Here is a 70,326-nt window from a genome sequence, read left to right as displayed (position 1 = left end):
GTCATGGAACTGGACTCTAATGTCACTACCAAATCTCTGATGTCATCATCTTCTCCGTGATGTCAGATCTCTGCCCTGTGATGTCATTTCTGGCTCTGTGATGTCACAGAGACAGTCTGTGATGTCATAGATTCTCAATGACCTCACATAACCCACTCTGTGATGTCATAACCCACTCTGTGACCTCATGTTATCAGATGATAAATTGTCTCCACCATGTGAGCTCACACCTGGAGCTTGTTCTCCAAACCCCAGGCCTATGGAGACCACAAAATGCCCATTGTGTGAGAAGGGGAACTGGAAGTTCAGCAGCCTCAGTGTCCTGCCAGCTCAGCCAGGCCCACAGGAACATTGGGGTCCACAACCACCAGGGACCACCAGAGAGACCTCCAGGACAGAAGAACTCATGGGTAAATAGCGGGGAAAATATGTTAATGATTTTTGGATAATTATTATCATATTTGTGTTTAGTTCAGAATAGTCAATGAATATGTGTGCTAAATAAGAAAATAAACAGAAACTTTCCTGTTCTCAGTACACACAGCTTTGGGAGGAGCTATGCCCCCATAAATCCACTTGAATAAAAAATGCTGCTTCTTAATGCTACATTGGGGTTAGGGAGTTTTTTGTTTTACCAAAATTTTGGTAACACTCCCACTGCCAAGGAAAGCTTTGTCTGCTGCTGTTCACAAACAGAGAAGGGCTGGTGGCAGATGTGGGGCTCGGAGGCTGCCTCGGGCACAGTGACCATGAAATAATCAAGTTTTCAATGTTCTGTGAAAGAAGAAGGGGCAGCAACAAAACTTCTACACTGGAATTAGGAAGGGCAGACTTTGGCTTATTTAGGATGCAGATTTGGGGAGTACCAATTCAGGTACTGATTCTTTAAAGGGAAACAGCCCTTAAAAAATAGGGGGTCCAGGGAGGATGGACACACTTCATGAAAGTAATCTTAAGGGGATGGAGGAGCTTCTGTCAGTGTGGCAAAATATGATCTAGTGAGGAAAATGACTGTCCTGGCTGCCCATGGAGCCTTTGTGGGAACTCAGGGGTAAAAGGAGGGTGCATCACTTTTGGAGAGAAGAACAGGTAACTCAGAAAGTGTTTAAGAATGTTGTTAAGTTATGCAAAAAGAAAAGGAAGGAGGTGAAAGCTCAACTAGAGCTTAACCTGGCCACTTCTGTGAAAAATAATAGGAAATGTTTCTATAAATAAAATTATAGCAAAACACCAGACAAACAGAACCTCTACTATTTATTGGATGCAGTAGGAAATACAGTAACTAAAGATAAAGACAAGATTGAGCTACTTAACACCTTGTTTGCCACAAATTTCAATATTAGGACAGGTTGCCCTCAGGAGTAGTGTTCTCCTGAGCTGGTGGATGGGCACAGGGAGCAGAACAGCCCCCTGTAATCCAGGAGGAAGCAGTTGCTGACCTGCTGAGCCACTCAGATGCTCACAGGTGTGTGGGATCAGATGGGATCCATCCCAGGGAGATGAGGAAGCTGGTGGATGAGCTCCCCAAGCTGCTCTCCATCATTTACCATCAGTCCTGGCTCAGCAGGGAGGTTCCAGAGGACTGGAGGTGCCAGTGTGAGCCCATCCCCAAGAAGGACTGGAAGGAGGAGTTGGGGAACTCCAGGCCTGCCAGCCTGACCTGGGTGCCCAGCAAGGTTATGGAACAGATCACCTTGAGTGCCATCACAGGGCACCCACAGGATGGCTGAGGGATCAGAGACAGCCAGCGTGGATTTAGGGGTGGCAGGTCCTGCCTGACCAACCTGGTCTCCTTTTATGACCAGGTGACCCGCCTGTGGATGCAGGAAAGGCTGTGGGTGTTGTGTGCCTGGACTTCAAAGTCTTTAAAACCATGAGCCACAGAATTCCCTGGAAAAACTGCAGCCCATGGCTTGGACATGTTCACCCTTCCCAGGGTAAAGAGCTGGCTGGAGGCTGGTCCCAGAGAGTGGTGGGGATGGTGCTGCACCCAGCTGGTGTCCAGGCACTGGTGCTGTCCCCCAGGGATCTGTGTTGGGCCCAGTCCTGTTTAATATCTTCACTGGTGATCTGGGTGAGGGGATCGAGTCCACCATTCAAAAATTGCAGATGGCACCAAGCTGGGTGTGAGTGTGGATCTGCTGGAGGGCAGGACAAGAAGACACAGCCTTAAGCTGCACCAGGGGAGGTTCAGGCTGGAGAATAGGAAGTTCTTCACAGAAAGGGTGAGTGGGCATTGGAATGGGATGGCCAGGGGAGAGGTGGCAGAGTCATGGTCCCTCTCCAGTGGCACTTAGTGGCATGGTCTGGGTGACAAGGCAGTATGAGGGCATTGGTTGGACTTGATGATCCCAAAGGTCTTTTCCAGCCTATTTGATTCTGTCATTCTGTGATGATTGGGACACTCTGGGGCCATTGTGACACTGCAGGGCCTCATGGAACTAATTGGACCATGGTGACACCATGCAGCCCCAGAGAACCAGGGGTCCAATGTGGTGCTGTGGGGCCAAATGGAACCAGGGAGTGCACTGTGACACTCTGGGTCCTCGTGGAACCACAGAGGCCATTGTGACACTGCAGGGCCTCATGTAACCAAGGGGTTTCACCATTTTGACACTGCAAAACCAAGGAGACCATTGGGAGACTCCAGGGCCCAGAGGAGCCGAGGGGCTGTTCTGACACTGCGGGATGGAATCAAGAGTCCATTGTGATGCTGAAGTGACTTGTGGAACCCCACAGACCATGGTGACAGTGTGGGACCTCATGTAACCATGGGGCCATTGTGACACTCTGAGGCCCCATGGAACGAAGGGGCCACTGTGAAACTGCAGCACCAACGAGAACATTGTGACACTGTGAATCCCCACAGAACCGAGGGGTCAACTGTCACATTTTGGGGCCCAATGGAACCAAGGACACCATTGTTGCTCTGCATGGTTATTACTGCGACCTGAGTGGGCGCAGCTGGTGAGAGAGAGACGGTGAATCTTGTTTCTTGAATCAGAAGGCTGAATTTATTAATATATGATAAAATACATTATAGTTATACTAATAAGAATATAGAGAGAGGTTTGCAGAGCTGCTAGCTAAGCTAAGAATAGATAGAAAAGAATCCACAACAAAGCTGTGGCCAAGGACTCAGTCCCCTGGCTTGCACTGGTGATTGGCTCTTAATTATAAACACAGAAAATTAGCTAATCAAGGTGTTCCTGTTGCATTCCCCAGCAGCTGATAATAATTGTTTACCTTCTCTTCGGGGGCCTCTGGCCTCCCGAAGACGCAGAAATCTGAAAGAGAGGATTTCTGTGGAGAAATGTCTGCGACACATGGTCTCATGGAACCAAGGAGACCAGTGTGACAGTGCAGGGCCTGGTGTAACAAGGAGGCCATTGTGACACTGAGGGGCCCCAACGAAACCAAGGACATCTTTGCAGATGACACCAAGCTGGATCTGAGTGTTGATTCTGTGGAAGCATAGGAAGGCTCTGCACAGTGACCTGGACAGGCTGGATCCACGGGATGAATCCAACAAGGTGAGGTTTAAAAAGTCCAAGGGCCGGGTCCTGCACTTTGGCCACAACAACCCCTGCAGTGCTACAGGCTGGGGACAGAGTGGCTGGAGAGCAGCCAGGCAGAAAGGGACCTGCAGGGACTGATGGACAGCAGGCTGGACATGAGCCAGCAGTGTGCCCAGGTGGGCAAGAAGGCCAATGGCTCCTGGCCTGGATCAGGAATGGTGTGGCCAGCAGGACCAAAGCTGATGTACTCAGCACTGATCTGCCCCCTGCTCTGCACACAGATATTGCTGCTGCAGCTCCAGGGAACGCAACAAAAGGGCATCTCTGGAAAAAACTTTGCTGGGAGATCCTTTAGCTCCTTTAAAGCCACCAGGAGTGCAGCCCCTCATTGACACAGTCTCTGGCCACATGGAAGTTGGAGAGAAACAAAATGAGAAATGGCACAAACATTGACATTTCTTTGTGGACAATACGAAAAACTAATACAAAGGAAAAAAGAACAAACCACAACCAAAGCAACAAGAAGTATGAAAGATGTCTTTTAGTACAAGTGATTGGCAGAAATTGGCCAGCAGTTTAATGTTCCTGGAACCATCCAGTGATCAGTCTCCTCACTGCAGCCTTGAGCTCCTGGTTCCTCAGGCTGTAGATGAAGAGGTTCAGGGCTGGAGGCACCACTGAGTACAGAACTGACAGGGCCAGATCCAGGGATAGGGAGGACATGGAGGGGGGCTTCAGATGTGCAAATGTGCCAGTGCTGAGGAACAGAGAGACCACAGCCAGGTGAGGGAGGCAGGTGGAAAAGGCTTTGTGCCGCCCCTGCTCAGAGGGGATCCTCAGCACAACCCTGAAGATCTGCACATAGGAGAAAACAATGAACACAAAAAAGCCAAAACCAAAAAAGACACTAACTGCAATGAGCCCAAATTCCCTGAGATAGGATTTGTAGCAGGAAAGCTTGAGGATCTGGGGAATTTCACAGAAGAACTGGCCCAGGACATTGCCATGGCACAGGGGCACAGAAAATGTATTGGCTGTGTGCAGCAGTGAGTAGAGAAAGGCACTGGCCCAGGCAGCTGCTGCCATGTGGGCACAAGCTCTGCTGCCCAGGAGGGTCCCGTAGTGCAGGGGTTTGCAGATGGACACATAGCGGTCGTAGCACGTGATGGTCAGGAGGAAAAGCTCTGCTGAGATGAAGAACAGAAAGAAAAAGAGCTGAGCAGCACATCCTGTGTAGGAGATGTTCCTGGTGTCCCAGAGGGAATTGTGCATGGCTTTGGGGACAGTGGTGCAGATGGAGCCCAGGTCGCTGAGGGCCAGGTTGAGCAGGAAGAAGAACATGGGCGTGTGCAGGTGGTGGCCACAGGCTACGGCGCTGATGATGAGGCCGTTGCCCAGGAGGGCAGCCAGGGAGATGCCCAGCAAGAGGCAGAAGTGCAGGAGCTGCAGCTGCCGTGTGTCTGTCAATGCCAGCAGGAGGAAGTGGCTGATGGAGCTGCTGTTGGACATTTGCTGGGGCTGCACTTGGGGATCTGATAATGGAGAAAGGACAGTGACAAGTCAGGAGGGGCTGCTTTGAGCCAAGCCTGGGCCATTCCCCGCAGACTGTCCCTGTAGCCTTGTTCCTGCTCTGGGAAAACCTTCACCCAGGTCCCTGCCTGAGCTCCAGTTGTGCTGGCTGAGTGTGCCAGGAGCAGCCAGGCCTGTGCTTGGGGGCTCTCGAGGAGCCATCTCTGCCCCAGTGCCCTGGGTTTGTGGCCATGTGGCAGAGGGACAAGGCTGGATGTTCAAGATTTGACAGGGGAATAGCTTCTAAAGCAGACAGGCTTGGTAGCATCTGCATTCACAGTCCCATAAGATATGAATAGCAGAAGGTTTTTTTAGGAATTGTTTTCCTCCCCACACATAATTTCTGGCTCTCTGAGGTCAGAAATCCCCAGCATTCCTGCTGCACTCAGAGTTTGCCACTGAGAGATGGGAGAGGCAAAGGATTCCCTGTGGCTGAGGGAAGGTGAGGGGATGGATGGGCTTGTTCCCAACTTCCTTTGCACCTTTGGCTGCAATCAGAGCACAATCACACTCCTGGATCACCCTGGGATAAACCAGACCCTGCCCAGAGCAGAGGGATCCCTGAATGTCTCACCCTCTCTCAAGGTCTCTGGGCAAGGTCTCAGCACCCCTTTGTGCCAAGGACACTCACGGCTCCCTTGGCAAACCCAGCAGTATTTCCTCAGCTCTGGCACCTCTGCAGTTCCCCATGGGACATTCAGGGAAGTCCCAGAGGCTCTGGCACAGATTTGCACCCAGGAGGGCAGCTCAGAGCTTGGAAGGGCACAGCAAGGAGATCCCTGGCTGTGCCCATGGTGGGATCTCAGGGAGGGGGCTCAGCTCATTCCCCTTTCCCATGGACTGCTTTGCCCACAGCCTCACAGGTGCCAGGGAAGCTTGGACACCCCATTCCCATGGACAGCCCTGCCTGGCAGGAATGCCAAGGGCAGTGCCTGACTCAGCTGATGCAAATGCCAGAACCTCCCTGAGAGCAGCAGATAACAGTGACAATATCAGGGCAGGGCAGAACCAAGAGAAGATGTTGTGGTGCTGTGCCTGAGAGGGCAGGGCAGAGACAGCCGGGCACTCAGGACAGTGTTCCCGTGCCCAGCTGTGCCTGGCACCTCCCACACACCAACAGTGCCCTCATCCTGCCCCCAGCACTGCTCTCTTCAGCCCCCTCTCCTTCCCTGAGCATCTCCCTGGGCCTGGACATTCCCTCTTGAGAGGAGCCTTGTCCCTGCCAGCACTCACAGAGCCCATCCCAGCCCGTGTGCCCTGGCCGGGGCCCTACAGAAACCTGCCTGTGTGCAGGGCCCTGGCTGGGGCAGGCTCTGTATGCAGCTGGGCAAGGGCAGCTCAGGAGTGCCCTGCTGGGCCCTGCAGAGGTGATGCTGCTGCTGCCCAGGGCTGAGAAGTGGCTGAGGGCCCTTTGGGAGGCTCCCAGCAGAGAGACTGACCACCCAAAGTTACAGTTCTGGAGTCTGTGTAAATGTCCAAACATTCCTTTGATGATCCTGTGTGTCCCTTTCAACTCAGAATGTTCTGTGAATCTGGGATTATAATTCCTGTTCTGCTTCTCTCATCACTCTGTTGTCCATAACCCAAAGAGAAAAAAAACCCACTTGCAACAGTGTTAGAACAGTAAAGTAAAAACCACACATTTATTGGAAGCTTCCAGGCATCGCAGTGGGGATGGGGCACACCTGGGCCCTGATTTACACACTTTATTAAGGTTGATTGATAAAGAAAATTTAACAGTAACATCTAATAGGAGATTCAGTTTCCCTAGTTACACACCCCTGGTACAACCTGTTGGATTAGGTCCAAAGGCTTCTTTGCCAAAAATATTTGTTGTGACTGCTCACATTCTGGTCAATTAAAAAAATGCTCCTATAGATCCTCTTCCTGATAATAAGACTACACAGTATTTCAGGAATATATTTAGACAGTCTAAAATGTCTATTTTTCTAAAATCTAAGAGAAAGGTTAGGAAACATACTAATGGTAATTAAGGATTATGGTTATATAAGTATATAATAGTGATTTAACAGAGTTGGTTAAGAGTTTACTAGAGTAAGGATTATAGTTTTATAACTATATAATAGTAATTTACAGAACTATGAATACATTCAAAATGTATAAAAAGCAAAAATCTTTTTGTCATCACCCCAAATTTCCCATCCTTCTCCAAGAAGAAAATTGAAACACTCTCAGGAAAGCTCCTGATCTTTACAGCAATCCCAGGCTTACCTTCTTTGGGAAGTGTCTTCTGGAGATGTACCCAGGCTGGTCTGGAGCTGGGAGCAGCCCTGCCCCACCCAGCCCCTCTCATCAGCAGCCCCTGCCTTGCTCAAGGTGGCTCCTTCCCCCCAGAGCTTCTCCCCGGTGCTGGGAGCAGCTGCCAGGGCTGTCTGAGAGCTGTCCCTGGCAGGCAGCAGAGTCCCTGCCCCAGCACAGCGCCCTGGGCTGCAGGACCCTGCTCTGCAGGACAGCCCTGGGCACCCCTGGCTGCAGCCCCGGCTGCTCAGCCCTGCAGCAGAGCCTGGCAACAGGAGCTGCCTTGGGCTGTGCCTGGGCTGGGGCAGCAGGGAAAGCCAGCCCTGCCCTAGGGCCACAGCCCTGCCCTGGAGCAGCTCTGAGAGTCCTCCTGAAAGGTCCTAAAAGCCGTGGGATGTGCCAGCTCCAGGAGATCCCTGCAGGAACTGCAGCTTCTCTTCCCACAGCCAGGGAATGACTGTTTCAAACCTGGGCTGATTTCTGCTCTAGTGAGCCCTGGGTGAGCTCTGCTCTGTGCTCCCAGCCCAGGCTGAGTTTAACCCCTGTGTGCCCCTGTGCTGTGCACAGGGGGGCTGCAGGCAGTGCCCCAGCCCTGCTGGGCTGTGCACAGGAGCTGCCCCTGGGCAGAGCCGTCTCTCTGCAGCGCTGCCCTTGCCAGGAGCTGCCTCTGGGCCAGGAGCCTCTGTGCAGGTTTTTCAAAGGACTTTGGGTTTTGCTTTTGCCTTGGAGTCTCTGAGAGGTTTGTGCAGTTACAGCCTCCAATTATCTGCTGTAATTAGTCCCTGGAGAGGCTTTGTCAGTAACAAAACTCAGTGGGGCTCATTAATACTTCAGGGTACTTCAGATTTTTTAAGGTACTTGGTGTTTCCCTTTTGATACAAACTCTGTGAGAGTTTTGTGCAATCATGGCCCCAATTTTCTTCTTTAATGAGTCCCTTGAGAGCTTTGTACTGACACCCAGTAGTGCTCATTAATACTTTGAGATACTCAAGGTTTTTAAGTACTTTGGATTTTCCTTTCTGCACAGAGTCTCTTAGAGGATTTCATGCAATCCTGGCCTCCAATTCTCTTCTCCAAGGAGTCCATGAGGAGCCTGTGTTGGGGATGGACCTCAGAGGGACCCATTCATGCCTCAAGAAACTTTGGGGTTTTTGTCCATCTTTGACTCCTGGAAAGGTTTGTGCAATCTCCTCTCAGGCCCTGAGGTTCCAGGGCTCAGCTCCTAATGCACCATGGGGCTCATTATGATCAAGCACTCCTGACAAATCATGGTTTTGCTTTGATTTCCCTCAACTGTAGTGCAGTTCACTAGGAAGTTCTTTTTCTATTGTTACAGAGAAATATTTCAAATAGCTTCTAATAAATCCACATTCCTGTTTTAAGGGTGTATGTTCTCTTTAGAGAAGAAATGCTAGCAGCATTCTGTGACTGATAGACCCAGGGGCTTTCCTAAGGAGGTCTGGCCTGCTCTGAGAAGCTGTGTCTTGAGATCTGACCCAGTGTGGAGAGCCTTGCTCGACATTTCCAAACCAGTCCTGTCTCTCCTCACTCACCTGGGGTCAGCTTAGCTTGGAGAACTGGCTGCAGCCAGGCAAAGAGGGGGTTTTCTTTATTTATTTTAGTAATCTGAAACTCCTAAGCTCCCTGTTGAAAACAGACTCCCTCCTCAAGTTTGTGCCAAGTCCAATCTGCCACCAAGACCACTCCAGACCTGCCCTGGGCCAGCTGTGAGGATGTGTGGAGGCCCAGAGCCCTGCCATCAGAGTCTCAATCTTCCAAACATGGAGAACTGGTTCCAGATAAGAGGAATAGGCTTTCAGGTTAGGGTGAGACACTTTCTTCTCCCATAGATCTTTGCAGACATATGATCTATGTCACGTTATGTTACCCCATTGGCCCATTGGCCTAATTACCCTAGTTCAACTCCTATTGCCTACATTTGTTTAGCCCTAGAATGCTCTTTTCTCTCTGTCCCTCCATTGGCCCTAGTTTGCTGTGTTCCTTCACCCTTGTTTCCCTATTGGTTGACCTGACCTCTGACCTCTCCTCTGCACCATTTTCCCCCATATCCATTGTGCCCTGACCCTCAGCTCCACCCTCACTACCCCATATAAGGCCCTTTTCCCTCAGCCTACATTCTGTCTTCGTCCCTGGGGCCTGTTCAGCTGTGTACCCTGTTCCTGTACCAATAAACCCACTTTGCAGGAGATCATATGAAGACCCATCCTGCCTATTCTCTCGGCTTTCTAAGGTAGCAGTGAGCTTTGGGCTCATGAGTGCTGGACACTCCAAGAGCCTCAGTAGTGCCACAACACTACACCTGGCACCCAAACAGGGACCTGATTCATTGAGGTCCCTGTGAGTTTCTCCAGTGGTGATCCTGCCAGTCAGACACCACTGGAAGCTGTACCCCTGTGGGTCAGCCGCAACACTGAAATGAGACTCGAGTTTTATCAAATCTCACTGAAGAAGAAGTTCACAATCCCTTCTGTAGATTTCATGTTTCTCTTTGCTGATTTATGACCGGAGATAGCTCAGGGACGCCACTTGTAAGTTTTCTGTGCTGTCTAGGTGGCCTGGAAAGGCCCAGGGATGGCCTTGAAGAGCCCGGCGCTTCAAAGGACGAGGAGAGACTTCTGATCTTGTCTCGGTCTCGGTGTTTATTAATTGTTTATCTAAAAGATTTTCTTTCAGCCCGACAGAGGTCTGCACAGCAAGTCAGCCATGGGCACACTCCGCAAGCCCCCGGGGCGGTCACTTATCTTTATACCCGAAGTTACGTGTACAATATTTATCATTTTTCCCCAATACCTTCTACCCTTATTAACCGGTACACTTCTAGTAATAACCAATCCCAAAGTGCCACCATCACCACAGAAGATGGAGGCCAAGAAGAAGAAGAAGAAGGACAGGACACGCCCCAATTCCTCCATCTTACTTCTTTAGACCCCCCTGTACCAAAATCCTAAACCCTGTGTTTTACACTTTAACTAACTTATCCCTTCACCATTCACCCAGTGAATTCCTCCCAGTCCTCATACAGGTGTCGTCTTCTGTGTAGGATCAAAGCCCTGACACCAGACACTTCTGGCAACATTCCAGGACTCCCGAGCCTCCCAAGGGTGGTCTCGGCCACTCTGCACCTCCATCCTGAGGTGCTGAGATCCCACATCTCCCCCTTCTGTTTGCACCAGGAAGACCTCTTTTGCTATCCGATTCATAGTGTGTTTTAAACATGCAAATATGCATGGGACGACAAGTATGAGGACTAGGAGAACTATTAAAACATAGAACCCTACTCTTAAAATTCCTCTCCAAATGGGAGAGATGTCAAAGAATTCTACCATACATTTTGCTTTGGCTGACTAATAGGTAAATTACCCCCATTGCTTATTGCAATGAATGAAAGAATGATGCGCATAAGCATCATAAAACTCATGGCTTCGCTTTTGTGTGACATCATTGCTTTGCATTTCATTCAGGACCTTAACAGAGAATTCCCCCAAAGTCCTTAGTTTCTTTTTATTTCTCTTCCGAGTCGTCTTGGCAATCTGAGTCTCGACCCCTGTCTGAGTACTCGTCTCTTTGTTTCTTGGATCTTTGTTTCTGGGATCCACGTTTTCATGTTCTCGCACTCGAAATGGTTTCACGTGTCGTGCCGACACCCACGTCAGACCTCGATCTGTGGAGATACAAGTGAAAGCCTTGCCCCCCACTAGGTGGCGCTGTCACCGGTCTCCCCAGCTCGGATGACAGCATGAGCTCGACTGCCCCTCGTCCTGTCAACTGCCGTGTTCGTGATCTCGTTTGAGACCGTGTCTGCCTGGCTTTTAATTCAGCTGAAAATGGAGCTTGAACACCAGAACGTCTCCCTTGAAGGGATGAGTCTGGAACTCCGAGGGTTTCATCCAGAGGTACCAAGTCCGAAGAGGGTGTGGAGCCGCTGGGACATAGGATCCCGAGCACGGCCCCTCCTCGCCCGAGACGTCACAGGGAACCTGGCCCGCCCGCGCTCTACTCTCTGCGCATGGGTGCTCTCCGAGCCGCTCCCTGTCTCTCCCGAGCTGACGTCACTCTCCCCCCCTTGTTCCACCTCTGAGGCTTCCTCCCCTCGGTCTGTCCCTGACTCTGTCTCCTCCCCCTCTGACATTGTGTCCCTGGCTCCTCCTGCCGGTGTGTGCCGCCCGCCCCCCGCCGGCACCCGGGTCCTCTCCAAGATCCGACCCGACTTTGCTCCCGGATTGTTGCGAGTTTTGCCCACCGCGCGCGTCTCCGCTACTCTGCCGGCCGGAGCGGCTGCCACCCCCGGTTCTGCGCTGACAAAAGCCGCACTGGAATTCGTGTCTCCCTTTATCTCTTCACCCGCGCTCCCCACCTGCTCCGCCGCTGCCGCGCCGCGGGAAAGCGCCCCCCCTCGATCCCTTCTCTTCCCCCTTCACCCCCCCTTCCGATCCTGACTCTCCTGTACTCTCCGGAGTTTCAGGATGCTTTAGAAGCTTCCTGGGGTTTCTGGGTTTTGGGACCGGGGGCTTTAATATTATTTCCTGCTCTCTTTTCTCGAGAGCCCTTTCCCCCTGGCTTCTTGAGGCCAGAGCTAATTTTTTCCTGGAGCATTCCTCCCCCCCACCTTCCGAGGGTGCCGCAACTTTTCGTTGCTCTCCCAGTCTTTTCGACTGTACCGAAATGCCTTTCTAGCATTACTCTTGCCGGCGAGAGCAGCTTTAACGCTGTCTCGTCTTTTTTTGTCGCTAAGAAATATAAGTGCCTATTGATTTCCTGCCAAAACCCCACTTCGAATAGCAGGCATGTTTCGGCCAGTGGGTAATTAAGCCTTGCCCACAACAATAACTGTTTTAATTCTTTCTTTGGGATCCCTTCTGTATATGCTTGAGCCACACCTTGTAAGGCGGACAAAATTTCCCGTTGTTTTTGGGAGAGTGTGCCCCCCGTGTTCTTATTTTTTGACCTTCTCACCGAATCTGTCGTCAGAGCTGTCCGAAGGCTCCCTGTCTCTGTCCAGCAGGTCACAGGAGAAGGAATCCAGAGGCGCCTGCCGGTTCCGATCCGGACTGCTCTGCTACGAACTGTCTTCGGCAGAAGCTGAGAGATGTAATTCTGGCCGTTTTTTTTTTCTTTCTTCTTTTTCTTTTTTCTTCAGGCTTCTCTCCTCAGGAGCTATCAGTGCTCTCCTGGGAACTCATCCTAGATCGGAGCTGCCCTCTCGGCTCTTCAGCTCTTCAGCTCTTCAGCTCTTCAGGGCTGATCCCCCCCAGAAGGGTTGGTGGGGAGTAGCCCACGCAGCGAACGCCACTTGTCGCTTTCTGTTTCTCCCGGCTGATTTATGTCCGGAGATAGCTCAGGGATGCCACTTGCTCGGTTTCAGTGTTTATTAATTGTTTATCTAAAAGATTTTCTTTCAGCCCGACAGAGGTCTGCACAGCAAGCCAGCCATGGGCACACTGCAAGCCCCCGGGGCGGTCACTTATCTTTATACCCGAAGTTACGTGTACAATATTTATCATTTTTCCCCAATACCTTCTACCCTTATTAACCGGTACACTTCTAGTAATAACCAATCCCAAAGTGCCACCATCACCACAGAAGATGGAGGCCAAGAAGAAGAAGAAGAAGAAGGACAGGACACGCCCCAATTCCTCCATCTTACTTCTTTAGACCCCCCTGTACAGAAATCCTAAACCCTGTGTTTTACACTCTAATTAACTTATCCCTTCACCATTCACCCAGTGGAATCCTCCCAGTCCTCATACAGGTGTCGTCTCCTGTGTAGGATCAAAGCCCTGCCACCAGACACTTCTGGCAACATTCCAGACTCCCGAGCCCCCCAAGGGTGTTCTCGGCCACTCTGCACCTCCATCCTGAGGTGCTGAGATCCCACAGAAGCTGACTACCACCCAGACAGACCTGAATGAGGCCCAGGTGGGCTTGCTGCACGCTGGTCCAAGGGAAAAGCTGGAACAAAGTCCCCTTTTATTGCAGATGGATTCTGTACTGGTGTCTCCAGGGCTGTCTGTGGTACTACACGGCAATCCAGTCAGAAACTGTGGATATGAGAGTTCCAACAGCAACCTGCTTCTCCAGGGTGAGGGATGAGGCCAGTCTGAAAGCCTGGAAGGTGCTCTGGGCACTGGAGAAGGCCAGGCTTTCCTTGTGCAGGGATGGGCTTCAAAGGGGACCTCACACCTTGTGCTGCTGACCAAGGGCAGCTGGTGCCCTTCCACAAAATGCTTCTTTTGTCCAGCTCTTGGAAAAGTTCCAGCCAGCAACAATTCCTGCTGCTCACACCAGCCCTTTCCAAGCAGGAGGAATTTCAGCAGCAGCCTGACAGCTTAGTGGCAGGAGAATAAAATACTCAGCTGAGCGTTATCAACTCTCTGTCAGAAGCCACATCCTCAGCCCCTCATCTCCTCCAGTTGTCTCACATGTGGAGGAAGCAGCAGGAAATCTCTGATCCTGGAAGGGAAAGCAGAAGGAGGAGAGGCAGCGGCTGGTCCCTGGGGCCTTGGGAGCAGTGAGAGCCATCCAAAACAGGATCTCTCCTGGGCTGTGGAGATAAGAGTGACCAATCAGCAATGCCCTGTGTCAGACTGGAGCCATCTGTGAAAGTGAGCATGGAAATCTGACCTTGCAAAACAGAGGAAAAGGTGTCCTTGGGTATTTGCCAAAGCTTGCAGGGGCTCTGAGCCACCTGGTCTAGTGGAAGGTGTCCCTGCCCATGGCAGGGGGTTGGATCTAGAGGGTCTTTAAGGCCCCTTCCAACTCAAGCCTTTCTGTGAGCCTGAATTACAAACCTACAATGACAAAGAGAACACAGCAAACCTGGTCTTTGCTGCGTTGTTGGGGGTTGCTGCAGTCACTTGTGTCACCTGGAGAGTGGTTTGGATCTGGAGAAATTTTCATGGTCTCACAGTATTTCAGTGTGACTTTCCTGGTTCAGGGCCCTAAAAGATGCCAGAACAGATTATCTGCAAGCACAGAATTGGTTAAGCTGCCTGTGAACCTGATGGGAGAAGTGTATTCATGTTATTGCAGCATTTACCCTGTACAGGTGATATTTGGTTTCCATTTTGAAGATGCAATGTTCTTGCACAATGCTTGTATATGCAAAAATACTGGCTTTATATCCTAATTCCATCTTCACACAAGGATGTGTAATCCATCAGAAATGTTTAACACAGAGCCATATTAGCTTTGGGCTCAGTGGTATGGGTTGTTTAAAGTGTGTGATGAGTAATGGCAGCTCTTACAAATACCCCTCTTGTTAATTTGGGTCAGCCCTTTGTCAGCCCTGTTGCATAGAAATCACTTCTTTACAGCAGAGACTAAATGAAATTCCTTCATACAGATGAGAATTGTGCAATTCAGGCTGATTTAAGGGGAAGTTTCTTGTTATTAACAAAGGACAGTCTAGATAACCTGTTTGCTGTACATCCTGGAGGGGCTTTGCAGTTAAGAGTGAAAAGGAAAAAGACATTTCTCTTAAGAAGTGTCTTGAAAGAGCTTTTTGTATTACCAGAAGCAGTTACACTGATATTGACCTCCACAATTAGAAATCTGGTGATTTCACTTAGGTGACTAAATCTGGCCATGACTTTTAGCTGCAATTCCAAAATCTCATCAAATATGTTGCTATCCTTTAAACAAGGAAGGACAGCACAAATACCAACAATTCTCATCAGCCTTCTGGGTTGGAAAGACCATTTAATTTACGCTCCCTTAGCTGTCAGCCTAAACTCTGCTGTGCAAACCTTAGGTCTATGTTGGACCTTATAAACTTCTTGAGCATCAACTTAGGTGCAACTCTGCTACAAAATCCTTCAGGCACCACACTGATTTAGAGTGGCAGGACTTCGCTGTTCTAGCAGAGAATTTTATTTACTTGCTCCTGCAAATCATTTCCAGAGTGGAAGTGCAATCAGCGCCTTGCTATCTGGATGTCATAGGATTTTCCTCCTGTTCCAACAGACAACAGGGGAAGAGATTTGTTTCTATTATACCATTACATCTAAATCTTTGGTTTGAGAGCAAAAGGAAAATGCTCCTTTAAGAAGTAAGTTCTGCCTGGACTTTTTGGCATGAGGACAAACTGTGGTGTGTTGGCAGGAGCAGCACTGTCTCTGTGGGTGCAAACCCCCTGAAGGATGAACAGGCTGCTGTCACAGGGGCCACACCTGCAGCATGAAAACCCACCATGCCATTAACTAGATGCAAACTAAACACAAGTGACTCAGCTCTGCATCCTCAGCAAGGACTTGCCTCTGCAGAGATGTTACTGACAGACTCAGCTCTTGTTTGCAAGGGCTGTTAAATTGTCACACAAATCAACCACCCCTCCCTCTCTTGTCCTTGGCATCCGGCTGCTGAGCTGCTGCTGAGAAAGAAGAGGCAGAGTCCTCCAGGGCAAACGGGGACTTTCCAATGGGCAGAAACTTCCTCCTTTCTTTTGTTTTCAGTGACAACAGAGGGATTTGTCATCAGTCCCTGTGTCAGCAGGGAAATTGTTCCTGCCCATCACACCTAGGATCTGAACAACCTGGATTTTTATTGGTGTAAAATCCACAGTGATCTGACCTTCTGCAGGAATATGGAGAGAAGAGTCAAAAGCGATTCCTGGAATGTTGCAATAAGCAGATAGTGGTAATAAACATATATAGATAAAAAGGCATAAAAGCTCATAAAAGCATATGGAACTGATGTAAACCTAATAAAAAGAAGCATTCTATTGTAATAAAGAGTGAGAGTTGCAGACCACAGTGTGAGAAATAGCTACTCACTTTTCATAGTTTAGGAAGGTTTATTAAACCTTATCAAAAATACAACAGAAGATTGAATGAAGAAAATGGTACAGCACCAGGAGCAAAAGATTTCCCCCACCATGTTCTCAGGCCCCTCACAATGGAGGTTTTCCCTTTTTAACCCTTTAACCCCTCCTGAAGTTCTGTCCATCAACCCCTTCTTCGCTGTCCACTGGTGGAGATCTCTTCCTCAAATCCTGACTGGGGGTCAGGTGTGGCCATAGCGACACGCCAGCCCTCCCAGATGTCCCAACCCCAGTTTTCCCTTGATAACCACGCGAGGGATACAGCCCAACTATAAATCTATAAACTTTTCTTAACCTGTATACATTGTGAAAAATGCCCATCACTTGTTTTTAAAATTTTTAAAAGTTCATTAGTAATAAAATTGTTATAAAAATAGTAATGCAATTAGAATAATTTGGACAAGCTGAATTAGGAAAATACGAGACAATAGAGACAAAGAGTTACGGATGTCCGGGTACCTTTTTCTGGGCAGCAGGAGCCCGAAAAAGGACACACATTAACAAAGGATTAACCCTTAAAAGGAATGGCCCGTTGCATATTCATACACTTCATACATGATGCATAAATTCCATTCAAATACAGGATTCTGTCTGGTCATCATCAACTTCTTCCTTCTAATCCTAACAGTGCTTTCGAGGCAGAAGAAGTTCGTTTCTTCTGATAAGAGGGCAATGAATTCTTTTCTCTGAAAGATTTAGGTTTCCTGTGGCTGCTATCAGGTGCGAGTGCCTCATTCCTTTCTTAAAAAAATCCCACTGACATAGTTCTTATTTTAATTACAAAAGCTACCTTTCAATTACAAGACTACATTTATCATATTATTAAAATGTTAATACAGCACTACTAATCAATACATCAAAACACATATGGTAAATATCTGCATAGAGCCATATAATGTGCTCTTTTCACATACATTATATTTGTCTAATAATTGTGAGAGTCAATCATCACATGACTCATCTATCACAACAGGAAAAAAAGTTTCTGGTGGGAGGGACACTGGTTTTAAAGGTAGGACCTGTTTTTGAGGTTTGATTTGTTCCCTCTTTCAGATTACAAAGAAGTCATGGTGTTCCAGAGTAGAAGCTGGAGCCAAAAGTTTGAGAACAGGATGTGATAAGATCACCAGAGTATTTTATCTGTATCTAGGAAGAAGCCTTGCAGAGCTTCTTTTTGACTTTTACTGAAAGTAGAAGTCCTGTTTTTACCAAGAATTTTGATCTCTTGGTGTTTTGGAGGAAGAAAAAGAAAACAACAAAGCACCTGAAGTGTGCATTGAGGTGAGGTATATCACAGAGGGCTGAGGGCTCACCAAGGCAAGAGAGACCCTCCTGTGACCGTGGTGACAGGGGTTTTCAGGTGAAGGGAGAGATGAGAATGGTGACTCCATGTTCAGAAGGCTTGATTTATTATTTTATGATATATGTATTACATTACAACTATACTAAAATGGAAAAGAAGGTAAGGTTTCCTCTCATAAGCTAAGCTAAGAATAGAAAAGAATGATAACAAAAGGCAGCTCTCTCGGGCTTTGTCCGAGATAGCTCGGTCCTTGATTGACCACTCATTATAAAGATCCAAGATGGGCCAATCACAGGTGGACCTGTTGCATTCCACAGCAGCAGATAATAATTGTTTACATATTGTTGCTGAAACTGCAGCTTCTCAGAAGGAAAAATCCTAAGAAAGGATTTTTCATAAAAGATGTCTGCAACATGTCACCTTTTTTTATTTAGTTAAATTAAAAAGGAAAATGCTTGTAATTTTCTCTGCTGGGCTCATGCAGAGAAAAGGACCAACACTTGACTGGTTATCTGTTGCCAATCAAACATCACTCAAGTGCTCCTGTGGAATGAACAGGGAATTTCTTCACCTGTAGAACATAAAATTCTATCATATTACTAAAACAATTTTACAATATAAGATAAAGCAAAAACAATGCAAAGAAAATTCAAGTTCAAGGAGCTGAGTTTCAGGAAAAGTCCATGGACTGAAGATATTCCTCTTTTCCATCTCTGAAAGTCCCTTTTGGTCCTGAAACAGGCTTGCTACAGAAAAATCCATCAATAGTTATCCAAAGTCCATTGACAGTCATCAAACAATTTCAAACAATTTGAGAAAATTTCTGGAATGTGGAATGTCTTGCCCACAGCCCTTTACTGAACAACTTGGGCTGAAGCTAATTTTTGGCCCTTCAATGCTTTTGAGCTGCTGCCAGCTCTTTCAACCCTGTTTTTTTTTTTCTTTTTTTTTTTTTTTTTTTGTCTCTTTGTCTTTGTCTGAAAGAGCAGCAGCAGCAGAGCAGCCAGAGAGGCCTTGGGGGACCCTGGCCCATGTGGACGGACAAGGAACCCCAGATCTGGCCCACAAAGCGGTGGCCCAGGACCAGAAGGGGGAAGCAAAATCCCCAACCCCATTAGGAGGCCAGGAGGTAGCCTTGGCCCAGGGACCCGAGCCCAACAGCCCAGGCCCAGCCCACGAGGCAGGCTCGGCCTTGCCACAGGCCTGCACCCTACTGCCAGTACAAAGGCTGAATGGGCCGAACGCTTCTTTTCCCCAAAATCACCAAGGCACACCAGCAGTGGGGGAATTGAAGATGCCCCGAAGATCTCCATCTCAGGTCTGGGAATGTTTGTTCATCACAATTATCCTTTTTTTGCTTTTCTGAAGAAATATTGTCATCATCTATTCCTTCCAGACAATCTTTTCCTACTTTTTGGGGAATTCCTTTTGCTGCCCTCCCAGATCAGGCCAATTCCCAGGGCTCCTTCCCAAAGTGAGGTGCAGCCCATGGCCTCCACTCTCCAGCTGGAAAAGAAGGAAACACAGAGTTTGCTGTTGTGGGAGAGGAGCTTCTCTATCCTGCCTGCTTTCCCTTTGGGACAGGTTGGTGTGTGCTCATTTGGTAAAGGCAGGTTTAAACTCTGAAGCAGTTGTGTTTCAAACTGCTCCCTTCTCCAGCTCTCCTGTGGGTATCCTTGGACAAAAGGCCTCTTGGTGGGAGCTCCCTGTGGCCGGTTAAGGAAGGAGGTTGATACTTCAGGGTTGTGAATGCTGAAAGCAGCTAGTTTCTGGAGGTGTCCAGAACTGGGAGTGGATCCTTTTCTCACCTGCCTGCAGAAAAGGAAGTTGCAAAGTGGGAATTTCATTTGTGGAGATGGCCATCAGGGGTGTTTGCCAAGAGGTGGGCTGGCAGAAAGGCAGGTCTCATGCTAAACTGGCTGTGTGTTTGTTTTGATGGTGGGGAGGGTCAGAGATGCAGACACAGACACCAGCTGAAGGAACAGTGTGATTTACTGTAATGGAAAAGTGCAAAGAAGAGTCAGGAAAGGATAAGCTAAGCAATGCACCTCAGCATTATTACAAAAGGGTGCCTCTGGTGATTAAGGAAGATGCATCACCAGGTACCCCAATGGTTTCCCCTTCATCCAGAGCTGCACATCAGCTGGGGGAAGCTGTCCCAGCCCAGCCCTGCAGAGCCATGGCCAGGAACCGGGAAATCCTGCAGTGCCTCCACCTTTGGTGGCCACGAGGCTCCCGAGTGCGCTGTGAGAGTAGCCCGGCTCTGATCGTGCTGGACGAGCAATGTGCCAGAGCTTCTGCTGGGGCACAGCTGGTGTCATTCTCCTCTTGGTTTTCTCCCTGAGCCTGGCCAGGGCTCAAGGAGGAACCAAGGCCAGGTGTGGCCTTGTCCTTTTTCCTCATGCAGAAAGGTGAAGACGTGTTTCACCAGTGAATGGATGCAACATTCCTTTTGATAATAACACTTGGTTAAGGAGCAGATACATGGAACATTGGGTTGGGAAGGTGATCTAGAGAGCAGCTTTGGCTCAGGTCCTGTTGTTGAGGCTTCAGTCAGGATCTGTTGTTCAGGCCTTAGTCCTTCAGTATTTTGTGGTGCAAATCACACCTGTGCAGAGCTGCAAACAAACAAGTCTGTCCTTAGCACATTTGAGATAGGGAACAGGATTAGCCCTGCAAGGCCAGGCTGGGGCCAAGAGCAGAAGGCCAGCACCCTGCTTTGCCCACAGGCAGCCCTGCAGAGCAAGCAGCCCCTCCTGCCCAGGGGCTGAGGTGCCCGAAGCTGCCTCCCCGCTGTGCAGCTCTGCAGAGCCCGCGGGGCGCAGGGTCCTGGGCAGCCAGGGCAGCCCGGCTGCCTTGGAGCACAAGGAGTGGCCCAGAGAGAAGCTGCTGCCCTTTGCTTTGGAACTGATCCTCAGAATCTTGTCATTAATCCACAGTGTCTGATGTGTTTTCCTTTCCTCTCCCAAATTTAACACAGCTTTTTGAGAAAATTGACCGATATAGCTTCTGCTGGTGGTGGTGGTGCTTTTGTCTGCAGGTAAGGGCAGGTGATTTGAATCAAGGACAGAGTCCATTGTTAACACCCCAGCTTTGCCAAGTCAGGAAAACCATTCACAATTGGGCTACCACTGCTGAGCTGTTTTCCTAGGCTTTGGAAAGCTACCACCATAAGAAACCCATGAGATTTTCCTCCAGGAGGATACCAGCAGTAGCTCAATGCCAATGTTTTCCACCCCTTTTCTGTGTCTTTTAAGAGTTCCTCATTGCCCAGCAGGAATGAAATGACCTGTGATAATGTGGTTTGGGAGCTCTGTGTTGTTCATTGCCACATGAGTGGCAAGCTGGACACCCCACTCGTGGCTCTGTCGAGTTAAATTCATCCCAATTCTGTGCAAACAGCAGCCCTGAGATGCTGAGAAGAGCAGGCACAGTGGGTGGGTGTGCATGCACACACCTGGGGGCTGACTGCTGAGTGGGCAGAAGGTTTTGCACTGCGGTAAATCATCACACTCCGAAGCTGGAGGAAGAAAACAAATCTATATGAAATGAAAAGATATAAATCTATATGAAATTAAAAGATATCAAAATGAATGAAATAATACATATTAATTTATCATAGATGCAATTTAACACATATATACCCTTGCCAGCTGGGGGTCTGTGTACAAATCACGAACGGGACGGGGCTGCTGAGGAACGCGCCTCGAGCTGCTTGTTTTCCAGCATCAGTCTCATTACATGGTTATGACCATGGGAAGATGCCAGCAGCTCACATCGCTGGCAGCAGGCAATGAACTTAATATTACAACTTACTTTAAAAGTTTTTTGACCAATCACACAAAGCAAAAGCATATTGACAGTAGTTCTATCCAATCACTATAAGCACACGTACCTTTTGTTAAAACACTGTTTGCTTATTTTGAATACAATACCCTCTTGTAAGCCTTAAAACACAATGGACAGAGCTCCATTTTTAAGCTTAGAAGTTCCTAATACCTTGCTAAAAATACTTTTTTGAAGCTTAGGGAGTCATTCTAGCCAAGCATTAATACACAGACCATTGTTCTATTTGTCCTTATTTTTCTACCACTTATATAACTTTTCTGCTGACAAGTCTTATGGCTGCTGCTTAGCTCTAATTGCTGTTCTGCTGTCTCTGAGGCCTGCCTTTTGCAGCTTTCCCAAAACCCTCTGATTTGAAGGATTCCCACAATTCCCTCTCTCGGTACAACTAAAAAGAAACCTTTGTAACCATGTTGTTTGTTAACTACCTTGCATTTCATACTTTTACTATAGCATACCTGCTTATTACTTGCTTAAACCATCCTTTTTGCTAGCATTAAGCCTTGCTATATTCCAAGACAGCAATTTTAATGCTGTGAAAGTCCAGTCAGTACAAAGGGCATAAGTCATGTCTGACAGCAATTACAAGTCATTGTCCAAAAAAGTTTAGCCTGTTCCAAGGTCTTAATTCAAAACCTTCCTCCATGTCTATACTTTCACCCACCATCTCTGTGAGATTTCAAGAATTCTCTGTGAGTTCTTGAATCCATTTCCTCCCTCTCTCTCTTGTATGATAAAAACTTTTTGATAGTTTTGTCCATCATTTATTACACACACCAAAGTATGCAAGGTATTACTACTACTATCACTACCAAAACTCCCAATACATATAGAGACCTATTCTACAAAGTTCCCTTGGCCAAGGTGCAAAGCTCCATCCTTGTTACAAATCATCTAACCATGACCCACCATCTTCTTTAACAGGAGCTGTCAAATCTTTCAGCTTTTGTATGCTTTTGTGGATGGATTCAGTGAGTGATCAGACAGGTTCATGCAACACAATCCTTCAAATTCCTCACAACAATGCCCATGTGCCTGTAAAAGAAAATTAATTGCTGCTCTGTTCTGTAAGGTTGCATGTCTGACAGAACTAACATCAGTCATCATGTCACTAATTGCAATGGAAGTAGCACTGTCTTCTTTCTTCAGCCAACACCCCAATCGGTGTAATGGTTTCAATGCCTCGCCCGAGGCAAGTTGATGGAGAAATAAATTCGATGTACCTCATTTTGCAGGGTCCTAGGGTCTGAAATTGCTATTACAGTTTTCTTTATAATGGGCACATCTTTTTGCTCTGTTTTCTCTTGATGGCTTATTTAATGCTAGGTGCTATCACAGTGAGTTGTCTGATGCTACATGGGCCACATTTAATTTTTGAGGGAATGTCCTGCCAGGCTCTATCTCCACAAATGAGCCAATATTCTGTTGCTAATTGGCTTGAGGACTCATCTAGGTCATCTACTTGTCAGAGTTTCACCCTTAGGGGGCACTGGGGTAGTACAATTGCACCACAAACTTGAGTATCTGTCCTCAGGATGATGGGGAGTAATATTTAACTGTTGATCTCCCTGGTACTGAAACTCAGCACAAAATTCCATCACCAATGAACCAAGAATTCCAATTCTTGAGGTTCAGAAGGTGCTTTAAGATGATCAGGGGCCCAGTGATGGCAGCTGTTATGGAATTGGTCTCGTTGGCAGCCTCACACTAATATTTGTCACGATTGGGTATTGGCTGCTCCTTGGCTGGCACAGGCACACCGGCCAGACGGGTTGCAAAGGATTTGTCTGGGCTGAAATGGGTCAAACACACGGTGTCTGAGCCTGCTGACTTGGCTAAAGCAAGGCAAACATTCATTTTTGGTTGATCTACAGGCATGTATGCATGCAAAAGCAAGCAGCAAAACCAACAAGTGCCAGTATATCCTTTGATCAAACTCCGTGTTCCTGTTCAGCTGTTTTTTGGCAAAAGTTTCCTCATCTATTTCAGTTTTCAAGCAAATCTTTTAGCATTTGTTCAGGGACTGGCCAACTACAGGGCACTAAACTGTCCCTCTAACCTTCAATTTTTACAAATTTGGATATCTTAGAATTCTTTTGAACACAGTGGACACCATGCTTTTGCTGAAAGAGCTCTACGATACAAACCATTTTCACAGTCCAATAATCAACATCAAACTCAAGATTTGTAGCTTTCACAGGTTGAACAGGGAACATCAGGCATGAACTGTAGCTTCTCTGTGCGGCTCACGTCTGTGTGCTCATTTCCCTGCTGGTGGAATTGTCACTGCACTCTCATGTATGAGACGGTTTCATGTCCTTCACGGGGACCCACTTAGGTCCGACACCTTTGCAAATACAAGCATACCCTTTGCCCCAAGTGATTAGTGCAAATGGTCCTTCAATTTGTCCTAACTCAAGGTTTCTGATCCAAACTGCAGGATTTTCTTTCAATTTTGCCTGTGTGCTGTTTTAAAAGTGCCTAAAAATTGGAGGATTAGGTCCTGCAAATGCGCTATTCAAAACATAAAGACATAAAAAGCTTTGCTCAGCGTCATCTGGGGTGTTGCTTGGGCCACTCCCCCTTTTACTGATCTAGAATGGGATTTAGAGTGTGGTGCATCCTTTCAACAATTGCCTGACCTGTGTGGGAATAGGGAATTCCAAAAATGTGGCGAACACCCCAGTCCATCAAAAATGTGGCCAATTTTTGAGCTGTGTATATGGGACCATTTGTCAGTTTTCATCTTGTGGGGGATCAGTTTGGCGAGCTCTGGGCCCAGTGACACTGACAATGACAAAAGCAAAAGACGAGAGGCGCTCTCTCTTCCCGGGACCAAAGTCCCACAGCTTTAATGGAGAACAGCGCCAGGAGAGAAAGGGAGTGTCCAGGAGAGGAAAGAGGATGTCCAGGGAAGGAAAGAGAACGTCCACCTCGTGGCAGGAGACTTTAAATGCTTGGAGAGGGGGGCAGTAGAAAGGAACTGCCATAGTTTAACATAATAAATCACCACACTGTAGTTTTCTGCATAAATTACTGCAGTTGTTGAAAACAAAATCCTAAAATCTCCCCAAACACAACCGTGCAGTCCCAAATGACCACAATGTGGGAGAAAAACCACTCAACCCCCCTGTATTCCCAAGCACCAGGTGTCACAGGGAGCACCAATCCCTGCAACTAGAAAGTCCACACACACAGGCTCACCGGGAAGGGAATATCTCTTTATGAGGGGACAGAGAGCTCACTCTTCTCAACACAACACACACCATACACCACATCAGCATCCACCTACATCATCTTCCTCAAACATTCACACACTGAAAACACAGCCACAATTACAACACACAGGAAAAATAGCAGCAATAAAACAGGATTTGCTCAATTCACCCCCAGAATTGCTAGCAGGCCCTTATTGACACAGCAAATCCTTTCTGCCAGCAGCCAGACCCAAACCCAAACTGTACAGGTGTACGTTGCGCACAGGACATCTCTGTGTGACTTGTGAACAGCCCTTCCCCTGCATATGCCTTACGGGTTACTTTATACAGAGTTAAACGTTCCCTTTCTCCACAGTGCCAGCAGTCTTGTCTGTCCCCCACGAGGAGCAGCTGAGAGCGGAGGTGCCTCCAGGAAAGGAATGCCCTGGCAGCGCCCAGAGACGTCCAGAGCCCGGATGTTCTCACTGGAGCAGGGAAGCGTTCCTGCCGCGGTCACCAAATGAGGTGTGGAATAGAACTCCCCACAGTTAAAGGTAGAAGGTGGTGTGTTTATTACAGCACCAGGCACAGGAGGAGTTGTCTCCTAAAGACATGTGTGAAGAAGAACTGTCTCTCTACTGATCTAAAAAAATCTTACATATTCATATAATTCCCAAAACAACTAATACATATTCATTAGGTAACCCCACCTACCCCCTTTGTATTCAAATGTATTATAACTGAGTCCAAAGTTCCTTCACATTTGCGGATTGTTTCACATCACATGGGTGAGTGGGTTTTCAAGTGGGGAATGGTCTCCTTCTGATGAAGGCAAAGACGTCTTCCTCAATTTGACCTCTTTCCTTATGATCTGTTGGCAGGCTTTCACACCCCTTGGCTATAGCTGAAGTTTTGGGGCCCAGGTGCAGGCTACGGTCCTCTTCTTTGTCACAAAGAAATCTGCATCCCATCCTGCTTCTTTAAACATAGTAAAGACAGGCAAGTGATATATTACCCTAGCCTTAACTACCTTATCTGCTAAAAATTAACTATCCCCTATTATTTCTACTCTTCTTGCTATACTCTTTCCCCCTAACTAAATCTTGCTAAAATTTTAACTCTTCCAGTTCTTTTAAATCCTGGATTCATTGGTCTCATCTCACACGCCAGCCATGTGTGAGCCAATGCTGTAACTGGGAAATTCCACTCCTGAGCAGGAGATCCCAGGCCTGGTTCTGAGCTGGAAGGGTGAGAAGGATGAGATGCACAGCGTTTTGATCCAGGGGATGTCCTGAAAGTGCATTGCCTACCTGCCCCTGCTGCTGAGCACCACACTCCACCTCCTTCTCCTGCTCAGCAAATTTTTAGGAATCCAGGGCTTGGTATGTATTATTTGCTAGTGCAACAAACAGAATGAATTTGCTTTGCAAGCCCAGTTTTGTCCTGGGTTATTTTGTGCATGGGTCTGTCTCCTCCTGAACCTGGGGCAATGACCAGTAGGGATATACAGGACACTCCTATTCTCTTGTCAGTAAATTCGGAGAAGTGATTTAAGTGTCAATAAGTATCAATCAGTAAATCAAATAATTTGGGGGAATGTGATGATGGTCACAAGGGTTGCAGGATGAAGAGAGAGGTGAGAAAGTTGACCTCATGTTCAGAAGGCTTGATTTATTATTTTATGATATATATTACATTATAACTATACTAAAAGAAATAGAAGGAAAAGTTGTCAGAAGGCTAGCTAAGCTAAGAATATAAAAGGAATGAATACCAAAGGTCTGTCTCCTGGCAGAGAGCAAGACCCAGCTCTGCCATGAGTTGTCAGTAAATCCAAACATCCACAGGAGACCAATCATGCATCCACCTGTTACGTTCCACAGCAGTAGATAACCATTGTTTACACTTTGTTGCTGAAACTTCTCAGCTTCAGCAGGAAAAATCCTAACGAAAGGATTTTAATGAAAAGGTGTCTGTGATAGGGGAATATTTAGCCTGTGAGTTTCAGCAAAGTATTGAATATGTCTTAGATCGATGGACACAAACTAGTAAGTGAGATTGCTGAGTGTGCACGTATTAGGGAAGTGATTCCCCACACACCCAGTGCTGAGATCAAGGATTGTCTCTCTTCTAACCCTGAGCTGGCAGCAGGGATTGGGCCCTGCTTGGTAACGTTCATTTTGAAGACTTCTGTTGAGCAGGTAAGAATGGTCAAAATGAAATCTTTTCCTGCTGTTTCCCTTTGATTTACCTATTTGAGGGTTAAAATTCTGTGCTGCAGGTGTGCTGGGTGTGTGCAGAGCAGTGCAGCCCCAGAAACCCCTTGGCTTGCCCACAGGTTGTCATGTCTTGCTGCCAGGTGTGCCCAGCTGTGGCAGGAGAAGGAGCCCGCAGCGCAGTGGGCACCGTGCCCTGCCCAGCCGGGGCTCTCTGGCACAGAGCAGCAGCAGCGCCAGCACCGTTCAACCCGCTCCTGCCTTGGCTTCCCCTGGCACACAGAAGCCTCTGGAAATCAGCAGCGCCAGTGGCGTTCCCAGCTGGGAGCAGCTGCTGCTGGCGGGCAGGTGCTGCCAGTTCGACTGCTGCCAAAGGGGAAGAGAGGCAGAGATGTACCCGCACCGGAGCCCTGGGCATGTCCAATAAAGGTGCAAATATGTGGGGAGATTTGTTAGGAAACATTTCAGCTGTGATGCCAACAGTGGCTTCTCTCCTGGTTCTGTGTGTTCTAGACGAGTAATGCAATGGTTGGCTCTGACAATTAAGAAGTAGATGTTATGTGGATGTTCAAATGTGCAGTGATTATATTGTAATATATCCTCCCATAGTCCTCTTTCCCGTCCCCCTTGCAACAGCCTGGGTAGTCAGGGCATTTGGGGAGGGCTGGCTTGTGACCAGCAGGCAGGGTGTAACAACACCTGACCTCCAGTCAGCATGCAAGAAAGTAATCTCCACCAATGGACAGCAGAGAAAGAGTTGACTGACAAAACTTTTGGAGGGGCTGAGGGTATAAAAGGCAGAGCATCCTTTTTGTAGATGAGCACATGGCTGCTAGTCACAGAGACTCCCAATGCTGCAACTTTTCCTGATTCAGTCCTTTGTTAAGGTTTACTAAACCTTTAAAATTTTAAAAGTGAGAGTCATTTCTCACATGTGCAATGCTGTGGGCCATTATCTTGGTCTGGTTTCCTTTGCTTGTTTCCCATCTGAGTGCTCAGTTGGGGTACAGGCTGTAGGTGCTTGGGGCACTCCTGGAGTTCCTCTTGGATCCCTGAACAGGGTTTGGCCCGTGAGGGGGTTTTGCGCTGCTTTGTGACACAGAAAAACTTCCCAGGCTCTTTTGTGTTTGCTGTAGGGAAGGTTGGTTATTGCTTTGCATAAACTCACAGACCAACATGGAGCGTTTGCTTTGTGATGTCAGGGCATGGTTGCCACCTTGTCGTTGTGACATCAGAAGGTTGCCTTGGTGCATGGAAGGCCTGAGTGTCAGAGCAGCCCTAGGCCTTGCTCAGTTGAGGAGAACTTTTCTGGTTGGGGTATTTGTCAGTGGGTAGCTGCCCACTGACAAGAGCCTTGTTTCTTCTATTTACCTAGTTTTCAAAAATGACAATGTTTCACCATCTGGCCACAGCAGCTTTTGCTGCTTATGGCATTTCTTTTTCCACGTATTATGTTACACACTTTGCACGTAAGTAGAGTTTTCCATTCTACTTAGGTTAGGGTGTATCCTTACCTGGCTTTTGTATGTCTTCCTGCTCTTTCTTGGGGGCCGAGTTTCTGATTTTGAAAGAGAAAGAGCATTAGGATGCCCGTGGTTTGGTAAAGCTCCTGTCAAGAGGCCCAGCTAAAAGGGGGTGTCTGTAGCCACAGGGGCAGCATTTGCAGGGGAACCTGCAGGGCTCCGTTCCCTCCACGGGAGAGTCTGTGGCAGCAGAGTCTGTCATTTCCTCAGGTTGCTGGGACAAGCAGGACAGCTTCCAAAATGCAGACTGGGAGGCCTTCTCAGAAGGCCTTCTAAGGACTTTGTAGTTCTCCCCAGAACTCAGGGAAAGCTTCTTTTGTTCCAAATTTTGTAATGAAAGGATTTGACTGTCTATTTTGACCCTTGACAGAGTGCTAAAAGAGTGATTCCCTTTGCAGTGAAGTGCAAGTGCCAAAGCAGTGAGTGTCTGCTCCTGAGGCCTGGAGCTGCTGCTGTGCTGTTTCACAATAGAACTGCCACAGCTCAGGGGGATTCGGGGCAAGCTTTTCTGGGTGACTGTTTTCAGCAACTTAATGGAAATTAGTGCATGCAACTTCTTTTTTTAAAAAAGTACCTGAAAGATAAGAGAACAATAGCTGCTTTATCTGCTGGACAGAACAGAAGCATTGAGTGTTGAAGAACAATTTGCATTTTCTTGATCATGTTTGTATTCATTTACTGGCTAAACTGGCCAAAGTGTAGGCACAACCAAGATTATTGTCCTGATTTCTTGCCGGCTGTGTGAAGGAACTATGTCATGTGGAGGGATGTTGATAAAGAAAAATACTCTCTGTTTGGGTTGACTTCTTCTCTTCTGTGGGATTCAGCAGCCCAGGCAGTTTTCTCACAGCACTTGTTCATTTTCCCGTGCCCACTCCAGGTCACCTGAAGCGTGTATTCAGAGGTGCTGATCCTGAGGTGAGTGAGAAAGGAACATTTCATGTTCCTGGTGCTTAAGAATTGTAGAGCAAGCTGTGAGCTTGGCCTGTGGCAGTAGAGTGTAGAGGGCCAGCTGGGTAGGCTGAAAGAAAATCCATATCCATGTCTGCAGCAGCAATAACAAAGGCATCGCTGGTTATTTCCCAATTTTCCATTTCAGAACTTTCAAGGAATGAAAAGCTCATTTTGCAGAGAGAATGTTGCTTCTTGATAGTAGCCAGGGCGAAATGTCTAATTCAGAACTATTAGCAATTCTGTTGAATTAGCCCATTTAAATTTAGTTGCAGTGACTTAAAATCCCATTGTTATCAAAGTTTTTGATTTGTCCTTAGCAGAGCTGGTTGTAGAAATAGAGCTGAATAGCATAAAGTGCTGAATAGAAATAAGGTTATAAATTATAGGTAACTTTGTGTCCCTCACACTGCTGTCTGTCCACAGATCACAGAACCAACAGCAGTCTCTCCCCTGGCTCCCTCTGCTAATGGAGAGGAGGCCGAAGAGGAGGCAGAAGGGGTGGATGAGCACCAGCCTCCAGCTGTGCTCACACCACAGCCTGAACATTCTGAGCCAGTAGGTGCCAGCTGTGTGTGCTGCTGTCTTTAGTGCAGGGCAGAGCTGCAAGTTTCTGACCAGCCAGCACTTACTGTTGCTGGCTGAGGATGCTGAGTGCTGGAGTCCTGCCAGGACCCAGTGATTGCCCCCAGCCTGTGAGAGATGGACAATGGGCTTTGGTCTGTCAAGTTTAGGCACCAGCTTCCTGGCATTTTGATAGGGGCCAGCCTGAAGCATGAAGGCTCCCTGATCCCAGAGGGGGGAGCATGTCAAAGACACTGTGCTCAGCCTTGTTGGATACACAGGGGACACTGTGGCGTGAAGAGACCTGTCCCCCTGCACAGACTGGCCAAGTAGCTGCAGGCACAAAAAAAAAGTGTTGATCTGACCACACAAGTTCTTTCTGGTGCTTTGTCTCCACAAACTTCTTGGGTGTGTTTACTTGGGAGTATTTCAGAGACACACTGGGGATGTAGAGGTCCTGCTTGAAGTCAGGGATTTTGGTGCCTTTGTTGCCAGGTTGCTCTTTTGCCTCTTCAGGCAGAGCAGCCAGTAGCAGAGCAGATAGGTGCTCTGAGTCTGCCTGTTTCTTGGTCTTTGATAAGCTGTGAGGAGATGACTGTGTTGTCCATGAAGCTGTGGGGCGGCATTCTTGTCAGGCGTGGCAAAAGAAACAAAGAGAGTAGTTCTGAACCCTTCTTCTGAGGTAAAAACCAGACACTGCATGTGTCTGTCGATACCTTCTATTGTGTAGTCTGCTTTGAAAACTGCATTTGAAAACTGCATTGGAGCCTAGAGTGGGAGCAAAGCTGCAAGTCCTTGACTGCTGTCTTGTAATGCTAAACCCAGGATGTACACCTTGCAATGGTGCCTGCAGTATCTGAAGTGCAATGGGCACCTTTGTGGCTGGGGAGCTGCGTGGGCCCAAAGGACGCAGGGCTGGCGGCCGTGAGCAGCTGAAGATGAGGCAGCGTGGGGCCAGGGGGCCAAGAAGTCCAAGGGCACGGTGGCTGTGCCAGCAGCAGTGGGGCAGCAGGAGCAGGGCAGGGAGCGTGGCCCTGTGCTGGGCAGCGCTGCGGCCACAGCTGGAGTGCTGTGTGCAGCTGTGGGCCCTGGGAAGCAGAAAGTCATGGAGGGGCTGCAGCGTGGGCACAGAGGGACAGGGGAGCTGGGCAAGGGGTGCAGCACAAGGCCAGGGAGGAGGTGCTGAGGGAGCTTTAGCCTGGACCATGGGGGCTCATGAGGGACCTTCGGGCAGACTGCCATTGATCCCTGCCTTGGATCCATAGAGCCAATGCTCAGCACAAGGGCTGTTTCCCTGCCAAACATCTCTTCACTGCATCCAAGTGCTTTAGACACTGGAGTAGGTAACACTTTCATATTTTGTTTATTTGTTTGTTTGCTAGAAGGAGAAGCCTTGTGCAATTTCTCCTTCTCCAGGGAGCAAGGGAGCTTTTTTCTCAATCTTTCCTGCCCTTTTCCAGCACTGGCAGAAATTCTGCTAGAATTTTAGTGTTCAAGGAGGCAGTTCTGGATAATGCAGTATTTTTGCACAAGAACACATAGTTGGGGGCAGGGATGTTGGTGCAGAACGAGCTGTTCTGGTGCCAGACCAGCCAGTAGGGCTTGCCCATCCTTTTCAAGTAAACGGCTCCCGTGTCTTTTGGCTGCCCAGGGAATCAGTGTGTGTTGTGTTTGGGAACTGAGTAGGAAATCAATGCCCTTGCATTCCAGCTGGTGCTCAGAGATTAGAGGAGCTGGGAGGGGCTGGGCTGCATTTCTGATTCCAGCCACTTTAGCACCATCAGTGTGGTCGAGTCCAAGTGAAGAACTTGCCCGAGCACAGATGCACAAAGAGAGCCGTTCCCAGTGCAGCGCTCTGGGTCTGATTGCATTCCATAAGGACCTACATGCTCCAGATTCCCCAAGAGTATGGGTTACTGAAGCAACAGGAGAGCAAGTTCAGGATGGCTGCCTTTTGGGGGACTGCTGCCGAGTGCTGATGTGTGTAGCGACAGAAAGGACAGGATTGATCCAGGGTGACCCCCACGTGGCGAAAAATGTGCTTTCACGCTATGATTTAGAAGTTTAAACAAATGCTTTATTAAGCTATGTTATATTACACTAGTACTATATTAAAACTATACTAAAGAGATATTATACTAAAAACATACGAAAGAAAAACTCGTGACTGTCTCCACACAGCCTTTTATCTAATTATCTAATCAGTCTAAACAACTATCACTAAAATCCAATTAACAAATCACTTTCAGTAAACAATCACTATAACACATTCTTCATGTACTAAAAAACAAGAACAGCAAGTAGAGATAATAATTGTTTTCTCTCCTTCTATGAGTTTCTCACTACCTTCCCTTAAAAAAAACCTAGGAGAGAGAATTATATCTCTCTCCATTCAAAGAATGTAAATACTACAGCACAGTAAAGAGAGATGATAAAAGTGAGATCTGTCTATCTATCTATTTTAATCTTCCTGGCTCTGCTCCAAAGCAGTGGAAGATGCAAAGCTCCCCTAAAGGCATCCTTTCAGGAGAGAAGGAGAGACAAATTCCATTGACTGATCCTGAGCAGGCAGAGATGTTTACCCCTCCAGAGATGGTTGTTTTTTCCACTCATGTTTTTCTACTCCAGCCTTTTCTGACCTGAAGCCTTCATTTGTCCTTTAATTTTTTGCATGTCTTAAGGCAGTGGAACTATCCCATGCTGTAGCTGGGGTCTGGTGACTCTGGTCATACATGCCATGCCATACATGACACATGGTTTCTTTCACTGGCATCCCCAGGGCTGTGTGAGTGCATTCATTAATGGGGCCTTATGAGAAACTCTGTTACTGCTGGTCAGAATTCTCAGTTGACAAAAGAGGGAGAAGAAACACCTTGGTCCTCCTCCATATACTGAGGTGGCCATAGAGGTTCTCTGACTTCCATCAGAGATCTTTGCATGCATCCTTATCTCCTGAATGACCTGGTTTTCTAACAAGAGTGTGGATGTCAGGAAGGAGGAATGCTGGTGCAGGCCTGAAGAGAAGGTGAACTCCAGAAGTGTCTCTCACAAGGAGTGAGCTCACCCAGGAAGCCCCTGCTGAGCCAGGATGGAGCTGTGGGACAGGGCGGGGAGTCAGTCACTACTGAAAGACAAACAGGACACGGCAGAAGCAGAGGGAGGCCCTCACCAGACCCTTGAGAAATGCCACCCCTTCCCTGTCAGCTGCCTGAGAGGCTATTGGAGCTTCAGTCCCAGATGGCCCCTGATTGTAGGGCCAGGGTCACTTTGGAATCTCTGCCTCCCCTCGGGCAGAGAACGACCCAGGAGAGCAGCAGCACAGTGCTTTGGGAACGTGTGAGCCCAGCAGTCTGTGAGTCTTGGCCCACAAAGGGCGTATGGGAAGTTGAAACCCATCTTCTCTTGCTTTCTGTGCAGGTGCTTCTAGAGAAAGAGCAGGAGCACACTGCCTCATCTGAGCTGCCATGCCAGACTCAGGGAGAGCTGTTCCTAGCCCGAGAGCAGGAAGAGCAACTCAGGCAGCAGGTGGAAGAGCCACAGGAGAATGGCCAGGTAAGCCTGACTGGCCAGGGGACAGAGGGAAGGGCAGGAAGAGGGGCATAAACCAGAGCTCTTGGGACTGAGGAGGCCAGGAGTCCCACAGGCAATGGAAGCACAGAGCCTTGCAATCTGCAGAGATCAGCCCTGGGACAGGAGCTTTGCAATGGAGGCAGATGTGGGGAGGGAAGCAGAAAGAAGGGGCTGAATAAATGTGATTTGGAGGCTGCAAGAGGAAAAAAGCTGAGCCTGATGGCAGCTCTCAGTCCCTTGCTCTGCTTTTGTGTGTACAGAACATCAAGGCAGAGCCACAAGCAGAGCTGCCCGAAGCTCAGAGTGACATCATGGCAGTGAAGAGAAAGAACAAGGAAGACATGGGAAGAATTCAAGAGGAGAATCTCCATCAGCAGAGGGGCGATCAACAAAACCAGGTGAATGAAAGAGTGGCAGCCACTCCACTCATGAAATGTCCTCTCTTTTGTTTATTAGAGAACATGAAGGAACAGCTGGATGCAGAGCTTCAGACAGCTCACAGTATGATCAAGGCAAGGCATAAGCGGCTGGAGGAAGAAATGAAAATCATCAGAGAGAAACTTAATCATTTCCGTCAGTCTCTGCAAAACCAAGTGAGTGAAAGAGGGATGCAGCCACTGCAGTCACCAATCTGGTGGTTTCTGCCCTTCTTGCCTTTCCAGTGCAGAGCAGCAGGGAGTGGGGTGCTGCCTTTGAGTGCCATGCTGCTGTAGTGTGTGTATCACAGTCCCTCTGAAGGACATTTCCTGGTGTGCTGAATCTCAACATCTGCCCTGGACAGTGAAACTTGTCCTTTGGCCTTTTGGCCAGCAGTCATCCAAATTGATTCCTGCTGGCCTGTTCCTGCTCTCCTTTTTTCTTGAGGTGTTTTTACAGTGGAACTTGGTGACCCAGATGGAGGATTGAAACAAGCTGTTGTATCCCCTGTCAATCTGTTCTTTGCCTTTCCTCACAGTCGATGACTCCTGGTTGACAGGGACAAGCTGTAGTGTCTGACTGCTTTGTTCTGTTTGACTTGAGGTGCAAGTGTTGACATCTCAACGGGCAGCCTGCAAAGACTTGCAGGGAATGTGTGGCAATGAAGGACCCCAAGTTAGGAGTGAGGCACAGGAACAGTGCCCACCAGAAATGCTCCAGGTCCAGCACATCATAGGCTCTGAACCTGCTGCCGCAGCAGCATCACCTCGAGGAAGCCCTTCTGTAAAACCTGGGAACTCAGGCTCGGGAACATCCCGGGAACAGGAGATTGAGGAGGAGTACCTGGAGCTGCTGGGTATGTCTGGGGTGTTTCTTATCTGAGGGACAGTGTGTTGTGTGCAGGTGTCAGCAGAGCTGTACCAAATGCTCCTCCTGAGCTCGGTGTCCCAGGGCCATTTAGGACTCCCCAGAGGCAGTGCTGTGCTCCGAGGCAGCGAGAGAGCTCTGGGTGTTCCTGCTGCCTCTGAGGGCACCTGGCACTGGCTTGGGTTTGCCTGAGCTTCCCTCTCTGCTAAAGGCTGAAGCAGGGATTGTTCTTGGATCAGCAGAAGGCTGTGACCTAGCAAATGATCCAGGCAATCCTGTGTGCTAGTGGCCAATCTGAACAGAATTTTTAGCTTCCTAAATTCTCCTTAGACTCCTGACTTCCAACCAGTCATCACAGCAAAAAAACTTCACAGAAATGGACTGACTTTGGAGTTTTGTCTTTTTGGTTGGGGATTTTTTTGGGGGGGTAGGGTGGGATTGCTTTTCTGTTGTTCATTTTTGGTGGGGGTTTTTTGTTGTGTTTTTCTCCATCCTGAAGGAGCCCTTCTACCCCACATTTTACTGATGTCATTTTTATGACTGTTACTGTTACCACTACTACATCTGCAGTTTATTTTCATGAGAATGCTATATTTTTGTCAAGAAGAGAATGCTATCTTTTTGTCAATAAGAACTACTTTGAAAGAACATCAGGTTACAGGACAAATAGAGAGCACAAGGTATTTTCCATGTGCCCCCAAAGAAAAAACAGAGACTTTGATAACAAACTTTATTTAATCTTCTAGTTTTATGCTTATCAAGATGTGTCCAGGAGACACATCCAAGTGGTGTGATCAGATAAAACTGTACTGCAGGCATTTCTCAGGAGAGAGCCTCCAGCCCAGCCATGGTATATCCCTCAGATCCATGGCACTTTTCCATACCTGATTCCCACTCTTTCCCATGACTGTTAGAATCCTACCCATTGGCCCAGGCCCTGCTCAGATCAGTCTCCAGGAAAACACATCAAGCCCTTTGTGATTCTGCAGCACAACCCAATGAATCTGCTTCTTGCCCGTAACAGCTGCCAGTGCTGTGCTCTCAGATAAGAGACCTGGTGGGGCTGAGACCAGAGCCCAGTGGATTCTGTGTCTGCCATCACCAGTTGGGACAAAAAGGGCACTGATCTGTGCCTCGGTGTGGCTGATCTCAAAGCCCATCCTGTTGTGTCCTGAATGGGGGCAACAGCTTGTCTGGGGCTCAGGCTCACTCTGGCTTCTTCCCATCAGTGCCTGTCAGTGCTCATGCTTGGGCTTTGCCAGCCTTGTTGTGGTCGCTGCCCTGTCCCTGAGGGCTGGAGGGACTGCAGAGGCTGGAGCCTTCCTTAGCTGGGAGAGGGGCAGCTTTGAGCTCAGCCTGCTCATAAACAGGTCAGGGTCCTGATGCTGAAAGCCCCGTCAGGATAGGTTACAGCTGGAGCTGCTCTGGTTTACAAATGGGAAGGCATTCCTTTGGCAAACTGCTGAAAGTTGGGGAAGATGTCCTCCTCTCCTGGGATTGTATGTCCCTGTGCTTTGTTTCCTGTCAAGAGAACTCTTCAAAGGACTGTACAAATCAGTCTCTGTGCTGGCCACCTGTGCTGCAGGGCTGTCTGCCTGGTTGTGGTTGTTGTTACCCAGCCGACCACAAAGGGCTCAGAGCTCCAGGCACTGGGGCTGCCTTTTGTATCTCCTGGAAGCTGGGATCTCTGCCTTAAAGTCAGCATCTTGCATTTTGTTTCCCTCAGGGAGAATGGTGAACACCACTGAAAATCCCCTGATGAAATACACGCATCTGAATTATATTGGCAGCGGGTGAGTCCAACAGCAGTTACTCCTGCACAACCGTGGGCCAGGTGTTTTTGAGGTGGAATGTCTACCCAGCGTGAAGTCAGGCCAGCTGCAAAGATGATCACACACTGGGGATAGATTGTCCCATCTCTCAATGCTGCTCAGAATTTGTGAGTGGGCTCAGAAGGCATTGTCAGAGATGCCTTGCTACCGAGGTATTGCCTGCATCAAGGAACAGGACCTGGAAGGTCTCCTTGTCTCTCAAGTGTGGGACAGCTCTGTGTTAATTTCTTTAGCATTTTGTGTATGTCTCAAAATCATACTGGCACACTAATGAAAAGAGAAGAAACTTGCTTGCCTGAAAGAGCAACCTATGCCCTATCAAAGCTGTGAGATAACAGTTCCCAGGAACAATTCTTTCCCCTGGTTTGAAGACAGAAACACTCTGTGGTCAGGATAGGAACCACATTGTTTAGACAGTGAAACCCAAGAGGAAAGACTAAACTCCCTTTAGAAATTGAACCCCAGTGCTTCAGGAACAGGCCCAGTGCCCATGCACTTGAGAGGAAAATGCATCATCTCCCTTCTGGCAGAGCCCTCCTGCATCCTGCAGGTTTTGACACTTCCAGCAGAGATCTCCTATGTGGGCTGGCTTTCACTGCAAGATCTAAACAGCTTCTCCTTTCTCTGCTTCTGTTTTGTTTCTAGGACTTTTGGAGATGTTTACAGAGCACTCGACACTGCCACAGGAGGAGAGGTAAATGTCAACAGCCCCTGCAGGCTCACTGCACTCGAGGGCTTTCCCCTCTGGTGTGAGTTGTGGCTGGAGCTTTGGGCAGAGCTGTGCTGAAAAGGCACAAGAAGCACAGACTGGTGCCAGCCCACAGAACACATTTGGGACTTTGTCCTCCTCAGCTGCCAGAAGGAAGGCACGGAGGGCAGCGGTTCCTTTCAGAGAAGGACGCGCTCACTCGCTCTCCATTGCTAAAACAAAGGTGGTGCCTGCGAGCACCTCACTGCTCTTAGGGGCTGCAGCTTCAGAGTCCTGAATTCTCATTTCTGGCTGCCAGCAAATCCATCTGAAAGTTACTGGTAGTTCCTTAGCCACCTGCAGTGCTGCACTTGGGAACTGCATGTAGGGAGAGATCTGCAAGGCGTCCCTGAAAGCCCTAAGCCCTGCCCATATCACAAGATGTACCCACAGAGTATTAAGGCATGGATTCCTTCTTCTGAGTCCCAAACAAAGCAGCAGAGAGTGTGGTTAGAGGTTTGTGGGTGATAACTGAGACACCGCTGTTACCAAGTGGTCAAGGCCAAATGTCAGTGGCCCCACGTGTCCTGTAACTGGCTCCCAAGGGAGCAGAGAAATGGGCTGTTGGAATGTCAGTTCCTGATTACTGCAGTGCCTAATCACAAGGCAGTTTGGCACAGCTAAGCTGTGTCATTGCAAAATCACTCGCTCCACCTGCCTTGTGGTCTCGTGCCACCAACCTCTCAAGTTACTGATTTTCAATGTCATTTTAGGTGGCAATAAAAAAAATAAATCTTCAAGGAGTGAGGAGGAAGGAGCTAACCTTTATTGAAATAATGATCATGAAGTGCTATAGGAGTCCCAATGTTGTGAATTATTTAGACAGGTGAGAGGTCATGGTCTTATCCCATGGATGTGTGTTTACATAAAGCAAACATGAGAGGTTCAAAACCCACTTTGGTCAGTGGCAGCAAGTAAAGCTGTTAATTTTTATTTATTCATATTTCTCTACTCATCTCCAATGGATGAGAAGAGAGTGCATCTTGTCTGCATGAGTCTTCCCTGGCACACCTAATTTGATAATTACTCCAAAATTATTCAAAACCTGGATCAGCTCTATCTTCCTAACTCAATAGCCTCAAAGTTCACTGCCTCCACATTTATTTGGGATTGATTTTTTAAAGTTTCTTAAGTGCAGATGAACCATCCTAAAGTGGATTTCCCTTGGATTGTTGCCCCTCTTTGCCATTGCTATGCATGCCAGGAAGACTAGGTGCTTATTTCCAGAAACACCATGCCTGACATGTTTTTTATCTGGGCTGTTTCTAACTGCACTTTTCATTTGCTGCCCATCTAAGACATCTCCTTTTTCACAGATGTGTCTTTCTCTATGAGACTGCACAGATTGCAAATAATGCACAGCCAAGAGGGAATGTCTATTCCTTTGATTCTGTCCTTGTCACAAAGGCATCTGGAAATAAGAAACCTGGAAGCAAAAAATCAACATAGCCATGCATGTTCATCTCTACCTGCTTGTTTCCTTCTTTCAGCTACCTTCTGGGCAAGGAACTCTTGCTGGTTATAGAGTACATGGATGGAGGTGTCCTGAGCGACATCGTCAGCCAGACCTGCCTGTCTGAAGATGAGATGTCAGCCATCAGTCGGGAGGTCAGCAATCCCAGCTGTGTTTCCAAGGGCTTGGGCAGGATTGTCTGGGAAACAGGGGCTCAGAACAGGGGAGGTTTCCTGTGCCGAACTTTGTTTCTGTGTTGCTGGTATGCTATGGGCAAGTAAAAGCATCTCAAGTGAAAGGCCTGCCAGTGCCCCTGAACTCCCTGTACTCAGTGCCAGCACTCTTATCTCCTGCTGTTGTATTCTCGCTCTGTCTCTTGTATTTGTATTTGCTGTTCTCCACCTTGCCTCTCTAAATGTTTGCCTGGAGTCTGTCTTCACTGCATTCCTTGCCTGTAAAAGCAAAGGTGCTGGTGGCAGGATTTGAAACAAACAGCAAAGAAAGAAGAGACAGACTCGTTTCTCTCAGTGCTCAGCTAAAAAGGATAGGAGTGCAGCCAGAATGCTCTTTGCTTCTGAGCACATGCGCTGCAGCAGGAGTCATCCTGGCTGGTTGGCAGGGGACAGCCTACAACAGCAGGTGCTGTTGCTCTTTCAAAAGCTGACGTGCCTTTCCTCAGAAAGGTCCTGCTCTGCAAGTGTTGGAGCAGCAAGCTCTTCCTCTCAGTGGCCATTACTGTTCTGCCATTACTCCCCATTCCCCTGGAGAGGGAATCTTTTAGATTTTTTGTTTCCTTTCTTGTGTGATGAAATCACATCACTCATTTTTGCCCTTCTGTTTCTCTTTTCTCGCTCAGTGCCTGCAAGGACTGGATTTTCTTCATGCAAACGATGTGATCCATCGAGACATGAAGAGTGACAACATCCTTCTCAGAACCGACGGTTCTGTCAAACTGGGTCAGTATATTCTTGGTCAGGTGCAGCGTTCCAGGGATGTGGGTGTGGGGCTGCTTGGCGTGACTGCCAGCTCCCCAAAAATGGTGCTGGTGGCAGTGCAGGGACCCCTGCTGCGAGCTGAGGGCACAGTTGCAACGTGCACAGAGGTAGAAGGAGCCACAAGCAGTCAAGAGTGGCCTTGCTCTGTGTGGGTCCCTTCCAGAGGGAGGGAGTTACAAGTCTAAAGTTTCCAAAGAACAAAAGCCACTGCTAGAGGCAGTGTAAAACATGGGGGGATTTTTAAAGTCACCAATGCCAGGAGATTCAACAGAGCAATTTCAAACTTCTGGTGGGGAATTCTTTTGCTTGCTTTCCTAATTGCACAGAATTCAGATAAAAGCAGTATTTTGTTTTCTCCTCAGCTGATTTTGGCCTCGCTACTCAGCTCACCCCTGAGCAGAGCAGACGGTGCTCGGTAACCGGGACTCCTTGGTGGATGGCGCCTGAAGTGGTGACAGGTCAACCATATGGCCCCAAAGTGGACATATGGTCTTTTGGAATTGTGGGAATTGAAATGATAGAACAAGAACCTCCTTACTTGGGCGAAAGTTCTGGCACGGTAAGGAGAAAATACTCACTGATCCCACTGTCTTTCTCACCTCTCCCATGTCCTGTGTGCCACTGGACAAAATCCCATTGCCATCTGCTGGAACTACTTCCACCAAGGTCCCCTCCTACAAATGTCCCTGCAACACATCAGCATCTGCTGGACTTTTGGTTGCATCAGTGGGGGAACTCAAGCCTTACCACATGCAAACAAACTCCAAACAAACTCCATTCTCACTCAACACTTTCCTTTGGGTTAGTGGTTCCAGTTCTTTTGTCTGTGTAGATGGCCTTAATAACAGGAAAAAAGCATCTTAAAAGTGTTGTTATCTTTCCAGAAATGAAGGAAGGAAACCCAAACCCAACAAAGTTTCTAAAACCGTGGTCTTTAGAGAGGAACCTAATCCTGTGTGCAGTTTCTTCTCACTGGAAAACATGGGCATGAGGGTGTAAAGGCCACAGAGTCTCTTCTGCTTCTTGTGCAGTGCCGCTGAAACACTCAGTGACCGTGTTTCTCTCCTAGCCCAAGCAACATTCTGCACGTCACCAAGCCAGAGCCTGGTGATGTGGAGAGCCTGCCAAAACCTCCTGTTTGTTTCCTGGTACTTTCTGGCATGGGCCTACCATTAATGCATTGACTTGAGCAGCCAAATGACTAGAGGGTGTCCATAGGGATGGAACCTCTCCTTCTTCTGACCTAGACAATTTTTCTTTTGCTGCAAAAATGGGAAGCTGAAATTTTCAGACTGCTGAGAGACAGAGCTGCAAGTGGCTCCTGTGTGCCCAAGCAGGCATTTTCATCCCAATACATTTGTGCAGGCATCTTAATGTGTCTGTGATGAAGAGGAGATTGTAAATGTTTGTTTCCCTACCTGGCTATTCACTGATGGATTTCCTTTCTTTTCTTCCAATTCCCATTGTTTTCAAGAACAGCACAAAAAGCTTGATGAGTTTTGTTCTAGGGCACGTGCGCTTAAAAGACCAACAAGCACTGCAGAGATGCCTTTCATGTACTAACCCTTGAAATTAGTTAGTATAGCAAAGTCCCTCTTCCAAAAGCCCTCTCAAGCTGGCATGAATCCTCAGAGAAGCAGATGTCCTTTTGCTGATGTAGTTCCCACTAACTAGGTCAGGCAATGAAATCAGCTGCCAAGGCAAGATCTGCAGGATGGTGGAAAAGCTGTGGCTGCATTGGGGTTTGGGTTTTTGGTTGGTAAAGGAAAGTCATCTCTGAGTCTGTGCCAGGGCAGAAACTGCCACTGAAGAACAGAGGTTAAACAAAGGGATCTGGGAGAGCCTTAGAGATGTGAAAGCAGGAGGTGGAGCCTGGTGTCTCCTTTCTCTCCAGGCTACATACCTGATAACCACAGTAGGGACTCCACAGCTGCGGCAGCCCAAGCTCCTCTCGGCTTTGCTGCGTGACTTCCTGAGCTGCTGCCTGCAGACAGACGAGGAGCAGCGCTGGTCTGCCAAGGAGCTTCTGCAGGTAAAATGTGAAGGGGCTGCAGGTGAAACAGGCTCTGAGGGATGGGCTCCTCCTCCACTCAAGCCCCCAAGGCAGCAGATGAGCCCCCTTCCTCCTCACCTCCACTCTTGCTGCTCTTCAAATGAAAATGGTGAGGAATCCTAGACTGGGCTGGGCTGGCAGGGCCCTGTAAATGTCCTCTGGTGCAAGTGTCCTGCAATGAGCAGGGACATCTTTAAAGAGATCGGGTTGCTCAGAGCCCTTTGCCACTGGAGCTGGAATGGTTGCAGGGATGGGGCTCCTACAAGCTCTTGGGGTAAGCTGTGCCAGGGTGGCACCATGCTCCGAGTAAACAAGTTCTTCCTTAGACCTATTCTGATTAGATGCCCTTAGTGTTTAAAACTATTTGTCCATATCCTATTGTAACTGGCCCTGTTAAAAAAGATGTCCCCCACTTTCTTCAAAGCCACTCTGAAGTCTTGGAAAGTGGCAATAAAGTCTCCCTGGGGCCTGTTCTTCACAAAACTGAATAACTCCAGCTCCCTCTGCATTTCCTGTGAGGGGAGGTGCTCTGTCCTCTGACTGTTTCTGTTGCCCTCTTTTGTGATTTGGTGGAGTGTTCAGTTTTATCTAATGGCAAAAGAATTGAAGTAGAGCAATGCAGGGTACAGAGACATGAAATGGTGGTGGAGGAACCCAAGGAAGCCAGTCCCAGCCTAGGGGTCAGAGATTTGGCTGTGGGCCGGAGGGGCTGTGGGGGGCTCACTGTGAGCCTCTGAGGGGCCCTGGTTTGTGCCCCCCAGCCCACCCTCAGAGGTTTCTGCCACGCAAACAGGGACAGCTGGGAGGGACTTGTCCCAGCCCCATCTGCTGCCTGGCACGCTCAAGCAGACGGGAACTGTGCCAGGGTTACTGCCAGGTTGTGTGGCAGAGAGGGAACTGCAGGGCCCAGTGCCACTGGGCTGGCCCTGCTGGGAAGGAAGGTGCCATCCAGCACACGAGGGGCAGGGCATGGAAAGGCAGACACTGCTTTCTGTCCCTGTGGGAATCAGCACAGTGCCTGTCTTTCAAAGGCAGGGACCTATGTGAGTCATTGGAGTTTCCTGAAAGGAAGAAAACCCAGGGACAGAAAGCGCCATTTCTAGAGCACTGGCAGGGCAAAAATCCCAGCAAGATGAAGACATCACAATAAACAGATGAGTGGGATTCTGGGCCAGGTTTGCCTGTGATGGCAAGGTCTTGCACATTGGGGATGGCTGAGGAGCAGATGGTCCCATTGCTCCTCTTTCTGGGTCTTTCCAGGAACTTGATGTATCCTGACTGAGTCCCTGAGGCAATGAGCTTGGAAAGTAATGGTTCTCTGTTCTTTGTTGTATTTTTTTTTCCGGTGGACAGCATCAATTTGTAACTTCAGCCAAGCCACCATTCATCCTGGCACAAGTCATCAACTCAGTGAAGAAGACGAATAACCCTAACCCTAATCCCTAACCCTAAATCGTAACCCTAACCTTAAATGCTAACCCAAACCCAAACCCTAACCCTTACCCTAACCCCAACCCTAAGCCTAAGCCTAAACCTAAACCTATACATAAGCCTAAGCCTAAACCTAAGCCCATGCCTAACTCTAACCCTAACCCTAGGAGACTAGAACGTAGCAATCATGTCAAGATGTTATCTCTGTTACCAATTTAGAGTAGGATTGTAGAGTAGTGTTGCTGAAGAGATTTGTAGCATAGAATTATAGATTAGAGTTGTAATTAATAAAGTTTCTGAAACATCAACTCACTTTGAAGATTCTCCTCCTTCTGACCCCTTCAGAAAATTCAACATTTCCTTCTGAATTACCAATTGTTTTTTATTGGTGCTAAGTCACACATATGGCTTTTTTTGTATGGTTTCATAAGTGAGGAGGGCTCTTCTTCATTCATCCTCTCCAGACTGCACTGCCTTTGGAATATGACCCACTGGCAGGTTATGGCACAGCTGTGGTATTTCTAGTTGAGGCAGAAAGGGCAATGGCATTTGAAGGCAAAACCAAAGGAAGAATGAGGCAGCCCAAACACCCTGTGCAGATGCAGGCCTTCAGCTGTGACTGGAGAGCAATGGGGTTCCTGCCACTTGGATTTGTATCCCTAAATGCAATAATCTCTTTGGCTGGAGGAGAGCCTTGCTCAAGTAAGAAAGCAGAAAGATCAGAGAGGGTGCTCGGGAAGGTCTCCTGTGGTGCAGAGCTGTCAGCGCCTGTGAGGTGAGAGCGGGCCCAGCCTTGCCCGGGCTGGAGCCCCAGCAGAGCCCCGGCAGAGGCCGGAGCAGCCTGAGCCCCAGCAGAGGCAGGCTGGAAGGAGGCCCTTGGAGCTGCAAGAGGCAGCAGCCGGGCCCTGGGTGCCTCTTGCTGGGAGCGGGCGAATCCTCCGCTCTCAGAGCCCAGGTGGCAGCTGGCTGCTGCCGAGGGGAAGCGCAGCCGTGCTGGGCACAGCCTGGCCTGGAGGCCATGGCCGTCTGGAGTGTGCCCAGGAGCAGAGAAAGGCCAAGGGCAGCCGTGGGCCGCTGGGCTGGCTGAGGATTCCTCCTCTTCTGCCGGCTGCCCTGCAACTCCTGGCAAAGGCCAGCAGTGTGTGCAGCACTCTGGGCACTGGGGCAGGGAGCCGGGCTGCTCGGCAGGCTGGAGCACAGGGCAGCTCCTTCAGGCCCGGCACTTGTGCCAGGGAAGCGAGGCCAGCGTGAGGCAGGGACAGCTTGGCAGGGCCCATCTGCAGGAGCCAGCGCCTCACGCAGCTCTGGGAGGAAGCGCCTGCAACCCTGCAGTTCTGCACTGAGCCAGAGCAAAGGTGTGAGATGCAGAGTGTTTGGCAGAAATATTCAGGCCCACCAGGCCAGCCTGCTTTGTGCTTTGTGGTGCACAGCAAGCGCTGTGCAACGCAGCTCTGAGCTACTGGGAGAGAGGCAGTCGGGGATGTGCCTGAGGTGAGTCAAGGGGTTAGCTGAAAATTTAATGAGGATAATTGAAAAGTGAGGATGAGTCGAGGGCTCAGCTGGGAATAGAATTGGGATAGTAGAAGACTGCATATTTTAGTTAAGATTTTAAAATGAGGTAAGAAGCTAAGTTAGTAATACAGCTAGCAGAAATCATGTACCTTAGTTAAAGAGTACCAAATATATTAGGAACATAAAGCTAGGAGTGACAGGGATAGAGGAAGCAATTGTGAAGAAGCTGAGACCATAGAAAGACCTTGCCTTAAGAATAATTGAACAGTTAGGAGAGGCTTGGACCATGAGCAGCAGGTCAAAAGGTCTTGCCAACTGGCCATGAGAGAAGAGTTCACCATGAGGAAGACTGCTTTCTTCCTCCCATACAACCACTCCCTCATTTCAAAATCTCACCAACCCAGTTAAGGGAATACAATTGCGCAGCTGTAATAGATATTCAGCTGATAAAAATGCGAAGCAGGGAGGTAATAATTATGTATTATGGGTCCTTAGAAACCTAATGTAAAACCTTTTCTGTAGAAATATAGAGCAGGAGTCTGCAACTCCTTGCACGTGTCTTTGGAAACTAGTTCACATGTGACCAGGGCTGAAATAAATACCCATCTTTTCAACTATAATTAGTTGAAGAGTCATCTGTCCATGCTTCAAGGGTTATGCTGGATTAGTGAACTGATTTGCAAGGGAGCAGAAGAGTTTCAGCAGGCAATTTTTGGAAGAGATGGAAGCCTCTTGTGACTGAAGGGAAAGCCATTTGGAATGGAGGAATGACCCCAAAGTCCATCCAATTGTATTTTTGTGTCTGAATCTAAATCAGAATGATTATAGATAGCTTCATGCAATTTGTCTACAAATTTATCAAAGTCTTTATTCTTTCTTTGACAAATCTGTGTAAAAGACATAGTGTGTAACTTATCTGGAAGTGCAAGAAATGCTTTACATGTTAGTTGTTGGCTCATCTGTAAGACTTGATCAATGCTCCTAGCCTGGGCAGTGGCAGTAGCCCAGGGCCCCTTGCCAAGTAACTGTTGTGCTGTTAAACCATACAGAGGATCACCCTGTACTCTAGGTCTTAACTGCTTCTTGAGCACACTTTTCCTCCGAGCTTTTATGAAACATCACCTGCTGATGGGGTGGCATTCTAAGTCTTATTAGGGTATGCACATCAGCTGGAATTAATGTGTTAGATGGAAAAATATACTGCAGAAGTGACTGTGCAAGTTGGCATTTTCAACCAAATTGTGAAATTGCAGCTCTCATCTTTTCTAAAATCTTCCAATCGAAAGGTTTTCAAACTCTGCTTGCAGCATTAGTTACTACAGGAAAAGCTTCTACATCATTGGAGAGAAAAGTCCCTTCTACAATAGCTTCTGGACTAACTTTTTTCTACTTTAGTTGCTTAGCTGCTTCTATTTCAGGGTCACATTCCAACTCTAATTCCACATTCTTTACAGCGTGAGAGGGAGGATTTTGTTTAACCGGCTCAAATGCTGGCTCAGAGACAGAATGGAGGAGTTTTTGCAAGAGAGTGGCCATATTCAGACGATGCACAATCCAGCCTGCTTGTAATAATGGACAATGAACCGTTCACAAAGAATGAATTATGGACATATTCAGAATCGGGCTTGGTATGTCCTCAAAAAAGACACAAGAAGAAGAGTCATCGGGACTCAGCACGTTTGTCAGCAAGCTTGGGAAAGTGAGCCATGGGTAGGCCAGACAACCCCAGCAAGATGCGTAAAAAATTAGATGATCCAATCAGCATTCTATTTTAGATGCGTGAACACCTAGGATTAACCAATCATGTATTAGGTAGAGATGCGTGGACAGCAGAGATTTATTTTAAATATACTCTTTTAAAGGATAGTAAATTTGGCTTCACTAGATCATATTGGTTATGGTGTGAGGTACCAGAACCTCCGCACCCCACAGCCTGTTCCCGCAGGAGGCTCTGGTGAGCCCCTTGCAGGACGTTGTGCCGTGCTCGCAGCCCTTCTCCTGCCCGCCCAGAATGCTCCTGGGACAGCAGAGCACAAGCTGGCCGGCTCTGGGCTAAGCACAGCCCAAACAGAGGGGCAGGAAGACGCAGCGGCTGTTTTGCAGCCCTGCCCAACAGAGGTGGGAAGGGTCTCCTCCCTCTGGTCTCACTTGGTTGCGTTTCTGACTGGGCCTGAGGCAGGGGCTGCCATTCCTCATTGTGGGGAGACCAGAGATGCCAGAACCACACCGAGCCTGCAGGCACTGACTGACAGTGCTGCAGCCACTGGGACGGTCACGCCTCCCAGTCTCAGCCACTCCCTGCTGCTGCTGCTGCTGCTGCTGCTGCTGCTGCTCCATTTGCTTTTAGGCACACCCAGAGCTCACTGTTAGGCCATGACGGTCTCTGCTTCTGCCCTCTTCCTGTCCCTGTGTAGGGATGGAGCGCTGCTGTTCTTTCAGGAATCTCTTTGTGAAACCCTCCGGCATTGCAAGCTCCTTTGCCCTCAGTGGATGCTTGCCATGGAATCCCGCACAGCTGGGTTCACAGCATACTTGAGCTGGCTCTTCTAAAACCCAGGGTCCTTGCTCCCTTCAGCGTGCTCAGCACGACCTTTAACTCCATGGTGCTGTGCAGCTGGAGCAGCAGGACAGGCACCTTTGCAGCCTGAGCTGCCCTTGTTCCTCTCTGTCCGTGCACGGAACACAGTGCGGAGGAGAATGGCAGCAGGGCCCTGCGCATCCCCGGGCTCAGGTTTTGCGCTGCTTCAGCTCCACAGAGACGTGTGTAAAGTGAAAAACCCAAACAGTTTATTAAGGGAAAACGAAGCAAAGGGGTGAGCTAGGAGGCAGAAAAGGGGATGGGCAGGGCCTGAGGGCTGCAGGGAGAGAGCTGCCAACAGGGAGAGAGATGGCAGGAGCTCCTGGAGCTTCGCACAGGCTCAGCTGTGAGCAGCCAGAGCTGTGCCTGGAGCTCCAGCTGGTCCATCCTGCTCTGCAGGCAGTCCCATCCTCAATGGGCACTGGAAATCGCCGATGGACACTGGTACATCTGATCCATCAGACAAAGTCCTGAAGATCTTCTTTCAAAGGTCATCTGAAGAAGTTTGCTCGTGCACGATGGACTCTCCTCTTCTTTCAGGGCTTGAAGAGCTGGAAGAGAGAGGAACAGAGCCAAGGTCAGAGGCCAGATTGAGGGAATCCAAGGAAAGCTTCCTGCCGGGGCCATCCCAGCCGGCTGCAGTGGCCCGGACGCGGCTCTCACTGTAGCCGGGGCAGCAGCCGGGCCGGGGGCAGGGAGGGGCGCCGGGCTGCTGGCTCACCCATGAACCTGACGGTCGCCTCTCGCAGGGGCCTCTGTGGGCTCTGCAGGTGCAGCAGGGCCCAGCGCAGGTGCTCGGCCGCTCAGCTCTCGTCCTGCAGCAGCTGCGGGGAGCACTGACACAGAAGGCTCGGCGCGGGCTCTGCCCCTCGGTCGGGCACTCCCTGCGCCCAGCACCGGCCGGGCCGGCCCACACGGCCCAGGGCAGGGAGTAGCGCGGGGGGAGCAGGCTGGCGGGCCCGGCTGCGGCGCTGGGCAGGGCCACAGCTGCCAGGCCCCCACACCGAGCTCCGGGGGCAGGGCTTGGGCTCCCGGGCTGTCCTCACCAGGCTCTCAGTGAACTTAATCCGCTGCGCCTTCGTCAACAGCTCTTCAAGGTCCCTCCTCCTCAGGAAGCGTGCCACACAAAGCAGGGCTTGGAAAGAGGCTTGGAGAGCGGCAGAGAGCTGCAGGTGGTACCAGAGCCCAGGGCACAGGACCTGTGTCCCTGCGCCACGGCCAGGGGAGGCTGGAGCCTGCCAGATGCCAGGGCAGGAGGCGGCTGAGCCCCCTGCCAGGGATGCGGCAGCATCGCACAAAACCTCACCTCGGCCACGTGCAGGTTCTCATCGTGTCAGCGCAAGAATAGAGGGAGCAGGCTCTGGTTCACGGTTGTTGTGAGAAGCTCTTCCCCGTCTTCCACTACCAGCTCCATCACCTTGCAGAAGAGCTGAATGGAGAGCAGCTGCACATGGCTGTTGTCCTGGAAGGAAAGGAAAAGTCCTAAGCACCAACTACTCTGGGCCCACTGGGCCAAAGGCTCAGAACTGCACAGAGCACAAAGTTTCCAGGCAATGTCCAGTGCCCTTGGCTGGGGGCACAGAGCCTTACAGAGCACAGTTCTCAAAGTGTGGCAGGAGGGACTCAGCCAGCTTCAGGGCGGTGACGCTGGGTAGCAGGAGGTCTTTGTCCTGGAGCATACGTGTGAGCACACAGAGGCTCATCTGGACCACCTCTGCATCTGGATCAGCCAGCTGCTGCAACAGGTGTTGATACAGGCTGCGTATTCCTCCTCCCTGTGTGTAAGACCAGGCTGTGCTGTGAAGCTGTGAACGGCCGCAGCACCAACAGCTGCTTGGGGCACTGGGACAGCTGAAGCAGGAGGCAGGAGAGCTGGGAGCAGCTGCCTCTGCTGCCAAAGCCCTGCCAAGCCCAGAGGTCTGCGTTGCCCAGCCCCACACTGCCAGCGTGCCTTCAGCCCCTGTCCCCTTCTCACCAGCAAGGGCTCCTGGCTGAGCACCACGAGGCCTCTGATTGCCAGGCACAGCCTGTCCCTGCACTGGCTGGGCAGGTGCCAGGATACCACCAGCAGGGCACTGGGACCATGTTTGCTCAGGTCCAGACACTCCAGGAGGTGAGTGTCAGGCACAGGAGGGCAGTGCCAGAGGAGTCAGCTGGCAGGAGCCCGGAGCTGCACAGGGCCAGGCCCAGGCAGCAGCACAGGGCATGGGCGGCGTGCCAGGCGGCTGCAGCTACGAGAGGCCAGAGAGCTGGGAGGCAGCTCAGCCAGGCAGCGCTGGCCATCAGGCTCACCACCACAAAGAAGGCCAGGGCAGGCAGATGCCAGCGGGGCTGCTTCCCGACGAGCAGGCTGAGCAGGTGTGAGGCCATGTGGGCACACAAGGGGCTCAAGCCACAGCGCATCTCCCTGCCAGGGGAAAAGGCACCAAGGCCCTGAGCCGGGCGGGCAGACCTCTCCCAGGCAGGGTCTCACAGAGGTCTGATCTTTCCCCAGCACTCTGCAAGGGCACATGGGCCCCTTGGGAGGCGGCTGCTGCTGGGCATCCTCCTCTCCCAGCCTTTCCCAGTCTGCTCGGCCCTCCCTCGCTGACAAGGCCCTCTCGCTTACAGCCCCGGGGACTGTGTGGGGCACTCTGGGCAGGGGGCACAAATGCTGGCGGTGGTGGCAGGAGTAGGGGATCCCCCCTGGCCAGCAGACCTGCTGCATAGTGCTGGGTGTCAGCACAGAGCAGGGTGCCCCAGAGCTGCTTGTGCTCCAGAGCCAGCAGATTATTTCCAAAGCCCAGTTGGGAGAGCAGAGTCCTCATGGTCTGCACTGCAAACCTGCGTGCCGAGCAAAGGCCAGGTCACTCTGGGAGCGCTGGCCCTGGCCGCGAGGGCGTGGGAAGGACAGGGCGACTGGCACCTGTGGGGGTGGCAGGGAAGGCCGTGCTCCTCCTGGCACGCTCTCCAGAATCTCCAGGTTTCAACGTCCCCTGGCATCTGTTCTGTGGTGGTGACAATTTGCAAGAACAGAGCCACAAACAGTTGGGGAGAATGAAGCAGAATGGCGCAGTGCCACTCGCACATGGGGGCAATCCTCCACAGCACCAAAGTTGCCTGCAAGAGACAAAGCAGCCCTTTGGCAAGACAAGCAGCACTTGCCTACCCCAAGGCAGTGATCAGTGCCGAGGTGTCCACGAGGCAGGGCCCGAGTGGAGACGCAGTGGGAGTATGCAGTCTGCTGCCCTTGAGCCTGCCCCTAGGCCAGCTCTCAGCCCAGGCTGGGGAGAGCAGGGAGAGCTGCTGGAGAGGTGACCGAGAGGGCGAGCAAAGGAAAGCTCCAGAAACTCACAGCCAGGGCAAGGACGGCCTCGTTGTCCCCACAGGAGAAGCTGCCGTAGGGTGGCTGCTCCTCCATGGCAGAGAGCAGCGCTGGAAGCACCTCCTGGGCGGACACTCCGGACATGTCCATGCCTCTCCACATCAGCGTGGTGGCTCTGTGGGACCAGAGCTGTGAGTCAGCACTGTGCCCCGTGCAGCTGCATGGGGCCGGGGGACAGAGCCCCGGTGCCCTGAGGGGCAGAGAGGGAGCATGGCAGAGCCTCAGGAAACAGAGGGGCCCGAGGCTCCCGCAGCTCTCTGCCTGTCTGGCAGAGCCTGCTGGACAGGGCATGGGGCCCTAGGAGCCAGTGAGCTCTTGAGGCACTTATGCTCCATACCTGTCAAACGTTGGGGCACAGCATAGGAGGCTCATCACCACTTGAGCAGGGTGTTCCTCTGTCAGGCTCAGAATCTCCATTTGCAGCCCGGCGTCCACGGTGACAGAGGACACCAGTCTCTGGAGAATGTCCCTGACCGTGGCTTACACCTGGAGGAGGCAGTGTGGGGAAGACTTGGAGTGCTGTCCAAGGGAGCAACTTGCCCAGCTTCCCCCAAGAATTGCTTGCCTTCCCAGCCACTGTGATGACCTCAAAGGCTGAGGGGGTCCAGCAGATGTAGCTTTAGGGGCCACATGATCCTGGGAGGCCTTCAGCCCTGGCCCCAGGCTGCTTACCTGCTGTGGAGAAGCAGCACCCTTCTGGAAAACCTCCAGAGTGGGTACAGGAGTCCCGGTCAGTGTGGGCATGGCCTGAGTGTCTAGCCTGCCCTGAGCCTAGGTGTGGATGGTGGCCATGCCCTCAGTCAGGGCCATGCCAGCCTTCGCCCTGCACTGGGCCCTGTCCTGCTCAGAGGCTGCTGCGAGCTCCGAGGATGCTGAGCTGGCAGCAGGCTCTGCCCGCAGGTGGCCGGGCCTGGAGTCGGGCTGGGCTGTGCCCTTGGTGCCAGTGCCGCCGGTCTTTGTGCGGCCAAGGCGCAGGAGCCTCCGCAGTGTCTGCAGCAGAAGGAAGGGCTGGAAGAGAGAGACGTTCCATGGCCTGCTCCAAGCACCGGTCTGGCCGAGCAGTGCCAGCAGGCCCGGCCCAGGTGGGGATGGCTGCAGGTACCTGCGCTGCTCTGCGGAAGAGGCCACGGCTGGATTCCTGCTCTTGAGTCCGGTCCTTGGCTGCATCTGGCAAAGAGCGAGTGCAGCCAGAGCTGAGAGGCTGTGGGAGAGGCTGGAGAACACAGGCCAGCCCTGCGCTTCCAGGAAGGGAGAGCCCCAGGATGCCCCAGGGGATGGAGCACGGCCATTGTGGGGTATCTGCCCAGCCTCTTTTCTGTCCTGTCCATGGGCATTTCCCCAGGGAATGGCATGGCATGGCATGGCATGGCATGGCATGGCATGGCATGGCATGGCATGGCATGGCATGGCATGGCATGGCATGGCATGGCATGGCATGGCATGGCATGGGGCCAAGTTGGCTGCAGGCTCCAGCCCTGCAGCCCAGCACTGCCACTCACCCTCCTGCGGTGGATTCAACGGCACCACCTCCTCAGTCTCCTGTGCTGGGGCAGCTCCAGGGCCTTCTTCCTCCTCCTCCTCCTCCAGCCAGAGCAGCTTGGGCACTCTCGGGGCTCTCTGCTCCATGGCTATGCAAATCACTGGACTTGGGCTGTGCCAGCACCAGGAAGTTTTCAGATCTGGGCACTGGCACTGCCAGCAAACACCAGATCTGGGTGGTGTCATTGCCAGCGACAGAAATCTGCCAGATTTGGGCTCTGCTGGCACCAGGAAATTTCCAAATCTGGGCACTGGCGTAGCAAACACAAGACGTGGGCGGTGCCAGAGCCAGTAGCAGAAAGTTGCCGGGTTTTGGATTTCTGTGCCAGGAAATTGCTGCGCTTGGGCTGTGCCAGAACAGGGCCGTTTCCAGATCTGGGCACTGGCAGTGCCCGCAAACACCAGTGAAACCTTCTGGTCCTCGTCTGGACTGGTGACCAGTGGTTTCCCTGAGAACTGGCTCTGGCCACTTTACAGACAGAGACTGCTTTCATCTGGTGCTCTGGAAACAGAACTTTAATGAAGGCAAACACAACAAACAGGACGGCATGCACGGTATGGAGAGTGAAGCAGAAAAAAGCATGGGTCCAGGGTCTAGCAGGGATATTTATACATTTATATATGGGGAGGGGTGTGGAAGTCCCTCCAAAAATCCTTCATTTTTGCCTCACAATTGTCATGATAAAAAACTGTTAAGCCAGCTGGGAAAGAAAGTCTCATGCTTATTCAGTGTGTTCACAGGTGGTGTTTGCAGAACATGCCATGCTGAACTCAAAGGGGCATGCTGCCCTTTTCTGAACAATGGCTCTCTACCTCCTGACTTGGCTGGACTGATCTCTGGGGTGGCTCCCCCCTCCAAGAGAAGACCCCTCTTGTCTGCCTTCAACCACTGTGACAGACAAACAGAGATGCGAATCCCCTCATCAAGGAACCAAGACAAGACAAGGAACCCCCCTGGCACCCCCATGGTACCTCTTTGGCACCCCCATGGCAACCTCCTTCCAGAGACTGGGACTGTACCCCTTCCCAACTTGGGGAGGGGGGGAAACCTGCCCAGAGTCAACGTACCTGCGAGCATTCGGCCATGAAAACAATGGAATAACCTCTCCCCCTCCTCCTGTTCCTATTCTTTTCCCCTCCATGGAAACCTAATTTCAGCCACCCTTCCCCCAACCAAGAACAGTATATTTGGGGTTCACTTTGACTGTTTGTTTAGATCTCCCCAAAGCGTGCACCAGCGAGTTTCGGCGGCGGGACCCTGAAGACATCACATTTTGGTAGCTATACCCCTTCCCTAACCAACTTTCCTCCCTTTTTCCCTTGTCCTACCCTTCTCTTCCCCAGATTCCCTAACCAAACGCATATTCAGCTGTGGTTATCATCAATAAAATTGCAATTTGTTGATTTGTTACTGCAAAACCCCTGTGCCTTTGTTGGTTATTTTTTGCACCAAAAAATCATCTGTCACCCGTTCATTTCGGGTGGACCTTCACAAGGGGTTAAGTTGGGATCTGAGGGAAAGATCCAAGAGGAAGGAAGGATTAAGAATACTACAATTTTTGCAGTAAAAAGTAACCAATGGTAGCAAAGAGAACTCAGAACTTGCCAGTGACAATCTGTATAACTGAACGAGGAGATCAAGGGTGGGAGCTCCTGCTCACCCCAACTAAAGAGGGTTTTCCCATGGCCTTAAGCTGAGGTCTTCCTCTTCTTTTAAACCAACCCCAGCACAGCAGATCTGGGTGGTGCCGGGTTTTGGCTTTCTTTGCAGAAAACCGCTGCATTTGGGTTTTGCTGGCACGAGGAAATTGCCAGATCTGGGCACTGGCAGTGCCAGCACACACCAGATCTGGGTGGGGAATGTGCAGGCACCAGAAAATTGCCAAATGTGAACTTTCCGTGTCAGCAAACTGCTGGAATTATGCTGTGCAGGCATCTGAAAAATTCCGGATGTGGGCACTGGCGGTGTCAGCAAACATGAGATCAGAGTAGTGTAGGCACCAGGTATTTGCCTGGTTTGGGCTTTCTTTGCCAGCAAATTACTGCACTTGGGCTGTGGTGGCACAGGGAAATATCCAGATCTGGGCATGGGCGGTGCCATCAAACACCAGGTCTGGGTGGTGACAGTCTTGGCACCAGGAAATTGCTGCCCTTTGTCTTCTTTTTCCAAAAAATTGGTGCACTTGGGCTGTGTTGGAACCAAGAAATGTCCAGATTGGGGTACGGGCAGTGGCAGCAAACACCAGATCTTGGCATTGCTGGTGCCGGCAGTGGGAAATTGCCAGATTTTGGCTTTCTTTACCAGAAAATTGCTGGACTTGGCTCTGCCAGAACAAGGGAATTTCCAGATCTGGGCACTGGTGGTGGCAGCAAGCACCAGATCATGGCAGTGCCAGACCCAGTAATGTTGGAAATGAATTTGTAGAGAATTTTTAAGGCTTGATAGAAGGTTTATATATTATGTATGCAACTGTCACGATCCATCCTTATGAACGGGTTTCGTGATGGTTCGTGGGTTGATCTCAGAGTGCAAAAAACACCGACACGGTACAGGGGGTTGCAATGATAATCAAAACAAATGTACCATTATTGAATAACCACAACAAAATGCATTGGGGAGGAATTGGGGAAAAGAGAAAAAGAGGGAGGAAGAGAAAGGAAGGTACAAAGCTACCAAACGTAGAACGGCGAAGTCCTTCAATGTCCAGCCAATGGAGTTCACCAGGTCACGTCTGGGGAGATCTCAGGGTTGCAGTTCATCCAAACTCTTATTATACTCCTTTTTTTGATGGGGGAAGGGGTAAAACTTGAAACTGAATCAAAGGTAGTCTATTGTATTTTGGGGGGAAAAAGTGGTATTTAGAGAAGGGTACACACAGTCCATGTTCTCAGCAGTGGGCAGGAGCCATTATCTTCTTGGTCCACTGCTCGCACCTGCAACATCCATCTTCCTTTGGTCAGCTTGCCTCCCCCACACACCTCCCCCAGGTTAGGGGCCCTCAGTCCCAGTCCTTGGAAAGAGTGTGGGGGGCCTTTTCACGTAGGGATTTCATGTCTCGGTCTTTGATGGAGAGGCTTCTTACGTCTCAGTCTGTCTGTCACGGCAGTCGTAAGGCAAGTGAGGGGTTTTCTGTGGGGACCACCCAAAACTCAGAAGTCCAGCCAGGTCGAGAGGTGGGACAACTTCCAAGGCTATTGTTGCACAAAGGCAAGGTGCCCCCTTCTTCCTTTCATTGGGTTCAGTGTAGCATACAGCAAACATACCTGTGAACAATAGCTTAGCAATACCGGGAGCTGTGCTCAGGTCTCGGGGCCCTTGGCATGTAACTTTCTCCAACAGGGCCAGAAACCTCAGACACGGGTCTTTTCTTCAGTGGTCCCCAATGACAACCGTGAGGCAGGTGAGAGAAACTTCGGACGGAGTCTCACACCTACATTATATGGATGATGTACAAATCTGTGCTTCCACCAAGTCTCACTTAGACGCAGCACTTTCCAAGAGTGTCGCAGCTGTCGAAAGCGCGGGGTTTCAGATAGCTCAGGAAAAAAATCCACCTATTGAGCCCATGGAAGCACCTCGGGTTTTTATTCACAGGAAGGACCATGGTGCCTCAAAGTCTATCCATCAACGAGCACGCCAACACATTAAGAGACATGCAACAGCTGTGTGGCGTCATCACGTGGATCTGACCTCTCCTGGGCCTCACCACAGAAGAACTGACACCGCTCTTCAACCTTCTACGAGGAGACGGCAACCTGGCTTCCCCACGCTCGTTAACACCAGAAGCCTGTGAAGCTTTGGAGAGAGTCACCAACGCCATCAAACACCACCAGGCACATTGGACAGACTGGTCCCTTCCCCTCAGCCTCGGTATTTTTGGTAAGTGCCCAAACTCCCATGCATTGCTCTTTCAGTGGGATGATACTGCAAAAAACCCACTCATCATCATCGAGTGGCTTTTTCTGCCGCACCAACCACATAAAACAGTTACACCCCACCAGAACTTGGAGCCAAACTTATTATTATAGGCCAACATCACCTCCGGACCCTCGCAGCTTGCGATCTGGTGTGCATTTACCTCTTTTATACTTTGGAACAATTGGATTCTCTATTACAAACAAATGAACACCCGCAAATTTCATTAGACAGCTATCCCAGAAAAATTTCCATTCATTATCCTGAACACAGACTTTGTAAAGATTCACTGCATTTGTCCCCAAAATCATATAAAAGTAAAACTCCACTCAAAAATGCTATCACAGAGTTCATTGACGGTTCAGGCAATTCTCACAAGTCAGTGTTCACTGGAGGGACCCGCACACTCAGAAGGAGGAGTCTGATATCCGGGTTGTTGAAGGTTCCCCCCAGACTGCAGAACTTACTGCAGCAGTGAGGGTGTTTTGAACATTCCAACAACCCTTCAATTTAATCACAGACTCTGCATTTGTCACCGGGAAAGCAGAGCAGGCAGAGCATGCTCTGCTCAAGAAAGTCCAAAATAAAAAATTATACACCTTGCTCTCTGAATTAATTTGGTTCATCTCCCACAGAGAGCAACCTTATCACATCCTGCACATCCGGTCGCACACAGAGCTGCCAAGATACATCACTGAGGGCAACCGGAGAGCAGACTTGTTAGCATTGGCAACAAGTGTCACCCACATTTCCCCTGCTGCACCTCATGTCTTTCAACAGGCTTGTCTAAGCCATGCATTCTTCCATAAGAATGCTCCAGCTTTAGTACGTCAGTTTAAGATTTCCAGAGACCAAGCCAAGGCAATTGTCTCCACCCACCCCAATTGCCAATCCCTCGCCCTCCCTTCCATAGGGACAAAATGAAGAAAATTACAATGACAACTAACTTGACCATTCATGTTTCTATCAGTGCTCGACCAGTCGATAACTGATTCACTTGAGGACCAGATGGCCACTCCCAGGACACCCCAAAATACCTTAACAGCTGCTGCCACCATCATTGTTTCCATCTTTCTACCATGGGTTGCAGCTGCGAAGGCCCTCGGTGAGCTTTTTCACCTGGAGTGCTGGCTTAGTAAGCAGACTAACGCTACGTCCGCTGCCTTATCAGACCTTCTAGCGGACGAGGAAACCACCAGACATGCCACCCTTCAGAACAGAGCAGCCATCGCCTTCCTGCTGCTCTCCCATGGCCATGGTTGTGAAGATTTCAAAGGGCTTTGTTGTTTTAACCTGCCATCGAAAAGCACATTGATCCAGGCCAACATCAAACCAATGCAAGAGCAAATGAAGACTCTTCTTACTGAAAAAAAGTTGTGGACATGATGGACAAAAAGCTCATGCAGTGGAGTGTTCCTGTGGGGGTGGCCCCCATTCTTAAAAGTTTATTGTGGGTCCTTCTTATAGTTGTTATCGTTTCAGCAGCACTGATGTGTTTTAAGAAAACAATTGACAAAACACTGGGAAATGTTTATTTAATAAATAAAAAAGAGGGAGATGTTGGAGACTGCCATGGAGAAGAGGAACCTGGAATGCCATGGGAGGACACCACTGTTTAAGTTAAGGTGAGAGACTGCCACAATTCCCCATGGTTCTTTGCTTGTTAATGTTAATGTGCTGTTGTCAATCGACTGCTGTTCGTCCCCCAGTTCCAGAAAGTTCTGTACTCCCCGTTCCTCCATTGGCTTTCCCTTAGAGACCCCTCCCACTCTGCTCCCCCATTGGTGTGTCCTGTGTCACCCCACCTTAACTCCACCCCTGGCTCCCTTCCCCATTGGATAATTTGTACCCTGACCCCTCCTGCCTTCCTCCAGTAATATACCCTGGCCCCAGCCCTGCTCCTGGCTCTTCGCCTCTGGTTCCCTTCGACACATGTTGTGTTCCTGTTTGTTCCTGTTTCCCTCTTCACCCTCACTTCACTGGACCCTTGGATTTTCCCTTAATAAACCCGGCTGGATCTGCTATGTGAGGAGTCCTCTCGTCCCTCTGGTGAGGCTTTGATTGCACCATCCGGGCTCAGGGTCTGCTGGGCTGGGGGAGTTGTCAAGGCAGCCCCAAGTGGAGACGCTTTCGGTGCTGCAGGCACCTGACAGCACCTGCCTGGGGAAGCTGCTCTGGCCACCCGCAGCAACCAATTCCTTTTCCCAAGCAACGCTCCCAGCGTCCTCATCCAAAGCCCAGAGAGAGAGGGAGCAGCTGCCCTCAGCCCTGTCCTTTACCGCATCCCAATTCTCATGGAATGTCCCCCCTCGGAAAGAAACTCCCAGAGAAGAGAAGTGTGACCAAATACCCTCCTCCCCTGAGCTTGATCACTTCTTTTGTTTCTTAAGGATCCAGTCCACCAGAGCAGTGGTATTACACTGACAGCTGGGACACCAGCAGGGGATCACCCCACACTGCCCAGTGTGCGCCAGGCTCAACAAGGTCTGCTTCCCCCCTGATTCCACCAGGCCTCTTCCCTTGGCTGTGGTTTTGCTGGATAGTGGGTCAGGACAGTGAGAATCTCCTTCATCCATTCATTCACTATTTAGGGTCCTGCAGACACTTCCTCAGTTTCCCTCAAAGGTGACCTTAGCCTCAATTTCTTTCCAAGGTGTCACAGCTCTTGTCCATCTGGTCAAGAATCCCCTAGGAGGACACTCTGATCTCTCCTCCAAGGGCACAAAGCAGCAAAACCCGCAAGGAAAATCTTCCCCCTTGGGCCCTGCGCCTCCTTGGGTGAGCTCCAGAGCAAACAGTCAGGGCAGTGGCCTGAATTGTTTTTCCACCTGAGTCATAACACTTCTCTGATGGATCCACATTGTGCCTGGGGAAAGAGATGTGCAGAATCCTTCACTAATGCCCTGGAATGTCAAACAGGAATCATGGCTTTGGACAGCTCTCAGGAACCACTTCACTGTGGATTTTCCTTCTGGAAAGCCCAAGATGTCAGAACCTCCTCCTGGTGCCTCAGGGCTTGGGTAAACAGGGCTTGTCAGAGATGCTGGCAGGGCACCAACACCCCTCCTCCTCACAGAGCACCTCTGTTACCCCAGTTAGTTCCGAGTGGCTGCCTGGGGACAGGTGCCCACTTCCCCATGTCCCTGGGATGGGCACATCCTGGTCAGGGCCAGTGCTGGCCTGGGCCCAGAGCCAGGGCCATGACCCAGGTGCTCTGGGAGGGCTCCGTGGCTGCAGGTGTGACAGGATGAGGGGCAGGGCAGGGCATATTCCCCTCTGGACAGTGCTCTGGGCATGGAGCTTGGTCGGGTTTGGCATCTGCGGGGAAAGGGATATCGAGTTGTGTGGATGTGGGAATTGTCACTGCTGAGCCATTCCCCAGCCCTCAGCCTTGTCTTCAGGTGATCAGCATTGCCCAGTGCTCCCCAGTGTCTGCGGTGTCTGAGATGCCAATCAGCCACCTGATCACACGTCCCTTGTTCCCCTTGTTCTCCCACAATGTTGGGTTTGGGGCCGGGCTCCGCTCTGGGGTGTCCCACAGGGAAAGCTCTGGGAGGGGAGGGGCAGCAGGAGATGGGGGATCTGGCACTGGGGGCTGTTGGAGGATGGATTGTGTTGGACTGGGGATTGTCCTCACAGGGTCCCCAGGTGCCTTTGGCTCCCTGGCTGCCCCCCTTAGCCCCAAGGTGCCTGGGCCCTTCCAGGGGCAGCTGCCCCGTGCAGGAAGCTGGAGGGATGCCGGGCAAGAGGGCTGGAACCGTGCCACAGGTGGGTGGGATGGACTCTGTGCCAGGGCTAGGCTTGTGGCCAGGGCTGGGGACTGTGCCAAGCCGGGCTTTGGCCTGGGGGCTGGCAGGGAGGGTGCAGGGAGGACTCCCGGCAGGGATAAAGGTGCTCCTCACCTGCTGCAGCCTCAGGCAGTGCTGCCCAGTGCCAGAGGAAGATGAAGGTGGCTGTGCTCAGCGTGGCCCTGCTCTTCACCATCCTGCTGTGCCCGCCAGCACAGGCCAAGGTGAGGCACCAGCCAAACACTGTTGCCACATCCTGCCCTCTCTGGCCTCCCATCCCACCCTTTTGGTCCCTCCTCTGTGTCCCATTCAGGGTCCCCAGCTGCCCTCCCACTGTCCCCACCCATCCTCGTTCTTCTGTCCCCACCAAGCCCCTCCCTTGCATTCCCATGTCCCTACACCTCAATTCCTTTCTCCTACCCTGTACCTCACACCCTTCTCCTTCCACACCCACAGCCCTGTCCCCTGGGCCCTCAATTGACCCCAGATCAGTGTCTCTGGGTCTCCCCCCACCTCAAACAGATCTCCTTGGAAGCCCTGAATTCCCATCCCTCTGCCTGCGCCCTGCTCCCTGCACCTGTGTGTCACTCCAGCCCCACAAGTTCCAGTCCGGACCCAGCCTTTGTTCTCCTTTCCAGGCACTCCTGGAAGGAACCCAAGATGATCTGCGGGAGGTGAGTGGGCTGCTGGCATTGGAGGGCATCCCCTCAGTGAACTGGGGGGCAGTGGTGTCCCCTCCATCCCTTGCTGGCACCGGGGACATCCCAGTGACCAGCAAGGTCTCCTGGTCTCTCTGCAGTTGGATTTAGACAATGTTGTGGTCCTGGAGACGCCTCTGGTGGGTACCACGAGTTCTGCCGGTGTCAGACCCTCCCCTTGCATGGCCACCACAGCCCAGGCCATCCCAGTCTGTCCCAGCACAGCCCAGTGCACCCCTCCTGACAGCCCAGACAATGCCCTGCCCCAGGGCTCCTCCCCAGGGAATCCTTTGCCCAGGGCCCTGCTGCATTCCATCCCTGTCACCCCAGGACCCCCTGGATGAGCCAGGGCACACCCCTGCCCCAGCTGTGGCTCATGGCCAGGAGCCCAGTGCTTCTGGGCAGCAGCACAGCGGCTCCTGCACCCCACTGCTGCCACAGCCCCTTCCCCAAGGCCCCCCTGCTCTCCCCTGCCTCCCAGTGCAGCCCGGTGCCCCCAGTGTGTCTCTAATGCTGCCTTTGTCCCCAGCCCCCTGTGGCTGAAGAGCTGCAGGCTCTCCTGCGGCAGAAGCGCCTGGCTGCCGCTCTCCATGGATAGGTGAGCAGCACTTGGTGCTCCTTTGGCTCCCACATGATCCTGTGCGGACCCTGGGTGTCCTGGGTGGGCAGAGTTTGGGGCCAGCAGAGGGACAGAAAGGAGCTTTCACTGATTGTTTCTTGGGGGTGCTGCTCCAAGCAGACCCCAAGTCTTTCCTTGCACTTGGGCAGCTCTGGGAACCCCACAGTCCCCCTGGGGGCATTTCTTAGGCCAGTTTTGGAGCATCCCAGGGCTTAGGGGGTCTGGGAACCCTGTGGATCTGAGGGGCCAAATCCTGTCCTGGGTTTATCCAGACGTCAATTCTTTTCACCCTCCAGAAACAGGGGTGGGCACACGGCCCCTCACCTGTCCCAGGGGATACAGGGGATCACATTTTGGGCTCTCTGTCTTAGGAACTGTTGGTGAAAACCATGTCCTGTCCCCCTCCAGTTGCATGAGGAGATGATCACTTCTGGAGAAATCACCTGATCCCCTGTGAGCCCTGGGCCTTTTTCCTCAAATGAGAAATAAACCCTTTCAGCAAAGCTACACTCTGTGTTTGTGTGTCTGTGTCCATGTGTGTGTCCCAAAGGAAATTTCCCTAAATCTCAAAGAGGCAAGTTTCCCCCAGAGGTGTTTCTTGTCCCTGTGTCCATCTGCATATCCTGTCACTCTGTCACTGTCACCTCCACACATCTCTGACCCCGCTGGCACCTCCCAGGTTGGCGCTGAACTCCTCCCTCCTGCTCCCCACCCCCAGCAGTGACCATGGCAGGGAGCTCAGACCAGGAGCACCCAGGCCAGGGATAGAGAAGGAGCATCTAGCAGAGGCAGGAAGAATCCCCCATTCCAGGGGGTGTGGGGTGCATGGGGGGCAGCTGTGTCCCCTGCCAGCCCCAGGGCTGCAAACCAGGGAAGAGATGTCTCAGCTGCCTCAGCTGAATCGCTTCCCTCAGCCCTTGGCCTTGGCCATCTCCGGCTGCAGCACAAGCTCCACAGGAGATTTTCCACCAGGAAGACAAAAGAAAGGAATTGTTTCTGCCCTCTCCCTCATCCCTCCCTTTGCATTGATTTTCTTGTCATCTGTTAGCAAAACCAACCAAAAAAGCATCTTCAGTGAGGTGTTTCCAAGGGTCAGTTCCTAAATGGGGCCAAAGGAAGGTTTTCTGCCAGGGCAAAAGTGAGAAATGAGGGATTTGGTCAGAGAAAACTATCAATGCCGGCTTCTAAACACTGAAACCCAGAGGTTACAAAAATAAAGTTTGCAGTTTGAATGGTTCATTTTCCTCCCTCTTCCCACTGCTCATTTGTCCCATCCCAACTCCAGAGGAGCAGATTCTGGAAAGCAGACCTGCAGGGAGTGTTGGAGGCTTCATCCCAGAGAGAAGAAGAAAGAGTGAAATCGAGAAAAGAATTCCAGTGATTTTCTCGATCATAACAACCACAAATAGCTCTGTACTCCAAGTGCAATATCCAGATGATGAGGCATGTTGCTCATTTTTAATGCCAAAGCGCAGCACTTTGGAAATTGCTCCCTGGACTAGAACAAACCACAGGCCAATAACTGACCCAGTTTGGTTCCTAAATCAGGAATCATTAAACTTCTCCCAAGCTGTGTTTCCCTGCAGTAAAGAAGGCAGTTGATTGCTTTTGTCCTGAGTATCTCCTGAGTTCATGACTTCAGGTGGACTGGAACTGTCCCAGCATCACTAAAGAGGCCACAATGAGCAGGATCAAACCCCCAGGGCACCATTAAGTGTTCTCCATCCATGTCTTCCAGAGCCCAGCAGCAATTCCTGCTGCTGCCCCCGCTCTGGGTCAGCCTGATGGGATTGCTCTGGTGTGAGGGGCCGGCTCCTGCAGGACACAGCGCTTGGAGCTGCTCCGTGTCCCGCAGCTTCGGCATCTCCGGCGCTGCTCCATGGCTGTGGGGCCTGTGCCACCAACATGCCACAAACGTGCCACCAACATGCCACCAACATGCCACCAACATGCCTCCAATGTGCCACCAATGTGCTACTAATGTGCACCAGTGTGCCACCAGTGTGCCACCGTGCCACCAACATGTCTCAAATATGCCACCAAAGTTCCACCAGTGTGCCACCAACATGTCTCCAATTTGCCACCAAAATGCCACCAGTGTGCCACGTATGTGCTACCACTGTGTCACCAATGTGCCACCACTGTTCATGGCTGTGTTTCCTGTGCCACCACTGTTCCACCTTTTCCATGGTCACTCCATTGCTCCTCAAAAGCTGCTCCACTGCTGCTCTGGGGATGTTCCAGCACACTTCCTCTGCTCGTCCACCATTGCTCCACCACTGCTCCAACACTGCTCTACCACTGCTCATCCCCCGCTGTTCCAGAGCTCTGTCTCTGCTCCTCCCCTGCTCCCCTGTTGTTCCACAGCTGCTGCTTCTGTTCAAGTGCTGCTGCCACAGCTGCAGTGTCACAGAGAGGGGAACGTTTGGGCAGCAACCACTGTGGTCTCACAGAGACTGGGACAACGGGACTGCCAAAGCTGTGGTGTCACAGAGACCGGGAAAACAGGACTGCCACAGCTGTGGTGTCACAGAGACCGGGAAAACAGGACTGCCACAGCTGTGGTGTCACAGAGAGGGGAACACTGGGGCTGCCAGGGCTGTGGGGTCACAGAGAGGGGAAGGTTGGGGCAGCTGCTGCTGTGCTGTCATGGAAGGGAACACTGGGGCTGCCACCGCAGTGGTGTCACAAACAGGAGAACATTTGGGGCTGCCATCCCTGCAGTGTCATAGAGAGGGGAAGGTTGGGCCTGCCCCTGCAATGCTGTCATTGACAGGAGAACGCTGGGGGTGCCACCTCTGTGGTGTCACAGACGGAGGAACACAGGGGTTGCAATCGCTTTGGTGTCATAAACAAGGGGACACTGGTAATGCCACCGCTGTCATGTCACAGAGAGGGGAACACTGAGGTTGCCACCACTGTGGTGTCACTGACAGGGCAACACTGCGTCTGCAAATGTTGAAATATCACAAAGAGGGGAATGTTGGAACTGCCACTGTGGTGCTGTCATAGAAAGTAGAACTTTAGACAGCCACTCCTGCAGTGTCATAGAGAGGGGAACTTGGGGGCTTCCACCACTGCGGTGCCACAGAGAGGGGGACACTGGGGCTGCCAAAGCAATGGTGTCACTGAGAGAAATTTTGGGCTGCCACCGCTGCAGTGTCACAGCCTGGGGAACACTGGGGCTGCTACTGCTGCAGTGTCACAGAGAGGGGAATGTTGGGGCTGCTACTTCTGTGTTGTCATAGACAGGGGAACGTTGGGGCTGCCACCGATGTGATGTTGGAATGTTGGGGCTGCCACCACTGCTTTCTCATAGAGAGGGGAATCTTTGGTTTGCCACTGTGTTCGTGTCAGACAGAGGGGAATGCTGGGGGTGCCACCTCTGGTGTCACAGAGAGGGGGGACTGGGGGTGTCACAGCTGTGGTGTCACAGATAAGGGACTTAGGGCTGCCCTAACTGAAGTGTCACAGAGAGGGGACGGTCAGGATTGCCACCACTATGGTGTCACAGAGAGGGGAATGTTGGTGCTGCTACTGCTCTGGTGTGACAGAGAAGGGAATGTTGGGGCAGCCATTGCTGTGGGGTCATAAAGAGTGGAATTTTGGGGCTGCCACCCTTGTGGTGTCACAGAGACGGGACATAGTACTGCCACACCTGTAGTGTCACAGAGTGGGGAGCATTGTGGCTGCCACCGCTGTGGTGTCACAGAGAGGGGAACGCTGCCAAACCTCCCCTGGGGCTGTGCCCACTCCAGTGCTGCTCCTCTGTGACACTGCAGAGCCTCCTGGGGACATTGTGACACTGCTAGGATTCATGGGGACATTGTGACACTGCAGGGACTCATGGGGACATGGTGACACTGCCGGGACTCATGGGATCACAGGGGCTCTGTTACACTCTGGGCCCTTGTAGAATCCAGAAGCCCCTTTGTGGCCATGGGCCCTTGTGGAACCAAGAGGAGATGCCAACCTGTGGGGCCTCATGGAACCATCCACTGTGATCCCTCAGGGCCTCATGGTTCCCAGGAACCATTGTGACACTGCAGGACTAAGTGGCACCAAGGGGACATTGTGACACTGTGGAGTTCATGGAACTAAGGGGATGCTGTGACACTCTGGTGCCTAAAGATGTTCATTGTGACCCTGTGGCTTGTGGAAACAAGGGGACACTGTGACACTGTGGGGTCTCAGGGAATCCAGAGGCCCTTGTGACAAAGCAAGGCCAGTTGGAACCAAGGATCCACTGGGATACCTCAGGGCCTTGTGGTGTCCAGGGGTCCTTGTGACATTGTGAGGCCTCATGGAGCCAAAGGGGCCCTGGGATTCTGTGGGGCCTCACGGAGCCAAAGGGGCCCTGGAATTCTGTGGGGCCTCGTGCAGCCAAAGGGGCCCTGGGATTCTGTGGGGCCTCATGGAGCCAAAGGGGCCCTGGAATTCAGTGGGGCCTCATGGAGCCAAAGGGACCCTGGGAGTCTGTGGGGCCTCATGGAGCCAAAGGGACCCTGGGATTCTGTGGGGCCTCATGGAGCCAAAGGGGCCCTGGTAACACGGCGGCCACTCGGAGATGTCTGCAGCCAGCCCTGTCTCCTGGCCTGTGCCAGGAGTGGCCACTCCCTGTCCGCCCTTGGGGCTGGTTTGGCTGGTGGTACAAGCAGGGCCGCTCTCTCCCAGAAGCAGCAGCTGCTCTGTGCAGCCACTGATGTTGTCCTGAGCTGAGAAACCCAGAGCCAAGGAAAGAGAGAGATCACTTGTGCAGGTTCCCAAGAGGATTTAATCTCTGAGAGGGTGCAGGGACAAGTGACAGCAAATCCAGGGTTCCAATAGCTTCAGTACGGGACAGGGAACATGGGGAGGATGCAAACCAGAAGCAATGGCAGAAACCTGGGGAGGAGCACAGGGCAGGGCACACATTATGGCAGCCAGTGGGGAACAACAGGGGAGGAGAGTGGACTGAGCATAGCAATTGGCATTCGAGGGATACAAGATGGACACAGAAGTTTCTAGAGAGAAAGGTGGGGTTTCTGTAATGGACAAGGGAGGAGGGCAGGGTTTCCCTCAGTGGCAGGGAAGGATCTGGAATTAGGGGGAGCTCTTGAGGGAGATGGACAGGGGGATGGGATCTCTGGGACAAACCAACATGCATGGGGGGCAACTGGAACAAACTACTTTTTTTTATAACAGCACAGTTTCATAACAAAGGAACTTACTGCCACACCTTGGGACTCTGTGTGGCCTCCCGGAACCAAGGGAACTCAGAGACACTGTGGGGCCTCCTGGTTCTCAGTCTCTTCTGACACTGGTGTCCATCTACAGACACAAAACAGTGCAGCCTGAGCCTGTGGATCCAGAATATTCCCACCTCCATGGGAGGATGTTCCTGCCATCTGTGCTTCTGTGTGTTCCCTCTGCTCTCCTGGGGAATCGAATCCTACAAGAGACACCGACCATGCTGGAAGCTGACACCACAGGGCCTCCTGTGGGGTGGGAGCAGAGACATCTTTTGCTCCATCCTGCTGCTCAGAGCCCATCCAACCGGGAATATTTCCAAGGATGAGGCATCCACCAGGTGCCTGGGAAACCTGTGCCAGTGTTTCACCACCACAGCATCAAAGATTTCTACCTTATCTCCAGTCTGAACTTATTCTCTTCTGCTTTAAAACCATTTCCCCTTCCCCAGTGAGACAAGCCCTACTAAAACATTTCTCCCCACATTTCTTGGGAGGTTCCTTGAAGTCCTGCAAGGTCTGAACTGGGTCTTTCCATGGCCTTTTCTGATCTAGACTGAACCACCTCAACTCCCCCAGCCTGTCTCTGTCACAGAGGTGCTCCAACCCTTTGGAGCATCTCAGCCTGCTCTGGCGCTGCTCCATGAAGTCTGAGCCTTTCCTGTGCCGAGGACCCCGATGTAAATTGTTTGTGCAAAAGCACCAGTCAGTCAAAGAGGGGAAAAAGCTCATTGCTGAAATGCTGCTGAGAGCTGGAGGGAGAGACTCTGCACAGCTCATGCACAGCCCTGAGGGGGGCAGGGACATTCCCATGGGGTCCCTGAAGCTGCAGGGCCAATCTGCCTACACTGGGACTCTCTGAGCTTGTCCAGCTCCTTCTGCCTGGGCTGGTGGCACATGGTCAGTGGCTGTCCAGAGCCACCCCCCTGACTGGCACTGATCTCCAAGGAGGTCTGGATCTCACCTTGGCCATTATTCTGCAATTAGAATCCTGTGGACACGTCCTCAATTCCATTCCATGGTGTCTTCAGCAACCCAAAGACATCACAGCTCTTGTCCATCAGTCAAGGATCTCCCAAGGGTAACTTCTGGTCTCTCAGCCCTGGGGCTCTCCACAGAAAAATCTTCCTGGGCCCTGCAGCTCCTGGGGCAAGTTCCAGAGCAAACAGTCAAGGCAGTGGCCTGAAATGTTTTCCCAGGTGGCCCACAAGACATCTCTGCTGGATCAAAAATGTCCCTGGAAAAAGAGAGGTGCAGAACCCTTCACTAATGCCCCGGAATGTCAAACAGGAATCACAGCCTTGGACAGTTCTCAGGAACCACCTCTCTGTGGATTTTCCTTCCTGGAAGCCCAAGATGTCTGAATGTCCTCCTGGTGCCTCAGGGCTTGGGTAAACAGGGCTCGTCAGAGATGCTGGCAGGGCACCAACACCCCTCCTCCTCACAGGGCACCTCTGTTACCCCAGTTAGCTCCGAGTGGCTGCCTGGGGACAGGTGCCCACTTCCCCATGTGCCCTGGGATGGGCACATCCTGGTCAGGGCCAGTGCTGGCCTCGGCCCAGAGCCAGGGCCATGACCCAGGTGCTCTGGGAGGGCTCCGTGGCTGCAGGTGTGACAGGATGAGGGGCAGGGCAGGGCATATTCCCCTCTGGACAGTGCTCTGGGCATGGAGCTTGGTCGGGTTTGGCATCTGCGGGGAAAGGGATATCGAGTTGTGTGGATGTGGGAATTGTCACTGCTGAGCCATTCCCCAGCCCTCAGCCTTGTCTGCAGGTGATCAGCATTGCCCAGTGCTCCCCAGTGTCTGCGGTGTCTGAGATGCCAATCAGCCACCTGATCACACGTCCCTTGTTCCCCTTGTTCTCCCACAATGTTGGGTTTGGGGCCGGGCTCCGCTCTGGGGTGTCCCACAGGGAAAGCTCTGGGAGGGGAGGGGCAGCAGGAGATGGGGGATCTGGCACTGGGGCTGTTGGAGGATGGATTGTGTTGGACTGGGGATTGTCCCCACAGGGTCCTCAGGTGCCTTTGGCTCCCTGGCTGCCCCCCTTAGCCCCACAGGTGCCCGGGCCCTTCCAGCGGCAGCTGCCCTGTGCAGGAAGCTGGAGGGATGCCAGGCAAAAGGGCTGGATCCGTGCCACAGGTGGGTGGGATGGACTCTGTGCCAGGGCTAGGCTTGTGGCCAGGGCTGGGGCTGTGCCAAGCCGGGCTTTGGCCTGGGGGCTGGCAGGGAGGGTGCAGGGAGGAGTCCCGGCAGGGATAAAGGTGCTCCTCACCTGCTGGAGCCTCAAGCAGCGCTGCCCAGAGCCAGAGGAAGATGAAGGTGGCTGTGCTCAGCGTGGCCCTGCTCTTCTCCATCCTGCTGTGCCCGCCAGCACAGGCCAAGGTGAGGCACCAGCCAAACGCTGTCGCCACATCCTGCCCTTTCTGGCCTCCCATCCCACCCTTTTGGTCCCTCCTCTGTGTCCCATTCAGGGTCCCCAGCTGCCCTCCCACTGACCCTTCCTGAGGCCTTTCCTTCCATGTCCCCCCTCAATCCTTTGTCTTTCTTCCTGGCCACTGCAGAGGGGTCCCCCTGTAAATTCCCTGACTCACCCTCCACTCCCACACCATCTCCCAGTACTGTTGGTTTTGTCCCCACCCATCCTCGTTCTTCTGTCCCCACCAAGCCCCTCCCTTGCACTCCCATGTCCCTACATATCAATTCCTTTCTCCTCCCCTGTACCTCACACCCTGCTCCTTCCACACTCCCAGCCCTGTCCTCTGAGCCCTCAAGTGACCCCAGATCAGTGTCTCTGGATCTCCCCCCACCTCAAACAGATCTCCTTGGAGGCCCTGAATTCCCATCCCTCTGCCCGCACCCTTCTCCCTGCACCCATGTCCCCCCACAGTGCCACGAGGTCCAGTTCAGACCCAGCCTTTGTTCTCCTTTCCAGGCACTCCTGGAAGGAACCCAAGATGATCTCTGGGAGGTGAGTGGTCTGCTGGCATTGGAGGGCATCCCCTCAGGGAACTGGGGGGCAGAGGGTTCCCCCCATCCCTTGCTGGCACTGGGGACATCTCCTGGTCTCTCTGCAGTTGGATTTAGACAATGTTGTGGTCCTGGAGACGCCTCTGGTGGGTACCACGAGTTCTGCCGGTGTCAGACCCTCCCCTTGCATGGCCACCACAGCCCAGGCCATCCCAGTCTGTCCTAGCACAGCCCAGTGCACCCCTCCTGACAGCCCAGACAATGCCCTCCCCCAGGGCTCCTCCCCAGTGAAGCCTTTGCCCAGGGCCCTGCTGCATTCCATCCCTGTCACCCCAGGACCCCCTGGATGAGCCAGGGCACACCCCTGCCCCAGCTGTGGCTCATGGCCAGGAGCCCAGTTCTTCTGGGCAGCAGCACAGCGGCTCCTGCACCCCATTGCTGCCACAGCCCCTTCCCCAAGGCCCCCTGCTCTCCCCTGCCACCCAGTCCAGGCCTATGCCCTGAGTGTGTCTCTAACGTTGTCTTTATTCCCAGTCCACTCTGTGTTAAGTATTGAAGCAGGGGTGTTGTTTTCTGGGGCAGCAGGACCCGCCTGACCCATGAGGAGGTGAGCTGTGCCTGTAGGGACAGGAGTGGGCCCTCTCACATCCCAATGGAAACAGAAGGGTGACGTTTTGGGCTTTGTGTTTTAGGATTCTAAGTGGTGCTGACATCTGTGTCCTGTCCTCCTCCGGTGGCAAGAGGAGATGATCGATCCTGGAGGATCCCTCTGAGCCCAGGGCCATTTCCCCTGAATAATAAAAAACCCTGTCAGCAAAGCTGTGTTCTGTATTTATGTCTCTATGTCTCCCTCCGTGCGTTTGTCCTTGTGTCTGGATTTCCGCTCTCCTGCTCTCTCCCGGTGTGCAGGGGAGCTCGGCCTAGGTTCTGGTCACTTCATGCCAGGCTCTGCTGCCCCTACACCA

General features: G+C 51.0%; 1 protein-coding gene, 2 long non-coding RNA genes and 1 pseudogene across 3 annotated transcripts; 3 read left to right on the top strand and 1 right to left on the bottom strand.

The window, feature by feature from the left end:
- Positions 1-4,094: 4,094 nt before the first annotated feature.
- LOC132076978 (olfactory receptor 14J1-like) lies at positions 4,095-5,027 on the bottom strand. The gene has a single exon (XM_059478416.1). The coding sequence runs from the start codon at positions 5,025-5,027 to the stop codon at positions 4,095-4,097; it is 933 nt and encodes a 310-aa protein (XP_059334399.1).
- Positions 5,028-27,998: 22,971 nt separating this feature from the next.
- Positions 27,999-47,259, top strand: LOC132076977 (serine/threonine-protein kinase PAK 3-like; annotated as a pseudogene).
- Positions 47,260-59,976: 12,717 nt separating this feature from the next.
- On the top strand, positions 59,977-61,672 carry LOC132077259 (uncharacterized). Its single transcript, XR_009419026.1, has 5 exons — positions 59,977-60,072; positions 60,487-60,522; positions 60,648-60,686; positions 61,076-61,144; positions 61,537-61,672. It is a non-coding gene; the product is annotated as an uncharacterized LOC132077259 (long non-coding RNA).
- A 6,994-nt stretch (positions 61,673-68,666) lies between these two features.
- LOC132077260 (uncharacterized) lies at positions 68,667-70,179 on the top strand. The gene is made up of 5 exons (XR_009419027.1): positions 68,667-68,776; positions 69,327-69,362; positions 69,469-69,507; positions 69,896-69,968; positions 70,054-70,179. It is a non-coding gene; the product is annotated as an uncharacterized LOC132077260 (long non-coding RNA).
- Positions 70,180-70,326: the final 147 nt, after the last annotated feature.

The sequence above is a fragment of the Ammospiza nelsoni genome, chromosome 9, assembly GCF_027579445.1.
Source record: "Ammospiza nelsoni isolate bAmmNel1 chromosome 9, bAmmNel1.pri, whole genome shotgun sequence".
Classification (NCBI taxonomy): Eukaryota; Metazoa; Chordata; class Aves; order Passeriformes; family Passerellidae; genus Ammospiza; species Ammospiza nelsoni.
This window is presented reverse-complemented; position numbering and strand designations above follow the sequence as displayed.

Bases quoted from the DNA above. Each gene is read 5' to 3' on its own strand.
- LOC132076978 (XM_059478416.1), bottom strand. From the start codon at position 5,027: ATGTCCAACAGCAGCTCCATCAGCCACTTCCTCCTGCTGGCATTGACA.